This window comes from Schistocerca americana, chromosome 9 (assembly GCF_021461395.2).
Source record: "Schistocerca americana isolate TAMUIC-IGC-003095 chromosome 9, iqSchAmer2.1, whole genome shotgun sequence".
NCBI classification, from domain to species: domain Eukaryota; kingdom Metazoa; phylum Arthropoda; class Insecta; order Orthoptera; family Acrididae; genus Schistocerca; species Schistocerca americana.
This window is the reverse complement of record NC_060127.1, coordinates 50,004,448-50,076,536: the sequence shown is the minus strand read 5'-3', so window position 1 is coordinate 50,076,536 and position 72,089 is coordinate 50,004,448. Positions and strand designations below refer to the sequence as shown.

Genomic DNA, 72,089 nt, shown 5'->3' with positions numbered 1-72,089 from the left:
TAAACAAAAAATTCCAGTCCATATTGATGGATTTCACAGTGTGAATTCCAGATCATAAAATTTAAAATTTCGAACTTCAAAATGTTGAAAATCCCAATCAATTATTGATGTAAAATATCAATCTGGCAAAATAATCTGAGCTCCATACAAATTTTTTCTCCATATTTAGTACTAAACTATTTGCACTCAATTTACTAATTTTTTAAGCAAATTAGAATTACTTGCACTATCAATCTTCTTAAGCAGAGCTTCCATTCATATAGAAAAAAATTTTAATAATGAAATTTATTAGGTGTATAGCATGCAACATACACCGAAAATATCCTTATATTAGATTTTGTTTGTTATAAATGGTTTCAGAAAACAACAACTGGAAACCTATTAGGGCTATACTGTTGAAAAGATAGCAGCAAATATATGTGTAATTATGATTAAAATTCGTTATTTTTTGAAAATGAAGAAGAGGTTTATGAATATGAAGAATATAATGCTTATGATGAAGATGAAAAATTATTGTTTGATTAGTGCCAGATAATTTCTGTATCACTATGTATCTATTTTATTTTCCAAAACACACACTTTGTTATTGCAAGAAGTCAGTGCTTTCTTGTTTACCTCAATTGAATAAACTTCATATCTGAAGCTTCATATTAAATTAACAGTTCTGTATTGTTGAATAAACAATCTTTGTAATCTTCTAAGGTTATTTTATTTTTAACAGCACATTTCTAAACTTCTTATGAATTTTTCTACTCTTAATCGCCAACTTTATAAGCATACTTTCTTGTTCTCATCCGTGAAAATTCTTCCATTACTTTTTGATTACCTTCGTCCTAAATTTTATGTAAAATTTTCTTGTTTACTTGTGGAATACTGCATATAGTATCTGTCAGATAATCAGTTGTTTCAAAGAGATCAATCATTGATTTCGTATCTTCATGCAAATTTTCGGTTTTTATGTCATATATAAAGGAACACTATCTGTGTAACACAGAGCTATATTTTCTCCATACTTTCAGTTTCATATTATTATAGTGATAATCATACATTTTTGTTTTTGAAACATCGAAAATACTCATTCCAATGTAAACTGATTTGATAAACTTAACTCTGGTTTCATTCGTGTGAATTGCAGCAAGATTTTCATTAAATATTGTACCTGTCTCAAAATTTAACTTTTGCACAAGTTTATCACATTTATCTTCTTTTGAGACTAATTTTATATGCACTCAGTTTCTAATATTTTCCATCGTTTGTCCAAACACTGAATTATTCATCTGTTTGTAGAAATATTTTCCAAAATCATTCTTTGCTTTTATCTGCATTTCTGTATTCAAATCTATATTTTTTTCAACCAGAAATCTTAAATTGTAAAACTTTATATATTTTTGTTATCTTCATCTCTTTAGACAGATAAGCTTAAGATTCCTGTAGTGAATTCCATAATTACACTTGTCATTGAGGGTAGTCAATGATTTGTTTTCTTTAGTTCCTGGCACAATTTTATTCTCAGGTGCAACTGGATAATCTTTGTGTAGATCATGCATTTCTGTAGGATATTCTAGATGTACTTCAAATATGTATCCAACTTGAGAAGTGTCTGACATCTTACTTATTTTGCTAGAATTTTGCAATCTGCGTCATACCATTCAAAGCCACTGTAAGGAAAATATGGACTCATTGCATAAACATACAGATTGGTTACATCTAAATATGTTAAATAATTTGATTTCACTTGAATTATAATTTTTCAAAAATTTATTACTTGCTTTCACATATATTTTAGAATCCTGGAATATTCCACCTCCTATTCCCTTTTCAATCATTACAGACATGTCATAATCGTGTAATAACACAAGTGGTCGCTTAGTCATTTTAAAATTTGGATCCCAGTATAAATCAGGTGCTATTGTATATATATATATATATATATATATATATATATATATAATATATATATATATATATATATATATGTGTGTGTGTGTGTGTGTGTGTGTGTGTGTGTGTGTGTGTGTGTGTGTGTGTGTGTGTTTTTCAGAGTTTTACCAGAGTGCAGTAGGTGGTATAGTACTTAGCAGCCCCACCAGTCAAACAAATCAGCTTGCACTGTACATGATTGAGCATTGTCCTGCAAATTGATGGTCAGGTCCTGCAGAAAGTGTCATCACTTTTGTCTCTAAGCCTATCGTTAACCGTGTTCCAAAAATGAACAACATTGAAACTTCCTGGCAGATTAAAACTGTGTGCCCGACCGAGACTCGAACTCGGGAGCTTTGCCTTCCGCGGGCAAGTGCTCTACCAACTGAGCTACCGAAGCACGACTCACGCCCGGTACTCACAGCTTTTCTTCTGCCAGTACCTCGTCTCCTACCTTCCAAACTTTACAGAAGCTCTCCTGCAAACCTTGCAGAACTAGCACTCCTGAAAGAAAGGATATTGCGGAGACATGGCTTAGCCACAGCCTGGGGGATGTTTCCAGAATGAGATTTTCACTCTGCAGCGGAATGTGCGCTGATATGAAACTTCCTGGCAGATTAAAACTGTGTGCCCGACCGAGACTCGAACTCGGGACCTTTGCAAAGGTCCCGAGTTCGAGTCTCGGTCGGGCACACAGTTTTAATCTGCCAGGAAGTTTCATATCAGCGCACACTCCGCTGCAGAGTGAAAATCTCATTCTGGATGAACAACATTGTTCTACACACATCAAAATAAGTTTTGCATCACACTGGTTCCCAGAACTCCTGCAGATAGACGTTGACTGTGGATGTTATATCACAGACACAGTCCCTTTGACTGTTCAGAGATGTCACTAAACCCACCCAAAGGTGTAAATAACAGTCCTATTAGACGGAGGGGGTCCGAAAACCGATGAGTTCCAGTCATTCCACAAGGAAGGAGGTGTGTTGTCTGTAGTTCAACCATGCCTAGATGGTCAATACTGCGGTTCGATCGCATCTGCATTGTTACTTTGTGCCAGGAAGGGCTCTCAACTAGGGAAGTGTCCAGACATCTCGGAGCAAACCAAAGTGATGTTGTTTGGGCATGGAGGAGATACACAGAGACAGGAACTGTCGATGACATGCCTCACTCAGAACGCCCAAGGGCTACTACTACAGTCGATGAGCGCTACCTACGGATTATGGTTCGCAGGAACTGTGACAGCAAGGTCACCATGTTGAATAATGCTTTTTGTGCAGCCACAGGACGTCGTGTTATGACTCAAACCGTGCGCAATAGGCTGCATGGTGTACAACTTCACTCCTGACATCCATGGCGAAGTCCATCTTTGCAACCACAACACCATGCAGCACGGTGCAGATGGGCCCAACAACATGCCGAATTGAGTGCTCAGGATTCCCAACTCATCCTCTTCACTGATGAGTATCACATATGCCTACAACCACACAATCGTCGGAGACGTGTTTGGAGGCAGCCTGATCAGGCTGAACGCCTTAGACACACTGTGCACCAAGGTGGAGGTTCCCTGCTGTTTTGGGATGCCAACATGTGAGGCCGACGAACGCCGCTGGTGGTCATGAAACGCGCCATAAAGGCTGTACGAAACATGAGTACCATCCTCCGACCAATAGTGAAACAAAATTGGCGAGGCATTCGTCTTCATGGACGATAATTCGCGCCCCTATCGGGCACATCTTGTGAATGACTTCCTTCAGGATAACAGCATCGATCGAGTAGAGTGGCCAGGATGTCCTCGAGACATGAGCCCTATCGAACATGCCTGGGATAGATTGAAAAGGGCTGTTTATGGATGACGTGCCCCACCAACTACTCCAAGGGATCTACACCAAATCGACATTGAGGCTTGGGTCAATCTGGACCAATAGTATCTTGATGAAGTTGTGGATAGTATACCATGGCGAATACAGGTATGCATCAATGCAAGAGGACATGCTACTGGGTATTAGAGGTACCAGTGTGTACAGCATTCTGGGCCACTTTGTATGGCGGTACAACATGCAGTGTGTGGTTTTCATGAGCAATAAAAATGGCAGAAATGGTGTTACATGGATTTCTATTGGAACTCTCGGAACCGAGGTGATGCAAAACTTTTTTGATGTGTTTGTAATCATCTTTTGTGTATTTCTGTGATGTAAAATTGTCAGTTGACTTCTCCACTTCACAGGTAGTACACTTCTTTTATTTGATGCTGCCTGATGGTTGCTCCACTTACACAGGAAAAAATTAATAACAAAAAAATAAAATTTTGTATAGTAGTAAAAATTTCTACCTTTTTCAGTGGATTTTTTACAGAGTTAAGATCTCAGTAACTGATGCAGATCGCTTACTGCAGTCGATGCCAAGCAGTGATACATCAGTTGCACCAGCTCTAACTACCTTTTTGTGAATTCACTATATTCAGAGAATGTATAATTCTTGACAAAATACAACAAACCATGTCCCGCAGGTAATCCTGAAAATAGCACCATGTACTTTATATTTAAAATTACATTCATTCAATTTTGTGCACAAAAAGCACAAAAAATAAAACTATAACTGAATATGTATTTAATATACCATCAAATGCTGTATATTGTCATAGCCCTGTACAAGACAGTGGCTTTGGATATCTAGGCATTAATTACTGTGTTTGTAAATTCATCATATACATCAAGATGATAACAAACAGATCACTTGGTTTTTGATGTACTCCATCTGCTATTTGTGGATCTTGTGGTAAGAATGTTAATCAGTTAGTTATTAGTTGTGATTTATCATCTGTCCACACTCAGTTCAGATAAATTATATATATAAAATATCATTTGCAAATAGTAATTGATCGATCTTCTGAATCTGACAAAATGATTCATCGGATTCAGATGGCACAACTGGTATACTTTTCAGTATAAATGCCTGTGTTCTCGAGACTGATATTTTTTTTACCATGCAAACTTTGAATAGCATCAATATCATCTTGAGATAATTCTAAATTAGATCAATTATAGAATGGATACATTATTGATCCATAAACATCTGTGTTCTAAACCTAATGCATCATTAATTTAGTGCACTAAAACTTCAAATAAATTGGTTTTATGTCTTGGTGTATTCTCATTGACCTCCAAGTACCACATCTCATCTTGATCCATATGTACTGCTACTGAATCACATTTGGAAAAAATGCTTGACAAAACACATTACCTGTCCCATCTAGTTGTTTTGAACATTGGTAACTACATAGTTCATAGCAGAGTACTGATCTTCTGTTTGTTATTAAAACATCAGAATTATTAATATCATGATTAAACCTAAAGTCAGTATAACTTTCCCTTAATGAAATTATGCATTTGTTATTTGTATTACTTCTTGGTTGCTATTTTGTAATATCATTTTAAATTTTTTATTCCATTTATGCATTCTTGTTCTATAGCTACCAAATGCATCTTATCACCACATACAGGCTTATGCATAAAATTTAAAGTGTCTTTACTTAAGTCATTATTGTGAGTTAAATAAATAACATTTATAATTCTCTTAATGCATCATCACTCACTTGAGTATTTTCATTATTCTCATCTGGCTGCAGCCCTAAGCCTTCTTCAGCTGGCATTGAATCTACTACTTTCACAAGCAATAATAGTAGAAGTACCTTCATTTATATGAAATTAAAACATCTTAAGAACTGTACTACATTACCAAATTATTAAAAGTAAGGGGTGTCCCCAAGGCAGTATTAGAAGGGAATGAAAAATCAACAACATTTATCAATGGATCTCGGTTGTATTCATTAATTATAAAGTCAAAAAAAGAAGGCGCCAAACAATGTAGAGAAAAAATTTAAGGCCTTCCAATTTAGAGAGTCTAATAGACTCAAAAAAACATTTTTAAATTAATTACAGTCGATCATGGATCTCATCAATAACAAGTTTACATACAATGGGGAGCATATGATTACTGATGAAAATAGAAAAAAACTATGGTTCAAAGCTGTAGATATTGTGTAATATTAGAATATAAAAAATTTGATAAAGCTTTCAAACATATTTATGATGATTGCAAAACAATTTTAGAAAATTTAAACTCCTCCAATTTGAAAGGCAATATAAATCTCTCCAATTTGGAGGGTCTATATGTATAATTCTAATAAAAAGATTTCTACGAAATGGAGTCAGTCATAGATCTCATCAGGAGTAAGCTAACATACAACTGTAAGCAAACATTTGCGATAATTGATAAAGAGGATAATCCATGGTTTATATTTAAGGATGTTGCAGAGATGCAGGAATACAAAAATGCACATAAATATTTTAAAAATATTGAATAAGGTGACAAACCAATTTTAGGAATTTTAGATTGGTCATTTTGGCTGGTCTATCTTGTAATGAACAGATACTATATTTATTAACGAACCTGGGTTATATTTATTAATTTTTAAATCACAAAAGAGGGAAGCTAAATTATTTTTAAAAAATGATTATTGTTGTAATTTTGTGTTCAGTTCATAAACATGAAGAATATAGAGTATTAGATGAGATAAAGCAGTTATATGTAGGTCTAATGAATCATAAAGAAAAAAATACAGGTAAGTCATTTATGAGATCTGAATAAAATTATGGATAATTAAATACAAAAATAAGATGAAAATTTGATATAACTACAGAACTGTTAACACAAAGAAATATTGTGATTGAAAAAATGTCTCTGCATGTAGTAGCTTGAACAGTTAATCAAGATTTAGGACTAGCTTTAATTCTTTTGAAGTTATTTGATGATAACTATGAATATAATTACCATGTTATTAGAAAACAAAGAAGGACCCTACAAATACAGTTGAGTAATATTAGAAATATACATCCAAATTGTGATGAATTGGTAAGTCTTGTTATAATCGCAAATCAGTAAACTTGTATCAGAGAATGAGAGAAAATTTGCATATTATCTGCTACAGTATTATTTCAACGTTTTGGATGATTACACACAAGAATTGATTGATGATATAATTAGCCTTCATTTAATTGAATTAGTATAAAAATATGACTCTAATGAACAAATGTTCATATTCTGCAAATTTGTGGCAGCTGAAGCAGTCTTTTGGGTGTGTGTTAATTATATTCTTTTAATAACAGTTCTATAAACCTCATGTGAAGAATGAGCTGGTAACCATTTATCAGTACATTCTTCATGAAACATGATTACATTTTGTTTTCATAAATTTATGATCCATATCATTTACTTCACAGAGCAGTCACTGCCTTAAGGCTCTGCTATTATTTCATAGAGTGGCATTGTTTCTTGTATGAAAGATAGGTAGGTTTTTCTTTAAATTCTATTGTAAAATCTTTGGGCAATAACTGATCACTTGACATATCATCTGAATTTTATTTGTCTTGAAATTCTTTAAAATCTTCAGATTAATCTTTCTTACTGATATAGCAGCTTTCCAAATTATTTTGTCTTGAAATTCTCTCATAAAATCTTCTGATAATTGATGGTCACTTGAAATACCATTCCAATTTAATTTGGCTTGGAACTCTAAAACGATCTTCAGACAATTACTGATCACATGACATTAAACAGAATTCATATAATTTCTCAAAATATAAATTTTTGCACATAAGATGAATTATTTGCAAAAGCTATTCTTCCTTAGCTTTTAGTTTTTTTGTAGTGTTATTCATCACCTCAATGTGACAGCAAAGCAATCTTCAGACTGTGTCTTGTTCTTGTTGTTGTTGACACACTCCGAGTATGTGCTCTATCTTCAATGGCCTTGATGTCGATAGGACGTTATACAATAACCTTTCTTCCTATGTTTCATAGCAAATAAATGTTGATGTTCTGAAATGTTGTTTCACTTCTCAGCACTTTATCAAACGAAATTTGATCAAGAACATACATTATGAACTTTGCTTTGGCCATTAATAATCTTTGTCGTCGTTAATTCGTAAATTCCTGGACTTAACTCTGTCATTTTGTATTGCAGATGGTAGGTCGTAACCTCACTTCCGTGTTTCGGCACTGGCTTAAGAGAATTAACATGATATGACGTGACAGTCAATGTGAATATGTGCTGATATGACGGTGCCATGACGTGATGCCCGTTCATCTTGCTCACCAAAGCTATGAGCCAGTTTATTCCAGGTATCAAATGGAAATTGCTGTTGTGTCTGCAAAGCGCCTATACCAAATCCAAAGCATATACAAAGGGAATCTGTCTGTACTGTAGTCCAATCCACGAATGATGGCCGATCGAGCAGGTCGAGAAACGGACGGGCAGTTGCGGTATGTGTATAAATGTGCTTTGCATTTGATGTAACTGTGTATCTCTCACTTGCTTGTGTAGGATTTGTCGCTTACCATCGCCACCAGCTATGACAAGACGCAACAAATACAATGAAACATCCACAAAGTAACTCGTTACACTCAGGTTTAATGCCTGCACTGGGTATGACATCCACAGCAGAGCGCTCATTGGTTGCCAGAGAATGCGTGATGTGGGTGTGCAGACCGACCACCATCGCTTGTGACTGCAGCTATAGCGATATGAGAACATTCTAGATTCACAGGGTGCACTTCAGGCAAACTTACTTTGTCCCAAGATCACGTGACCATGGTGGCAATATATGATGAAAACAGAAAAATAATTCCGCTTCTCGGAATGCTCACTTACAGATATTTTTACTGTATGAAAACAATCACAGAGAAGTCACCGTGTTACTTCACGAAGCATAAACGGCAATAATATATGAGATAGCTGACCTGCAAATGAATTACTAAAATTCGCTTCCCATTGTTAATGAAATAAAGAAAAAACAATCGTGAATACAATTTAGGAAGTGGCGCTACACCTCAAGATGGGCAGCCTTGATACTTTTCATAGCCTCGAATTTTGTGTAATAATAAGTCTGGTAAATGCTCATGGCAGCTTGCGGATTATATTCCTCCAGCAAACTGACTCGCTCTTGCAACAAGACTTAAATGAAAATAGCAAAATAATCAGTCAGTACACAGAAGAACCAAAGAACTGCATGTGCCGTAAAATGAAGGAAACGTAATGAATCACATTACACGCCATAAGATGATGTGATCTCAGTAGGTCTTGTACAAATTCGCCACAGTTCTCTGATCTAGGGTAATGTGAAAGGTTTTTGCAGAAATTTTGAGATGTTAATTTCATACCTTGCGATCCTATAAATATTTTTTGAACAGACCCAATTTAATGTGTAGCGGAGGTATATACACTATTACTTGATGAGCGTTGCCCACATTGTTTTGTCCTGACACTAGTTCATTCAGAGCACGCCGTTTTTCCCCATAGTAGTGTTTTTTCTGTCTCTGCTGTACCACCTGTATAAAAACCAGTGGTGCTTTATGTACACAAGCTGCATGCTGAAAAGAATTGCAGTCTGAGATCTCCAAGTGTATGCAATTTCTATTTCTCTTGTTCTACACGTGTGAGTAGATTTTAAAGTTCTCATATGTCTCCTTCAGATTAAGTGCAAGAGCAATCACAACAGATGTAAACTTTTCCCATTGTGGAGAAGCACCCTGTTTGAGCAAACTTTCTGGTATCTATGAACAAGCACCATTCAATTACATTGAACTCATGGGCACGAGTCTAACAGACTCGACATTAATATAAATAAAAAGCTTGTCACGTTTCTTGGAGAAGTATTGAGAAGCGCTCTTAACATGACAGTGTGTACTGAAACTACAGGGTAACAATTATTGATCTATATGAATCATCAGATCAATGCCTGTAATTAATTTTTTTTCTGTGTGCTATTCATTTTTTTTATATTCCTGTATCGATGGTGCTCCTGACACGAATAAAAAAAAATTGATCTATATGAAAAACACGTAAATTAGTTACAATCTATGGTGTGCACATACTTTATTCAACATGTAATCGTCACTACAGATATTCGGATTTAAGATTTAACATATTCGACATGCCTGGCATCATTGGCTATGATGTGACGCAGACGAATAGCGAAATTCTGAATGACCCGCTGAAGTGTCGGGACATCGTTGATGTCGATGATGTCCTGAATGGTTGTTTTCACCTCAGCAGTGGCTTTGGGTTTATTGCTGTACACCTTGTCTTTAATGCAGTCTCACAAGAAGGAGTCGCATGTGTTCAGATCTGGAGTGCTCTTCCAGGACATCACTCTCCTGCTTCGATAGGGTCGAGCTCCATCTTGCATGAACCACATTTTGTCGAACCCAGGGTCGCTTCGGATAATGGGGATGAAATCATCTTCCAAAACCTACATGTTCCATTTGGTAGTCACTGTGACATCAATAAATATCGCACTGATTATTCCATGAGTGGACATGGCACACCACTCAGTCGCCCATTGAGGATGAAGAGACTTCTCGATCGCGATATGCGGATTCTCAGTCCCCCAAACGAGCCAATTTTGCTTACTGACGAACCCATCCATACAAAAGTGGGCTTCATCGCTAAGCCCAACCATGCAGGTGCATACTAATTCCCATACTGCCCCACGGCCAACAGTGCAGTTTGAGCGTCCTAACGAAACCGTTCAGAAGTTATGACGATTTTATTTCATGTAGTTCAATAACTGTCACCCTGTGCGTAGTGCTTTGCTGGTAAGCGGCTTTCTGCAGCCTCCCCTCCCGCCTGCAGTGGGAGGAGACACTTCTCAGCTGACACCACTCTCTGTGGGGCAAACATTGGTGGAACCACACAGTGACTGCAGCCCAAATGAGGCAGAAGTTCTGCGCCTCTTGTGTGGAAGACGGAAGACTGCCACATGACGTTCAGTGTGGAGCAAACTGCTTCAGCTATCTGCATCTGGGTGCACGGCCTCCCATGCAGGCAACTTCTTCACGAAATGCACCAACTCATCAAAACTATCCGAACATGTATTATTGGACATTAATAGCCTTCGCCATTACGGGCTCTGCTGAGGATACTTTCAATGAGGTGTCTGGATGTATGTGGAGAAATGTTGCCCCGTACTTACTCAACAGGTAAAACCAGAGACGGTACTGATGTTGGACATTGGGGTCTCGACTGAAGTCTACTTTGTAACTTATGCCTAAAGTGACCCACTGTGGTCAAGTCGGGACTTTGAACAGTCCAGTCCAATTCAGGAACCTTATTTTCCACAAGCAATTGCCCCACAGGTGCAGTTTTATGACAGAGGGCGCTGTCATGCTGAACTGTTCATCTACTGTACACCATACACAATGATGTAAAATGTGTCCATATCCTACAGAAATTTGCTTTTCTTAAGCACAATAAGGGGAGCACATCCTGGCCACTAAAAACACCACCATACTATAGCATCAACTCCATACCTCGCCGTTAGCGCTATGCATGATGGCGGGTAATGTTCTCTATGCATTTGTGAGGTCCAAAGCGTTCCATCGGATTGCCACAGAGTACAGCGTGATTCGGCATTGCAAATCACTCGTTTCCAGCCATCCCCTGCCGAGTGGTGTCGCTCTTTAACCCACCTGGAATGTGCGGCCTATGAGGACCTGCTTGTCCATTGTGCCGCCCCCCCCCCCACTCTTTTAGCTCCACACACACTGTCATTGTGCTAGCTGAACTGCTGATGGCACTATCGAATCTCCTTCTGCTGATTTCATGTGAGCTCCTTCAAGCACCCTCCATACTACTCGATGGTCCCTATTGGTCAGTATGCGAGCTGCGCCTGGTCTCAGTTAAGCTGTGGCTGTTCTTTCGCGTTTCCACATCACAGTCACATCACCAACAGTCGATCTGGTCAGCTTTAGAAGGGTTGAAATGCCCCTGAACAATTTATTTCTCAGGAGACGTCTGGTGACTAGTCTATGTTCAAAGTCACTGAGCTCTCGTGACAAATCCATCCTGCTGTTACTAATTCTCTGTTATCAGCACAGTACTCCCTGCCTCCTTTTATTGTGGCATGTCCGCCTCTCCTGACATCCAGTGGATTGTTCCACATTACACAGGCGGTGGGAGGCCCAGATGCTTTTGAGCAGATGGTGTACCTCACTGTCAGTGATGAGAGTACTACAGAAATGCTGAAGCGCTTAGGAAAATTTTTAATTTGAAATGCACATATTGGCAGCCGTAGACGTTACAAAAATAAAAAAACCTAGCTTACTTTCATTCAAAAGTGTCATGGAGTATAACTTTTTTGGGGTGAGTCATCAAGCCAAGTTAAAGTTTTCAAAATCAAAAAAGGTGTGGGGCCTAATGCTAATTATTTGTCGTTTGATCTCAACGAGAAACTGCACAGGCCTATTTGAGAAACTGGGGATAAACTACATCTTCCTGATATACTTATTCCTTAATGAAATTTGTAACAAATAATATTTCCCTTTTTTTAAATAAACAGTACAGTTCTTGTAATTAGTTCTATAAATAAAAGTAATAATCTTCACAAATATTTAAAGTTACATATGTGCGTCCAGAGAGGTGTCCATTATTCACGAGCTAGAACGCCTACATACATACTCTGCAAGCCATCAACTGTACATAGCGGAGAGTGCCTTCCACCACTGTCACAGCCAGTTTACAGCCCAAGTAACACAAGCCGGCACCTGGGATGCTAAGCTTGTAAGGGCGCCACAAATGTAAGATTTCTATATAGTACACACGAGAATTAGTAGCGCCCAGGCGCAAGATTTTTGTAAAGTGGGTATCAAAACTAGTAGTGAAAACTGACATGGGAGAAACTGTACGAAGGAAAAGGGGGGAAAAACAGAGGGAGGATGGAATGATAAGTCGCTTGTGGGGTGAAACGTTTTCGAAGTAGGCCTGAATGCCGCTAGTGACTCAATTTTCTGTTCCACTCGCAAATGCAGAAAACGGAAAACGTCTATTTATATTCTTTATCTGATTTATCTTAACTTGTCTTCGCGCTTCTTGTGCGAGAAATATAATTTTGGCAATAGGATCGTTCAGTAGTCTAACACAAATGCCAGTTATCTAAACTCTCTGAATAGTGTTCTGTGTAAAGAATGCTTTCTTCCCTGGAGGTACTCTCATACGAGGTCAAGGAGTGCTTCCGTTAACACTCGCCTGTCGACTGAACCTTTCAGTATCAAGTCTAGCAAAAGGTCTTCGAACAGTTTCGATGTCTTGTTCTGTTTGTCTGGTCAGAGCAGTGCTCAAAAATGTGTCACACAAGTGTTTCTGAGTGCAGTCTCCTTTAAAGATGAGCTACACTCTCCTAGAATTTTCTCAGTAAGCCAAAGTCAACTAAACGCCTTTCGTACATCTCGCCTAACGTGCTGCTTCGATTTCATGACACTTTGGAACATCATATCTGGATATTTAATAGACGCGACTGTGTCGGGCGGAACACCTCTTATACTATATTCGAACAATACAGTTTTGTTTCTCCTGCATCTCTTCATTGCCTTACATTATCGCACATTTAGATCAAGCCGCCATTCGTCACACCAAACAGAAATTCTGAACAAGTCATCCCGTATCTGTCTAGTCACTCGCTGACAACACTTGCCTGTACACAACAGAATCATCAGCAAACAGTCCATATTGCTGGTCGCTTTACGCGTCAGATCATTTGTGTGTACAGAGAACAAGACTGGTCCTATCACACTACCCTGGGGCACTTCTGGCGACACATTTGTCTCCAGCGAACATTTCCCGTCCAGGACAATCTGCTGTAGTGGAGGGTGCATGGGAGAGGGTACTTTGTGTACCACAATCAACAATCTCTTCCACTATTTGCTATTTCTGTTTCCTAGGGTACACACGAAGAATTGTAATTGTTGTTGGTAAAGACTGCCTGTGATTTCAAAGTCCTTGGAATTTTCCCTTCATGCTCATTTCGTGTGCTCCATACAAAACAGGTTCACTATTCTAGGACCATATACTGTCGGATTTTTGGCAGTAACCTCGTCTGTGGTGAACAATGCCTCTCTTGTAGCATATCTAACTGAGTTGGATTAGATGATCATCTCAGTGAAGCTTTCTCACTTACTGAATGTAGTGGTTTCTCTATCAGTCCTACCTGCTGAGGGTCTCGGAATAACTACAAATACTCATGAATATGTCGAACAAGGGTTCTGTAAGCTACATCCTTCGTGGGTGCCCTTCACTCCCTTTGGATTTTTCCAATGAATCTCAGTCTGCCTTCTGCCTCTCCTTGGATTAGTTTTATGTGGTTGTTTCACTTTAAACTTACTTCTTGCTGCAGTTGGAAGCTCCAATTGACGTTCTTATCTCACTTCTATATTTTTCTTACGATCATTCATTCCGTATCAAAACTTTGCCACATACTGTACTTCACATTCTCTCATCATACGCTGCACAACACAAATAAGGAATCACTTTTTCAAAATCATGTAATCGCGTCCCATTGCAATGCCTAAGTTTGAAATTTGGCTCAAAGGTGCCAACAGCGTTCCTGTGTAATGATCCAAAAGTGTGGCGCACTGCGACGTCACCCTTGGCTTCAACGATGCTGGAAATAGCAGATGTTTTCACATGCGAAAAAAGACTGGAGCTCATAAGTTCATGTTTGGTGAACATTGGGTTAATGATGTGACATTGGCATCACAATTCCGCCCGAAACCATCGTAGATGTTTCACTCCACTGGAAGGTCATCGCACCCCTTCTTCTCCACATTTCACCCCTTCTTTTGACGCCTCCACTATGAAGATCAGAACCATGACACCAAACACTGACATCACATGTTTTTCCTGTGAGTAACCAAGGAAAACATTTGACAGAGGTGGTTTCATTATGGCACCGCTCTGAAGCCTTTCAGTATACATTGTAAGCGGCGGTGTGTCATAAGTGTTTTCCTCGGCCACCCAAAAGAAAACAACATGATTTCAGAGCTGGGCATCACGGTTCTGACCTCCATCACAGAAGTATCAATAGAAGGGATGGCGTGACGACCTTCCCATCGCGCGACATATCCATGGTGATGGGCAGAATTTTGGGGAAATTTGGTGCCAGTCTGTCATCACTAACCTACCTTACATCTGACATGAACTTTCAAGCTCTGGCCTTACCTTTCTGTTTGAAGCGTAGCGGAGGCTGGTGGTGACGTCGCAGGATGCCACACTTTTACATCGTTACAGAAGAAGATTGTAGGCACCTTTGAGCCAAATTTCAAACATAAATGTCGCAACGGGAAACAGTTAAAGGGTTCCAAAAAGTGATCCTTTAATTGAGTTGTACAATATAGTAAACATGCCTATCAAAAAAACTATTTTCTTTCTTCTGTTTCTGTTAGAGTGACACATGCTTGCATCTTTTCCTGAACTATTGCTTCATCACAGAGTCGTTTTGGTAAGAGCTGTGACCATTTATATTCAGACTGAACTCCAAATATTAGTTCATGTGGAGTGAGGTAACTGGTTCACGATCTGGTTGAATTAACGTAGATAATCAAATCACTTGTTCTGCTTCTTACTGACATACAATCTCCTGAACCTATTCAGTTCTCTAGAAGGACATATGATGGGTTAGCCTCTGGATGGAATTTTCAGATAAGTATGTGCTTGATATTTTCCTTCTGAAAGTTTTTCCATCTACTGGATGTGAACTGTTTACTGTTATCTTATAGTATTGCTACTGGTTTTCCTATTTCCTTCAAATAATTTTCTCTGACATGTTTAATGACTGAAGTACATCCTATCTGCAGTCTCAACTGAGGATGACACGGCGGTCGGGTGGTCCCGATGGGCCACTTGTGGCCTGAAGACAGAGTGAGTGCCAATGGCCAAATGCGGTTTTTAACCTACACCACGTAGTCTTCATGCAAGGTGAAAATATCCTTTTTTGTGACCTGGGAATTCCCATTTTATTCTCATGTGTTGGATTATATCTCCCCATCAAATCGTTAAAATGCATATTTACAATCATGAGTTGTTAAAGAAGTATCAACTCAACAACAGTCTCAGTCTTTCCTTCTTATCCCGTCCCGTATGTCTCCCCTAACCGGCGTTTCGGGTGACTTTTCTGAACAGTACCCCTTTTCCTAAACCTCTCCAGTCCTTTTGCTTCACCTCTCTTCCTTCCCCTTCAACTCTTCTGCCAGAAGAAGGAGCCACTGGCTCCGAAAGCTTGCAAAAGTTAAACCTTTTTGTGTGTGTTTTCTCCTGCCACCACTTGGTGATCAGTTTTTTTACCTGTCCATCTACATTATATTATCAGTAATTAATTGAAACTTCCTGGCAGATTAAAACTGTGTGCCCGACCGAGACTCGAACTCGGGACCTTTGCCTTTCGCGGGCAAGTGCTCTACCAACTCATTCTGGAATAATTAATTATTTTCGATGTTATATTAGCCTGTGTGGCTATCATTCCTTCTTATGTAATTATCTTGTAACTCTTTGTTGTCGTCTGTCTTGTTCAAACTGTCTTCTGTTTTCCACCTTTTGCGCTAGCAGTCCGATCGATTATTCATTTCTACCACCCAGATTGATCAACAACATGTTGCCCCCACACCTTTTCTAGTACCGGTTTTCGTGCAAGTTGACGGGTCTATCGCTATCTGCATATTGCATGTAACTGTTCTGCTGTAACTTCCAAATTCACCTGTAACAATTTGCTTCCAGTTCGCTACACTGTAGGGCGTTCTCCCAGTCGTCTTTTGACGATTTATTTGCAAATTTGACAGTTGTTTTCTTTCCTACCCTCCACTTACCCGGTTTATACGCAATTCTCTCGCGTTTTCGTGCATTTGTTTTTCGCCAAAGCGCTCTGATAGAGTTTTACTGCCGTCTCCTACATTACTTTATTTGCCAAGTAAAGTACTTTACGTTATTTCCTGTGACTTTCTCTTTATGTCTGCCCAGTTTTTAAAATTTTGCCCGTTTTCAGGATTTTTTCCCAATCATTTTATCGGATCATGTTGACCACTCTTCTGGCGAGAAATTCTCGCCCACTCACTGCCTCTTGTTAACCATTGTCTATTCTTACGATTTTCGTGCGAATTTTCATGATTTTTCAATATTTTCCGTGCTTTTCTCCCACTTTCTATCTTTTCCCACCTCTGACTCTCGTTTTTTTCCACCATTTCTAACACCCCAAACTGTTCTCTCTTTCCACGAAGAATCCCATCACATATTACATCCGTTCTTTTCGAAAACATGCCTTTGCACTATCAAAATTAAGGTATCACATTCTGTTTCTTGAAATCTGATCCTCCCTTGGAATTGCTCCCATAGGCCTAACACTGAAAGCCCCGGGTTTCTGGATGTAATCATATTCTACACCAGGCTCTTTTCCAGTTTCAAATACAGCAATATCTTGCACCTCCCTGACTAATCTGTGGCGTCCACGCCTCATTAGACATTTTCCACCCTACCAGACTTCTCTACTTCAACAAAATCCTGCAGTTATGTGTCCCCCATGTTTCCTTGGGTCATAACATCCGCTACGCCAACATGAGAATGTATCAACATGCCAGACTTCACCTCAAAAAGCTATTGCACTTCCTCCTAAAATACCTAAGCTGTTGTGTTTTCCTTCCTGTCCTTCTGAGCTCCCCAAACAGTCACATCATCAACCACCACTCCTCTCCTACAAACCAAGCTTGGCCAAACTCCTTAACATCCCACAGCCTTCACTACAGCCTCCCAGACCAGTAACAACTCATAATCACAAGAACCAGTCACAACAGTACAGTGTTCTCAACCTCTCATCTACAGTACCCTTCCCTCCTGAATTATCTGTATTATCCAAGAACCTGCCTTAGTTGGTCACCACCTGCAACCCATAGTACAAAAACTTCCCTCCTCTATTGAAGATACCAATGATTTCCTAGATTGTCTGAAATCCATTCCCATCCAACTCCCACCACACCCCTTGCTTGTCACCATTGATGCTGTCTCCCTCTATATCAACACCCCCCCCCCCCCCCCCCCCCGCCACCCTCACCCCACATACATGGTCTGTCTGCCACTGAACATTTTGTAAGTCAACACCCACCAGATTCCAAACCTATGACATCCTTCTTGCTCATCTTAAAAAACTTTATATATACCAGCAAGAGGCAGACATACAACAGATCAGAGGTATGGCCATGGGAACCAGGATAGCTCCTTCTTATGTCAACCTTTTCATGGGTCACTTGGAGGGGGCTTTCCCGGGATCCATAAGCCTTCATCTCTGGTTTGGTTTAGATACATTGATGACATCTCTGCCATATGGACTCATGGTGAGGCTGACCTGTTAAAATTCGTGGAATCTATAAATACTTTCTCCAAATTAAATTTCATGCAGTCCTATTCTAAATCCCCATGCCACTTTCCTTGATGTTGATCTCATCCTCACTGAAGGCCAGCTACACACTTCTGTTCACATTAAACCCGCTAACAAACAACATTACTTACATGACACTTTACAGCAATACACCACCGTTCTCACCTCAGCTTTCACTGGACAGAATTACCCCAACAGCCTAGTTCAAAAGCAGATTTCCTTGGCCATCACATCCAATCCTGGCACTGCCGATCCCTCAAGAAACAGCTTCAAAGCATACCACTTGTCACTCAATATTATCCTGGTCTTGAATGTACCAACCAACTACTTCAACAAGGCTATGACTTCCTAAAATCATGCCCTGAAATGAGATCCGTTGTGTCTGAGATTTTGCCCACCACACCTAGATTAGCTTTCTGTTGCTCTCTCAATCTCTGAAATATTCATGTCAGCCCCTATGCTCCTTTGGTACCCATCTACCTACCCTATGTTTCATACCCCTGAGACCAGAAACGCTGCAAGACTTGCCTTATGCACTGTCCTACCACCAGCTATTTCAACCTTGTAACTGGCAAGGGATATACTATCAAAGGGAGAGCATCTGTGAAACTAAAAGTCGTATACCAGTTGTTATGTAAGCACTGTTTGGCCTTTCACATCGGCATGACTACCACCCAGTTATCAGTCAGGATGAATGGACGTAGGCAGAGGGTGTATACTAGCAACACACAATATCATGTTGCAGAGCATGCTCTACAACATGACAGTCACCACCTTGGTGCCTATTTCACCACACATGCTATCTGGATTCTTCCCACAGGCACGGGATTCTCAGAACTTTGCAGGTGGGAACTAACACCACAACATGTCCTTGGTTCTTGGCACCCACCTGGCCATAATTGGCCTTAATTCCTTCTGTCTCGGCGTTTCTTGCAAAATAGTATTACACATCACTATGCTATAAAGTACTTTGATGTTTAAAAAATTTAGTTGAAATAAATGTACAAAGCATACAAAAAATCTTGAAATATATAATATATTGCCACAGGTGGTAGTTATATGGCGAATTTTGTTGAAAAATGAGTTACTTTACTTACTGTGACAGTGTGGGTGCACTGCATTTAGTATGCTCCTGGAAGCTTCCATTTTAACTTCTTGTTGGCCACAGATTAACTTTTAACTAAAAACATAAATACTGATCATCCCCATGAATCTACCAGCACCCAGCATACAGTGTATCTTACAATGCTCACTCAAAGATATAAAGTTTTGGGCTTGCAATCAGTTCTTTGATATTTATATGTATAATAGAACCAATGTGTGGGCAAATACTGTATGCTGATCTAAACTGGTGTTAACATGAATGTTGAGAAAGAGACTTACCATAAAGCCATTACATCAATTCTATTATGTACACAGAAATCAAAAAACTGTTTTCAAGTAAAAACGTTATACCTTTCAGTCAAAAATATAAATTAGAGTTTTTGTCTCTAATAAAATTTGAAAATGATATGCATATAATTTCCCTTTAGTGCAGGATCTCCTTGTTTGCCATTAGTTTCCATCTTGCATGACCTTAGTCTTCTGGAGTCACAGTTTTCATTGCACACATGTAACTCAATATGGGTCAAGCCAAAGCTGCCTTCAGTTAATATAATTAATGATGGAATAATAATAATCACATAGACAAGTAACATATTGCGTACTCCTACATATATCTTATGGAAAGACCATGATAGTATTGGAGAAAGATTCAAAATAAAATGGAGGCCTAGCAACAATCGTTCTTCACGCACATTTATTCATGACTGGAGGAGGAGAGGGGGAAGTTACAGTTGTACAAAAAGTATCCCCTGCCACACACCAAAAGGTGGATTGTGGAATATGGTACACATCTAAAATAGACATACATTGCTGGAAAGAAATTAGTACACCCTTTTAGAGTTTTCCAATTCACTCAAGATTTATTGTTACAACAGTGTATGTGGAATACATGAAATAATAACCTTTACAGATCAACATCAGAAGCAGTTCTCGACTACTAGGTACTGACTCATGCTGAAACACCCATATTAGTATGTGGTGTAGTCTCCACAGGCAGCAATGCAGGTTCTGACTACAGCATCCAGCCGATCATAAAGATGACGAATACTGTCTTGTGATACATTATTCCATGCTTGCTTGACCAGTTCACTTCGTTCTGTACGAGTTGTCGGTTAACGAGTTGCACAAGTGACTTCTCGTCCCATCATATCCCAAATGTGCTCAACTGGAGACAAGTGTGGAGATTGTGCTGCCCAGGGAAGTTGCTATGCATCTTGCAGAGTATGTTGAGTTTCATGGGCTGTGTGTGGGTGGGGATTATCCTGTTGGAACAACATATCATGTTCCAGTTGCAAGAAAAGGGGCTAACAACAATCTGTATGCACCGAGTGCTGGTTAACTTACCCTCCAGAAATGCCGGAGGTGGACAGGAGTTGTGGCTTATTGCATCATAATATCCTGTGGTGGGGCTGGAGTGTCTTGAATGAATGCACTCTGTGAGACAGGTCTACGTTGTATGTACAAACGACCATACTTGCATGCAGGCAGAATCTGTTTCATCACTAAAGACCACAGTCTTCCATTCTGTCTTCCAAGTGATTCTCTGACAGCTTCAGTCAAGCTGTGCATGTTGGTTGGTTGGTTGGTTGGTTGGTTTGGGGAAGGAGACCAGACAGTGTGGTCATCGGTCTCATCGGATTAGGGAAGGATGGGGAAGGAAGTCGGCAGTGCCCTTTCAGAGGAACCATCCCAGCATTTGCCTGGAGTGATTTAGGGAAATCACGGAAAACCTAAATCAGGATGGCTAGACGCGGGATTGACCGTCGTCCGCATGTTGGTGCTGTACTGTGAGTGATTATGCATGCCTGTAGTCTCACTGTTAATAATCAGTTTGCAATAATCTGTGTAAACACATCTCTCTTACTTGTGCGTGGTGGCTGTTCAATCTTCCACTGTTGCCCTTACAATATGACAATCGTGATGGACATTTGTGTTGCATGGAGGCCCAGAACCTCATCTGCTGGTCACATGACCACTGCTACCAGCATCACTGCACAACTGACGTGGCACATCCAACTTGTGTGGCAAGTATTCGAAAGAACAATGGTCCAACTCAGAAGGCCATAATTGGACCCCTTTCAAACTTACTCAGTTGGTTATAAGAAGCACGAGTGTATCTATGTGGCAGGTTACCTGCTTGCTTCAAACACTGACACCACACTGAGCCTTCTTGCTGTGAGCATTCTCTATCAAAGGATCGACACTCATAGCCATGTCACTACACTATCTGTAGGCAGACGACAATGAAGCCATTACCAGTACATCTACTATCCCCCAGGTGGCATATGCCATAATCGGATCAAAATCAACGTTGTCTTTCCAAATGTACTAATTTTTTCCGGCAGTATAGTTGAAGTCTCATGCAACTGTTTCAGAAGATTTGTTTTTCATGACATATTTTGAGCATTATAATATTTTATTTCAATTTAAAATGTTAGATAACTTTTCATGATAGATGATTTCAATTACTTTAGGAAAGGGAAATAATGATGAGACTGGTCTATAGTTTCGTATGTTGTGGGTATCATTTGTTCTACGAAGCAGCTTCTCTATTTCCAGAATATAGACTTTCTTCCAGAGGGCTAATCCAGCAAGGTGTGAAGGAGAACTGTAAAGTTTGTAAGGCAGGAGAGAAGGTACTAGTAAAAGTGAAGCTGTGAGGGGACAGGGAAGTGGGGTCGTTAAGTCATGTTTGGATAACTTGGTTTTTACTGCATTTGCCTGTGACAGGCACAAGCACCAGATTCATGTCACAGTCTGTGATACAGATTCCTGTACTGAATGACACACTGGTCATGTTATTAGTTAACAATCTGTTTTGGTTAAACTTTGTTTAATTACTTATCTGGGATAAGTCTTTTTTATGTTTCTGGTTGTTTTTCTCATTTCTGTTAGAGTTACTGGATAAAGAAACATGGTATTTTCATTTCCTTTCTACACTGATTTAATTTTCTTAACTTCTTGATTAGTAGTTGCATCATATACTAACTTTTTGGCTGCTACAGTATGTTTTGTAAATACCTTCTGCTGTGTCACTGAGTATCTTGAGCGGCACAAGAAGACATGACCACTGCAGAGAGACCACACAGCAAAGCGGTATTATGAGGCACCGATGAGATGCTAGGAAGAAGCCGTGCGTCACATAGTTCCGAGGTGCTATCTCTCCACCTCTGGCCTGAAATAGCATCTTCAGAAGCCAGAAGGGCAATTGTGTTTGAGGTTGGATCCTACCCACGTCTGGAAAGTACCTGTCAGAGTAATGGTGCTGTGCTGCCTAACCGCTGTGACACAGCCCACGTCAACCGTCTGCTGCGAACTGCACCTAGGTGCCAATGCTGTCAGCACCATGTCAACAAATGTCTGTGAACTTGTCTTTCCCAGAGATTGTAGTGAAGCCACAGTGCAGCTGTTCTGAACTTGAATCAGTTTGTCACTCAGAAATTGTAGTTCATTTAGTGTGTTCTGAACTGCAAGACCACATGTGCAGTGTAATAGCTATACAAAGTATTAGTTAGATTACTCTAATTTATTGTGTTATTACTAGCCACCTCAGTGTCCAAGAAGTCAGATGGAACACCTTACATACGGTTTCAGAATTGCCGTTTTGTATTGCAGCAGCATTATACTTTTCTAAGAGATTCTAATTATTGCATTATGCCAAATGTTATGTATTTGCAGTCTGTGGGAATGCTACATCAAAATTATGTTTACAGTTACAGAAACAGCAGTCAAACATTTTGTTGAAATTGTCTAGGGCCTTCTTTTATCATATTACTTTTTGTAGCATGCAACTGAAACTTGGAGTGCTTCAATTAACTTATCTTCTTGCAACATAGTTAACATCTAGGCTGTAAATATTACTCAGCTCATTTCAAGTACAAATTTGATTGCCTTGTTATCCGAACAACCAGTTCCTGTTACCTCACTGCCATAATCATATATCCATCCACCAATACATATGTGGTCAGTTGCTGTTTCACTCCCCTGGCTATACCTGCTGGTCTCCTGTACTTTTGGACACAGGTTTTAAGAGACTTATAATGTCATCAGTCGATCACTTTTAGCACTTGCGGTTCTGAACTTTACACTGAAGTCACCTATCACAATTGTGCATATTGATTCAATTTTTTAAGTCTTTTAACACCTTCAGTATTTTCTGAAAACAAAGAAAAACTATATGTTAGTGATCTGCATATTAATTTTTCCATTGGTTCACAAACACAGCACTTAAAGTCCCTTTCACTGACTTTCGCCTGTTTTAGCTTTACGCCTCTCGATTTACGGCCCGTTCTAACACTCATTCCCTGCCACCATGCCTACAGGTTGACTTAATGAAGCAGCTTACCATTTGAAAATCTATAACTGTGGTGGCAGTGCAAGTCTGCATTTCCCTCAACCAGTTTCATTGATGTAAAGCACCAAGACACTTAAGTATTCCATTTAAAATTGCCTCTAGTTCACTTACTTTGGTACTTAACCTTTATACAAAGTCTGTTCAAAAAATTCCAAAACATTCATTATTTCTTGGCAATGGCGTGTTGGAGCGATATGCAGTTGGCATCCCTGTTTAATGTGTAACTGCTGGAAGTTTCATTGTTGTACATCTGTTAGCACAATTCGTGAATTTCCTGAAGGCACACTTAGAGGAGCAACGTGTCTGCATTACATTCTGTGTGAAACTCAAGAAAACCTTTACAGAGACACACCTAATGATGCAGGAAGCCTATCGTGGTGAGTGCTTTAGCAATACTTAGTGTTACAAATGGTTTACACAGTTTAAAAATGGCAGGACATAAGTTAAAAGGCGACCCTTGTTTACGGTGGAGTCAACGTCTACTGATGACGCTCATGTCAGGAATGTCACCAAAACAGCGCATGCCAATCTAAGACAGACAGACTGACTGAGAGGTTGCAAAAGAATGTAACATTTCAGTTAAATCTTTATGCAGTTTGTCCCACAGCTCATTCTTCAAGACCAGAAAGTCCTTCAGCTCACAATCTGTGAAGAGCTTCTGGATTGTGCAAATGAGAAAGACATGTTACTTAAGAGAACCATAACTGGTAGTGAGATGTGGGTCTACAGTTATGATGTTGAGACCAAGGTTCTATCTTCTGAATGGATTGGGGAAAAAAGTTCATCAGACTCAAGCCAACTGTCAAAGCCATGCTTTGACTTTGAAAGATTAGTTCATCATGAATTTGTGCCACAGGGACAAACTGTTAACCAATGGTACTATCGGGATGTGTTGCAAAGCCTGTGAGAAAATGTGAGAAGCAAATGGCCTGAAATGTGGCAAGACATTTCATGGATCTCACATCATGATAATGCATCCACACAGTCACCCCTGTTGGTGCATAACTATTGCATAAAGAAACAAAATCACTACGGTACCTGATCCTCTGGGCTGTCCAGATCTGGCCCCTGCAGACTTTTATTTCCAAAGTTGAAAACCACATTGCAAGGATGAAGATTTGCAACTGCAGACAAGGTAAAAGAAAATTTGCAGACAGTACTTCACGCAGTCCAGCAGGAGGCATACCAAGACTGCTTCCAGAAGTAGAAATGGCAATGGGAGCAGTGTATCAATTGTGGAGGAGAGTATTTTGAAGGAGACCATGCACAATGAGTAAGAGGTAAGCGAAGAAACATTTTGTGGACAAAGTTCTGGAATTTTTGGAACAGACATCGTACATTTTGGTACACCACTGTTACAGTACCTACATATTCTATCTTATATCCACTGTCTACCTCAGTAATTTCTTGGTGCTGTTTGGCGCAGGAGTTTCCTTCACTGTGAGTGCCTACTCCTCTCACATGCTGGTTGCTTGCTTGCTGCTACTACTATGTTTGGTTGTTATAATGGTCACATTGTGTGTGTGACAGACACACACACACACACACACACACACATTTTTTGTACATAAATATGCAGTGTCCAATGAATTGCAAAAATCTTTTGGTAACATTTTTTTGAGTCTGTCCCTGACTACTTGGTATCTTTGAAACTGGGGATTGCTCCTGTGCACACCTCCAGTATTTTTGTAATTCATGGCAACACTTTGTTTTTGCACAATATCATTCCTCAAACTTATTTCTTGACATGTGTTGTCATGGAAGAAGTTGCCCATAACATCTTTTTTTTCCTTCTGTGTCACCAACATCTGATTGTTTCAGCACATCATTACATATCTACATTTCTCATGTCTTTTATCTTCCACAAAGTCGGGGAATTCCTTTCGGTTTTGCCGCATTATTGGTGTTCTTACTCGTTAGATTGTAACCAAATGTGAACTAGCATGTCAGTTGTCAACTTAAATACAGTAACCCATTCCAAGCAAATGACAAACAATCTCAAGTAATTTAGACTACTTTTTTTCAGGACAGAATAGTCTATGTCCTTGCCAGAATAAACAAAGATAAATATTAATTATTATGACTAATGAGATATACTGTCAAGTGTAGTGGAGGGTGTATTAATTAATAGTATCAAAATAGCATGCAGAGAATGTGTCAGGTTTGCCAATCACTGTCAGAGAAAAACATTTCAATGGCAGGAGTGAGTAACAATAGAATCCTCCTGCACAGCTATTAAGGAATAAATTACACATACCCGAGACTTGCATTCTGTGTTGGGAAGGGCAGGGCAGGTGGTGCGAGCGGCTGGCGATGCCACTTTCAGATCACAGACAATGCAGGTTTTCAGAAATTGCCACCCAAAATGTCAGAACATTGAAGCAGGTGGGTTCCTGCAAGTAGCAAAGACACCTAATGTCCTTCCAGTGGGGAGCAATCAAAGGTTGCCTGACAATTACTGTCTGACCAAATTTGAAAACAATTATATGCCAGTAATTAAAATTAATGTTTACAAGAAAGAAATAGTGAAGTAGGACTGAGTCAAGAACGACTATTATAATGAAACTAAAATTTAATGTAAGCAAATATTAAAATATGATAACAGATACTAATTAGTGTTGATCTAAAAAAATGTGTCATTGGCTTGTGATTCACTCTCACCTCCTGTAACTGATGATGTGGGAAAGCTCGCAGGGAGGTATTGTGAAGTTCACATATAGTGGGGATCTGGTGGCAATTTCTTCATATTTAGGTCTAGTTGAAGTAAAAGTGTGGAGGTAAAGTGTTATGGTCTCATGGTAATTGGTAATATTATTGGAACTACTTACCACCTGCAAATCCAAGATCACACTTTTAGTCCTTCTAGAATTGTAAAATGTCACTAGAAACTTGTTAAATGTGCTGACGTTTGTAACACTGCACTAATGCTCAGCTAAAAGCATTAGTAATACAAATGTAGTAAACTTCAATGTTTATAATCGCATTTGGTGGAGTGTTTGCACTCCTGGCAAGAAACTCAAAATGTGAATAGTAATCTGACTGGTATTTTGTGCCAGCAGATGGACATTGCATACAAGAATCAACTCAGGTGTAATCACATGTACAAGGCAGTATTTTTCTAACCAAAACATTCATAGCAAGCATTGGAAAGATGTAGCATCTCCTTTGTTTGTCCTGGTGGTGAAGCATGTGCCTGGAAACAGAAGTTGTAGGGTCAGATCCTGATGGGACCACAGAAATTTCCAGTCTGCATTTAAACTATCTTACACCTCTCAACGATTTTAAGAGTTGGCACGAATGACACGTGGTTCAGATTCGGATCTGACACTGATTTGTAGGTCCTTTCCGCAGTTGAAGACTTGGATAGATTAGGGCCACACAAATTGTCTTAGAGGCAGCCAAATGAAATATTTGCACTTTGCTGTATGGCCACATGAAATTATATCATGTCCCTCAATAATAACAATAATAATAATAATAATAAATCTTATAGCTAATCCTACCATCACCAGTACAACATAATTAATAAAAATTAAACAAATACACCCAACTAGTTCAAATTCTGTTACACTAATTACTTTAGATTCAATGAAACTTAATGGCTGAGTTTTACGTAATAAATCTTGTTGGACTGGGCAAGGAGAACTGTCAGACACTGTCGTAGGTACAGGAGTCACTGCACCAAAAGCATCAATTTGATAGCAGAAGTAGTCGATCCATAAATTAGAATTCACAAGGTGGCAGCTAATGAGAAGCAGCTGTTTCACTTTTGAAGGTGGCTACTTGTTGAGGTTTTTCTCTCCAATCCACAATAGGTGCCAACTGAACGCAGTTCCAACAGTTCCTCCTTGGTCAGGTGCCGAGAAACTGAACTTACATTGCCTCCTCACTCTGTCCTGAACTTCATTTGTGTTAGATCTTGGTCATTTTGATAGCTAAACCTAGAGGGACCATTAGTAGAAGATCGATTAGCTTAGAACATCCATCTTGGTCCAGTTTCTGATACAGACAGATTTCAAGTTTGAGGTTATGACGGCAAGCAGAAGAAGTCAGACACCTCTCTGCACATTACGGCACCATCTTTGGATTATTAATTTTAATAACTGCCACATTTTTGTTAGTGGTTCACTTCTGCCACAGCTGCTCACACCAGCACTCTAGACCTCACAGGCAAGCTAGGTAACAGGATCCACGTAAGGAGTTCTGTCTCCATGTGCATTCTCATCCTCTCTATGCTCATCTTGTTCTTTGCAACCTCTTACAAATACTTTACCTTTGCAAATCAGTTTCAGTGTGTTCAAGAGCTCTTCATGCCAAGATCAAGAGCAATGACTGCTGGTCTAACTACCTTGCTCATCGTAGTGACCAACCCCATTTTCAGTTTGTGGTTATTTTTCTGTTAAACAGTTCCCATGAATCCTTTGAATGCAGTATCTGCTATATACAATAATTAGCACTACTTTCTGTTAGTGTTTCCCTTCATTCCAACCCTATTGTTTATTACAGATACATCACTGAGTCTTTTTCACGTATGGCCACTTGTGCTAGTCTGTGGACCTGAATCTTTGTGCTCCCTTTCTGCTGTGCATCTCCACCAGTCACCATAATTTCTATAACAAAAAACCTCATGCCTGCATTTGATGGCCTGATTGCCAGTTGCCAGCAGTTTCAACAATTTGTGAGTTTTTCCTGTTGCAAAGTTCCAGCCATCATGGAGAAATACAGACATGCAGGTGGCAACATAACATTAGGCTGCAACAGTGGCAGCTGCTGCTCACTTGCATTTGACAGCATCCGGTTAGGTAGGTGGGCAGCTGCCGCTGATGTGGGCAGTTCATTGCTCCACCATCACCAACATACTAAAAAAGAAGCTTTATCTCACAATCTTTGTGTGTGCACTATTTACTTTTATTGCTGTTTACTAGTTCACAGGTCTTGCTGTTACGTATGTCTCTTCTTTTGTGTCCTGTTCACTTTTGTAATTCTAATTAAAGCACGTTAATGGGATATCGTAGACCATTAACAGGGGCAGAGTGTTGGTTAGAAGTTGTTCACACATAAAATAAGAAACATGGCAGCATCAGATGAACAACACATGGTACATCTGCATCCATTTGTCACCCTTTACAGATGCAAATATAAAGTATCAGTGATGTGGTGAAGACCACCTGGGATGTAAATCATCTTCTGCAACAATTATATTTTGCCATTCATGTTTACAGAAATAAGCTGAGTCAGACGGATAAAATGACAAAGGGATAAAACATCACTTTAACTGTGTTCCTATTGAAAAAGTAATGTTTAATTGCAATTATTATTTCTCTGTTTTAGGAAATTAGAGATGTTTCTTTGCACAAAAATGTGTCTATGCTTCGGCGTGCGATTTGCAGGGGGGGGGGGGGGGATGGGGGGATTTCCCCCCTTCTGCATCAGACCATCCCCTCCTCTGGTGCTAGTTTATGCGTCCCAACCTGGGATCTTTATTTGTCATGCACTGGAGTAAAACTTTACATATAATTTAAATTTGTGGAGCCGAACACTGAAAGTTTTTAATAAGTCTTACTATTAATATGTGTCAGTTTTCTATCATCAGAATAAGTACAGCTTTTCACAAATGTGCCTCTACTTTTTGAATTCCCCTCATATACCTGTATGTAGAGGATTTTGTAAATAAGCTTTACCTATAATGTACTTTTAAAGACATAGCAAGGGATGGCTTTTCTGATAGTGCATACGCGTGAATAGTGAGTTTCAGCATTAACATCTATTTATAAATAGATGTTTAACCATGCGTAACGCCACGGTCCAAGCTACCAACATATATAATTCTAATAACCCCCGAAGACATCCCCCCCCCACTGGTAAAAGCACAAATCGCACCCTGCTATGCTTTCATGATGATGAATAGTTTTACCATACAAAAGTCTTGAGATTTAGTTCTCCAATTGCTAAGTCAAGTGTTCTACCACTCAAATTACTGAAAGAGATCACAAATTTACGAAATTATAGCAAATGGATATTGTCCCTGGTTAGTGTTCTTTAGATGAACTATTATTCACATACATAGAATCTGGTTTCAATGTGTCAAATGACAAATTCCTTCAAAAAATTTTGGAAAATTAAAACCAACACAGAGGAGTCCATTCCCATGGACCATTCAATTTCAAATATAATTTTGTTGCTTGAAAGTACAATGTGAGCAGTCACTTGTCATATCTGAAATATATCAGCTCAGTGATTTAACTGTGACAATCTTACATTCGTTAAAAGTCCTTGATATTCCGAACTACGTAATAAAGCCTATATCAAGTGATAAAACGAGTAGTCAAAGCTTCAGTAAGAACACAGATGGTAAGAGAATGATCACTTACTTCGGCACCACACAGCATATTCTGTAGTTCCTGAGAATGTAACAAAATGAAGGAACAGCCTTCCCTTTTGCCTGCTATGTACAGGGCATATGAAGCACTTGTTTACATAAGATGGTGTAATATTTTTAACCAAGTGCCGAAAGAATACTTGATATTGAAGACAAAGTGTGACGGAAAATAAAGTGCAGAGCCAAACTGTTTTGAGCACAGTTGTGTACAATGATTTGAAATAATTGTCTTCACATTTCTGTAACACATTAATATCCCATTTTCACAACCAGTTCTGAACACTGAACGTTGGCACACTGCAACTGAAACCATTGCACAAGTGTTTGCATTGTTTAGCGAGACAGCATCGATAAACATAGACAGGCTTTGGCTCATTACATGAAGTATCACAGTCTAAAATATTAGCTGTGAAATCTCTGGTTCTGCCCCATGATCTGGCAATTTCTGTTGGTGTTATCTTCACAAAGTGTCTTAGGGCTATAGTTCTATTCTAGATTTAATAATAAAAGTAGTGGGTTATGTGTGAATACCTCTAGGGTTTCAGAACATCACTGCGTAGAACATCTCTCCAAGTTTAAGGTTGTAGTAAGTGTTATAGCATAGTTGGACTACAGGGAAGGCGTCACAGACCACCTAGACAAATTACCCACTCCATAATGTCACACAGAACTAGTTCTTACTTTTAGACAGAGTATCCTAAGAACAGATGTCCAAATACATCAACTTCAATGAGTTGCACGCAGATGTGAAATTTTCTGCACCTGAACCAATGCCCATACTGAGATGCTCTATCCACTGATATGTCTTATTTTGTTTCTGTCTTAGTTTCTGTAGTGTTGTCTTCTCAAACACTAGGGGTGTTTGCTGATAACATGATATAGGTAAAAAATATACTGCAGTACCTTCAAAGGTGCAGGTATATGTACAATAAGCAAATAATAAATAAAAAGAAGTGCACAATCACAATTTAGTCTTATTTTCGAGCTTTCGCTCGTTCTGTCCAGAGACGCGTTAGTACTATAGCCACAAAGAATCTTTTCACTGTAATTTCTTCTCAAAATCACAGTTGCAGTCTATGATTTCCTTTGTTTTTAATTCTTCCTTTGTCCTTGTATCTAAATGTTACCAGTTTGTTTTTGAGATGATCAAAATATGGTAATTTTATTTACACTGTTCTAGTGTATTGAAAGGGATCAACATATTTATTTATGATGCATTTGAGAAATGAAATAATATTTCACTGGGATCATGGTCAATTAGCATATTCTTGAAAGTAATATGTTCACCTCTGAATGTAAGCTTGACTCAAAAATCAACAAAAATGTTTGATATACCTACAGGGTGTTTCAAAAATGACCAGTATATTTGAAACGGCAATAAAAACTAAACGAGCAGCGATAGAAATACACCGTTTGTTGCAATATGCTTGGGACAACAGTACATTTTCAGGCGGACAAACTTTCAAAATTACAGTAGTTACAATTTTCAACAACAGGTGGCGCTGCAAGTGATGTGAAAGATATAGAAGACAACGCAGTCTGTGGGTGCGCCATTCTGTACGTCGTCTTTCTGCTGTAAGCGTGTGCTGTTCACAACGTGCAAGTGTGCTGTGGACAACATGGTTTATTCCTTAGAGCAGAGGATTTTTCTGGTGTTGGAATTCCACCGCCTAGAACACAGTGTTGTTGCAACAAGACGAAGTTTTCAACGGAGGTTTAATGTAACCAAAGGACCGAAAAGCGATACAATAAAGGATCTGTTTGAAAAATTTCAACGGACTGGGAACGTGACGGATGAACGTGCTGGAAAGGTAGGGCGACCGCGTACGGCAACCACAGAGGGCAACGCGCAGCTAGTGCAGCAGGTGATCCAACAGCGGCCTCGGGTTTCCGTTCGCCGTGTTGCAGCTGCGGTCCAAATGACGCCAACGTCCACGTATCGTCTCATGCGCCAGGGTTTACACCTCTATCCATACAAAATTCAAACGCGGCAACCCCTCAGCGCCGCTACCATTGCTGCACGAGAGACATTCGCTAACGATATAGTGCACAGGATTGATGACGGCGATATGCATGTGGGCAGCATTTGGTTTACTGACGAAGCTTATTTTTACCTGGACGGCTTCGTCAATAAACAGAACTGGCGCATATGGAGAACCAAAAAGCCCCATGTTGCAGTCCCATCGTCGCTGCATCCTCAAAAAGTACTGGTCTGGGCCGCCATTTCTTCCAAAGGAATCATTGGCCCATTTTTCAGATCCGAAACGATTACTGCATCACGCTATCTGGACATTCTTCGTGAATTTGTGGCGGTACAAACTGCCTTAGACGACACTGCGAACACCTCGTGGTTTATGCAAGATGGTGCTCGGCCACATCGCACGGCCAACGTCTTTAATTTCCTGAATGAATATTTCGATGATCATGTGATTGCTTTGGGCTATCCAAAACATACAGGAGGCGGCGTGGATTGGCCTCCCTATTCGCCAGACATGAACCCCTGTAACTTCTTTCTGTGGAGACACTTGAAAGACCAGGTGTACCGCCAGAATCCAGAGACAATTGAACAGCTGAAGCAGTACATCTCATCTGCATGTGAAGCCATTCCGCCAGACACGCTGTCAAAGGTTTTGGGCAATTTCATTCAGAGACTACGCCATATTATTGCTACGCATGGTGGATATGTGGAAAATATCGTACTATAGAGTTTCCCAGACCGCAGCGCCATCTGTTGTTGAAAATTGTAACTACTGTAATTTCGAAAGTTTGTCTGCCTGAAAATGTACTGTTGTCCCAAGCATATTGCAACAAACGGTGCATTTCTATCGCTGCTTGTTTAGTTTGTATTGCCGTTTCAAATATACCGGTCATTTTTGAAACACCCTGTATATACAGTATGTGTAGTCTTAATGTAAATTTGTTCAAATACAGCAGGAGTTTGTACCACATTGAGCTTGGAGTAGCAGGAAGTCACGAGCTTATTAGAATCTGAATATTGTATGTTTAGCTCTACTAAAACAACATGTATCTGAAAGTAATAACTTTAGGATCCTTAACCATCAGGACATTTTCGGACCAAAAGGTTTGACACAATGTTAGTATCTGTTCTCACTGGTAACTTTATGCTGTGAATGCAGTTGCAGTTGAGCTAGACAGACATCAAAGGTAAGCAGTCCTCCTCTTGCAGGACACAAGACTGGAATCTTACCTCTAGTACAACTCAACACACATCTTTTAGCAGCATCCCAGGGGAAAGACAGGCGATTTGGGGTACACAGTCAACTTCTTCCACATGCCCATGCATCTGCCAAGTCACTCCTCCAGAGGAATTAACACTGTCACAACACTGTCACCAAGCACACCCTCTTCACCACACTGCCACAACAAAGCTGATGTACTGTTGGGGCATGTGGTGGTACGAAGTTCCCTTAGGATTACGTGAAGAAGAGACGAACACTGTCAAATTTTAGTGATATTTGCATTCTAGTTTAAAGAAAAGATGTGATCTCCATAAATTAAAACTCATTTGAATCCAGTCCTTACACATTTATTCAGAAATTCCTTTGTGTGCAAGGCAAATATATTGTGCATAAAATTATGTCACCAGATAAATACATAAAGATTGCATCCTTGCACATGAAAATGTTTATATTCCACAGACTGAAGAACATCAGGTACCATATTTCACTGGGTAGAGAAGTACTGTTCACATTCACACATTTGTACTTCACTCTAACAGTTAAGCCTACATTTAGCAAACACTGTATCCAATCTGCAGCAAAACTCGCACCCCTCTGGACTGCAGGTAATGACAATAACTGATCTGACTTCCAGCACATTCCACTCTGAATAGGGGACAATAAATATTACCTGGGTCTTAAACTGTTGGCAACATACTCCTGCTTCCTGTGTAACTGTGAAGGCTGAACAAATATGTAAGTGAAGCCACGATAAAAGCTGGGAGTCATTGTCAAGAACTACTCTGCTTTCTGTTAATAATAAAATGTTCAAAGAAGATTATGTATTGTGTATCTATCTTATATCACATGTGAAGTCTATCATATGTAAGTAGTAGTAGTTGTCGTCGTCGTCTTCAGTCCAGAGTGCTTTGATGCAGTTCTCCATGCTACTCTATCCCGTGCAAGCTGCTTCATCTCCAAGTACCCACTGCAACCTACATCCTTCTGAATCTGCTTAGTGTATTCATCTCTTGCTCTCCCTCTACGATTTTTACCCTCCACGCTGCCCTCCAATGCTAAATTTGTGCGCGCTCGAATCTCTCTAATTTTACATTTGTGATCTCCTCGGGAGGTATAAGGAGGGGGAAGCAATATATTCGATACCTCATCCAGAAACGCACCCTCTTGACCCTGGACTGCAAGCTACACGGCGATGCAGAGCGCCTCTCTTGCAGAGTCTGCCACTTGAGTTTGCTAAACATCTCCGTAACGCTATCACGCTTACCAAATAACCCTGTGACGAAAAGCGCCGCTCTTCTTTGGATCTTCTCTATCTCCTCCGTCAACCCGACCTGGTACAGATCCCACACTGATGAGCAATACTGAAGTACAGGTCGAACAAGTGTTTTCTAAGCCACATCCTTTGTTGATGGACTACATTTTCTAAGGACTCTCCCAATGAATCTCAACCTGGTACCCACCCTACCAACAATTAATTTTGTATGATCATTCCACTTCAAATCGTTCTGCATACATACTCCCAGATATTTTACACAAGTAACTGCTACCAGTGTTTGTTCAGCTATCATATAATCATACAATAAAGGATCCTTCTTTCTATGTATTTGCAATAAATTACGTTTGTCTATGTTAAGGGACAGTTGCCACTCCCTGCACCAAGTGCCCATCCACTGTAGATCTTCCTGCATTTCACTGCAATTTTCTAATGCTGCAACTTCCCTGTATACTACAGCATCATCCGCGAAAAGCCGCATGGAACTTCCAACACTATCAACTAGGTCATTTATATATATTGTGGAAAGCAATGGTCCCGTAACACTCCCCTGGTGGCACGCCAGAGGTTACTTTAACGTCTGTAGACGTCTCTCCATTGAGAACAACATGCTGTGTTCTGTTTGCTAAAAACTCTTCAATCCAGCCACACAGTTGGTCTGATATTCAGTAGGCTCTTACCTTATCAGGCGACAGTGGGAACTGTATCTAACGCCTTCCGGAAGTCAAGGAAAATGGCATCTACCTGGGAGCCTGCATCTAATTTTCTGGGTGTCATGAACAAATGAAGTGAATTGGGTCTCACACGACCGCTGTTTCCGGAATCCATGTTGATTCCTACAGATTAGATTATGGGTTTCCAGAAACGACATGATACATGAGCAAAAAACATGTTCTAAAATTCTACAACAGATCGACGTCAGAGATATAGGTCTATCGTTTTGCACATCTGCTCGACGACCCTTCTTGAAGACTGGGACTACCTGTGCTCTTTTCCAATCATTTGGAACCTTCCGTTCCTCTAGACTTGCGGTACACAATTAGAAGAGGGCAAGTTCTTTCGCGTACTCTGTGTAGAATCGAATTGGTATCCCGTCGGGTCCAGTGGACTTTCCTCTGTTGAGTGATTCCAGTTGCTTTTCTATTCCTTGGACACTTATTTCGATGTCAGCCATTTTTTCGTTTGTGCGAGGATTTAGAGAAGGAACTGCAGTGTGGTCTTCCTCTGTGAAACAGCTTTGGAAAAAGGTGTTTAGTATTTCAGCTTTACGCGTGTCATCCTCTGTTTCAATGCCATCGTCATCCCAGAGTGTCTTGGATATGCTGTTTCGAGTAACTTACTGATTTAACATAAAACCAGAACTTCCTAGGATTTTCTGTCAAGTCGGTGCATAGAATTTTACTTTCAAATTCACTGAACGCTTCACGCATAGCCCTCCTTACGCTAACTTTGACATTGTTTAGCTTCTGTTTGAGAGGTTTAAACTTGCAGTGAAGCTCTCTTTGCTTTCGCAGTAGTTTCCTAACTTTGTTGTTGAACCACGGTGGGTTTTTCCCGTCCCTCAGTTTTACTCGGCACATACCTGTCTAAAATGCATTTTACGATTGCCTCTAAGTTTTTCCATAAAGACTCAACACTGCCAGTTGTGGAACAGAAATTTTCGTTTTGATCTGTTAGGTAGTCTGAAATCTGCCTCCTATTACTCTTGCTATACAGATAAACCTTCCTCTCTTTTTTTATATTCCTATTTACTTCCATATTCAGGGATGCTGCAACAGCCTTATGATCACTGATTCCTGTTCTGCACTTACGGAGTTGAAAAGTTCGGGTCTGTTATCAGTAGGTCCAAGATGTTATCTCCACGAGTCTGTTCTCTGTTTAATTGCTCGAGGTAATTTTCGGATAGTGCACTCAGTATAATGTCACTCGATGCTCTGTCCCTACCACCCGTACTAAACATCTGAGTGTCCCAGTCTGTATCTGGCAAATTGAAATCTCCACGTAAGACTATAACATGCTGAGGAAATTTATGTGAAATGTATTCCAGTTTTTCTCTCAGTTGTTCTGCCACTAATGCTGCTGAGTCAGGTCAGTAAAAGGAGCCAATTATTAACCTAACTCGGTTGTTGAGTATAACCTCCACCCATAATAGTTCACAAGAACTATCCACTTCTATTTCACTACAGGATAAACTACTACTAACAGCGACAAACAGGCCACCACCGGTTGCATGCAATCTATCCTTTCTAAACACCGTCTGAACCTTTGTAAAAATTTCGGCAGAATTTGTCTCTAGCTTCAACCAGTTTTCTGTACCTATAACGATTTCAACTTCGGTGCTTTCTATCAGCACTTGAAGTTCCAGTACTTTACCAATGCAGCTTCGACAGTTTACAATTACAATACCGATTGCTGCATGGTCCCCGCATGTCCCGACTATGCCCGCACCCTTTGAGGCTGTTGCCCTTTCCGTACATGCCCATGCCCGAGGCCATCTAACCTAAAAAACCGCCCAGTCCATGCCACACAACCCCTGCTACCCGTGTAGCCGCTTGCTGCGTGTAGTGGACTCCTGACCTATCCAGTGGAACCCGAAACCCCACCACCTTATGGTGCAAGTCAAAGAATCTGCAGCCCACACGGTCGCAGAACCATCTCAGTCGCTGATTCAGACCCTCCACTCGGCTCTGGACCAAAGGTCCGCAGTCAGTCCTGTCGACAATGCTGCAGATGGTGAGCTCTGCTTTCATCCCGCTAGCAGGACTGGCAATTTTCACCAAATCAGATAGCTGCCGGAAGACAGAGAGGATTTTCTCCGAGCCCTAACTACACACGTCATTGGTGCCAACATGAGCGACCACCTGCAGATGGGTGCACCCTGTACCCTTAATGGCATCCGGAAGAACCCTTTTCACATCTGGAATGACTGCCCCCCGGTATGCATATTGGTTTTCTTCCCCTCTCTTGCTGCCATATCCCTAAGGGGCCCCATTACACGCCTTCCCACATAATGCCTCCTTCAGTGCAGCAAACAAATGGACATCACTAAATGCTAAATCAGGATTATAAGGGGCATGAGGCAGTACTTCCTAACCCATTTTGTCGATGGTTTCATAGGTTAGTTGAGCGATATGAGGACGTGCATTATCTTGCTGGAAAATCTCACCTCTCCTCCGAGATCCACGACATCACTCACTCACTCGCCCACTCAGCTGTCTTCACCTTGTTTAAAATCAAATCCGAGTAGTATTGGCTGTTCATTGTACACTGCACTTCGAGATAATCACAAAAATCTGAACCTTCAGCATTCCGAAACACAGTCAATCTGACTTTTCCTGCTGATGCTTGGGTTTTGATTTTTTTCTTGACAGGTGACTGTGCTTCCACTCCATGCTTTCTTTTTTTGATTCTAGCTCATAATAGTGAAGCTAATTGCAAACTGCTAAGCGACGAAGAATCGAACCTGTACCACCCCATGCCAAGTACTTATGCCATAGCTCTGTCCACCCACTGCCAACTATTGCTGAAAATTCTGCCTTGGCCTCCCCATCTGGATACTCTGTGGCACAACTGAGGCTTTCTAGCTACACAACTGCCCTCTGCAAAGAGATACTGGGAATGTCCACTGTTCTACACGTGTCAATGTTCTGGACCATAGTTTTCTTCCGTAAGCATTTAAAAGCACATTGTACACCTGAAAAACAACAGTCTTTACAATATAACTAGAACACAGTGGTAGCGTAGTAAGAGCAGTAACTGTTTTGTACTACTTTTAGTACTGCTAAGTACAAAAAGTTTTTTTTAAGCGAGTCTCCATTGTTACAGGTGATAGATGTTTTCCATTGATAAGACTAGTTCAACAATACTTTAATAGTGCAACTCAAAACTGAGCAATTTTCTCCAAAATAATTTCCTCATTGGTAAATAAACAAATACAAACGGGTGATGGTATGAAAGCAGGAAAACATGACTAACAGCTGTCTGCAAATGATCAAAGCATTAAAAAACTGTTGGTAACCTAAATTTCCTGCATACACAGACAATGAAGCTATCTCAATGTATTTTAGTAACTGTCAGTTCTCCCTTTCTAATACTTCACTTACCACATGGGAGATGAAGCTATTGCTGTGTGTGGAATTTGGAAGGCAACGATCAGTAAAAAGTGAAACCGCAGTGGCCTGGCTTTTATTTTGTTGGTGGTTCATACTGTTAGTGTGTCCCCATGTACTCTTAGATAAGCTGAGCTAGAGGATGAATCAATGTTCTAGTTGGCTTCAAGTAGTGGCTAAATGAGTCTTAGCGTCTCAGCCAGTAGATAGAATGGCATGCTTATCATAGCTAGTGCATTTTCTGCAGCTCCAGGAATACCCATCTTGGGACCATCTAAAACAAAATGGCCGAGGTGTACCCAAGGATGGGCTCTTCAAAGAGAGGAAAAGGAAATGGCAATGGCCTACAGTGTACGTGCACTGCGACAATATCAAGGCCTCAGGAAATCTAATGGTTGCTTACAAGAGCCTTTTGCTTGGCTATCACTATTTGAGGAAGGTCGATCACAAAAGTACGCAAATAGCCCCACTGTCCATGCAGTCCTGAATATGGATGTGAAACTTTGGCAATTTGGGTTACTGCTCAATATATGCTACACAACACCATGAATGGTGACTTAGGTTCTGGTATTAAATGGATGCATTTCGATCACCATAAGTGGTTGAGAAAACATCAATGAATCAGTATTCATGCGAGATGGTGCACCTTAACATGTTCCACTTTGGTGCGACGAGCTATTTCAGACACATTAGCCTACTACAATAATCTCACCAATATCTAACAGAAGGTTGGGCCTCACTTATGATGTAGGTCATTACACAAAACCTCAAACACTCTCTCAAAATACTGTGGATTCATTCTTAGTCATCTGGGAAATCTGACCAACACTACTGGTGCCTATGTCGTGTAACTAAACTATACTGCAGTCTTAAGAGAAGGATATGAGACAGAAGCTGATAAGGGAACAAGACAGGGTTGCATCCTGCCCCCATGTTATTCTATCTGTACGAAGAGCATGCAGAAAAGGCAACAGAATGTTGATATGAAAATGGAATTAGATTCAGGGAGAAGAAATGAAAAACTTCTAATGTCACTGGAAATGAATAGGTTATTTCAAAGGTCTAGTAACATCAACTGAACTAAATGGATAATGCTTTGTAGCTCAATAACCTTCAAATCCAGAAGATAAAAATTTGCTTTATGGCTTGCTAAGACCGTCACTATTCCTACTAAACTACGAAAACATGGATCAAATACAACACACAGGTCAAATACTACAGTGGTAGTTCCAACCTTCCCTTTAAAAGGATTTCAAATGAATGATCGTGTACTGATGAGAAGAATAAAAGGACTTTCATTTTCTGCAGGAGCTTGGTATTTAAAGGAAGAAAAGTTATTCCAGTGAGAAGCTAGACAATTACCTGTTATGTGCAAATTGGGGGAAATGCAAAATGGTTGCTTGTCTAAATTAGGTAAAAATAATTACAGCCAGATAAATAGCCAAAGGTAAAACTGCAGAAAAACTATTTCAATAAAATGCTTACTTGGATAGTCAGACAAAAAGAACACTAGCCTTGAATAGCCAAGTGAACAGCCACTAACTAATCTGCTTTCTGTTTAACTATAATTCTTTCATGCTCACATATACTTATTTCTTTAGTGTGCAATAAAGGATAACTGCCATTTGAGGCACTGAGAGCACAAGCGGACTAACCCACACGTTTTGTGAATTTGAGGTATTGACATGTTGTGATAACAGTATACGAGTATTATGCAATGCATGTTGATCTGTTTGTTTATCTGAAGGTTTGTCTAATGTAGCAACGTAAACATTGCTGTTGCACTCAACCGCCGATAGATACCGTTGAGAGCAGGAGTGGACTATGCGTCATAGTCCATTTGTGCTCTATGCTCTCCGTCCACTGCCATTGCGCGTGACGCCGGCGAACGAAAGACTTGTGTATTTAGTGTGGAACAACGTATTGGACCAGTGACCACGTGGACGTGTATTTCAGTTGATCAGCATGGCAGCCCCTGCGAAAAGCGTGGAGGAGCAATTGGAAGGTTAGTTTGTATTGTGTTCCATTCCTTTTTTGCGGATAACATTGTCGATTGTACACTAACGCGTTCATATGCAAACACGTCTAGATGTACCGTATCTCGAATGGGGACTTTGTTCAGAAAATGCAGGTTGTTTTCCATACGAAAACAGAATGACATACAAACAATACTTTATGTATTGCTATTTTGTGTAATCAAGTAACGATCACTTGTAATGTTATGTGTACAACAATGTTTTACCGCCCGCCGAGTTGTGTTGAGCAATTGCTTCGCCTGTGGATACCAATGCACACGTTGACCATTACTGTAGTGTAGTTAATATTACATTGAGGGATGGATATTGTTATTACAGAGATGTTTGCGTCCGATGGGGAAGTGCCGGGAGACGCGAGAGCGAGCACGGCTGCAGCAACAACTGTTCCAGAGGACGTGCCAGAGACGAACGACGATGCCGTGGTACGGAGCCGAGGAAAGAAGCGCCTTAGAAACGAAGATAAATGGCTTCGTAACGTTAGGAAAGAACGGAGAGCTCTAGGTCAAGAGTATGTAAACCGTAAGGGTAACCTTGTACCTCGAAAGGAATTGCGGAAAATCAGCGAGTGTACGTGCCGGTATGAGTGCCACAAACACATCAACGAAGAACAGCAGGAACAAGTGTTCAATGAGTTTTATAATTTAGGCAGCCACGATCTGCAGTCGGCTTTCCTGTTTACCATGATTAAAGTCGTTGATAAAGCACGGTCTTACGTAGGTCAGCAACATTCACGTAGGGAGAAGACGAGATTGTATTACTTGCTCAATTCAAATGGGTCTGAAACGAGGGTGTGCAAAAGATTCTTTCAGAATACTTTAGCCGTATCTGCTGGAAGAATCGATAGGGTACTCAAGAATAAAGGGGAAAAAGCCACCCCTCCTCGTGATGGTAGAGGTAAAGGTGAACCTGGTAATAAAACACCTCGCCACGAAGTTGATGTAGTAAAACGTTTCATAGAAAAATTCCCGGCGTATGAAAGCCATTATGCGTATCATAAAAATAACGGTAGAAAGTATTTAGGACCAGATTTAAATTTATCAGTCATGTATTCACTGTACTGTGCAGAGGAGCAAATGCCCGTTTCTCATTTTATTTTCCGCAAAATTTTTTACGAAAACTTCAATTTGTCATTTCATCCACCAGTGTCCGACTCTTGTCGAACATGTGATGTTTTGCAGGTAAAAATAACAGCTGCCGATAATGATAAGGAGAGGACGGAGTTAATTGCAGAACGCGAATTCCATCAGCAAAAAGCTGAGTATGCACGGGCAGGTTTACATAGTGATACATTGCTTAGCAAATCAGATGGTAACGTTACAGTGATAACATTTGATTTGATGAAAACTTTGCCTACACCGATCATCTCAACTGGAGTTTGCTATTACAAACGTCAGTTGTGGACATATTGCTTTGGCATCCACAATATGCACAATGATGATGTATACATGTTTCTGTGGCATGAATCCATTGCGTCGAGAGGGCCACAAGAAATTGGTTCTTGTTTGCTGTACTTCATACGCAATTTTGTCAGGACTGAAAAACTAATTATGTACTCTGATCAGTGCGGAGGCCAGAATAGAAACATAAAGGTTGCTGTACTGTGCCAATACATTGTCAACAGCTCAGAGTTCTCTGTGAAGGAAATAGACCATAAATTTTTAGTTAGCGGACACTCGTACCTGCCCTGTGATCAGGATTTTGGCTTAGTTCAGAAACGAAAAAAGTATTTTCCTAGTATTTACCGTCCTAAACACTGGAATGATGTGGTAGTGAGTGCCAGAAAAAGGAATCCATTCAAGGTAATTAATATGAATGCGGAATGTTTCTTTTCAACAAAACAACTGGAAAGAAACATCACGAATCGAAAAATGTCTTCTGGCAATTGTAAAGTACAATGGTTGAACATACAGTGGCTGCGGTATGAAGCAACCAACAGATTCAAAATATTGTATAAATTCTCGAACCAAAACCAAGAGCCATTTCAGGAAATTGATGTGGCCAAACGAACATCCACATGCATCAGCAATCTCGAACTGCTTTATCCTAATGGAAATGTAATTACAGAGGCAAAAAAGAAGGATCTGCTAAGTTTGCTTCCGTATGTACCTCCACTTCATCATGATTTCTACAAAACTTTACAAACGTCATCAAATGCTGTAGAAACATTGCCTGTGGATGATTTTGAAATGTAACACAATGCGTAACATTACAGAAACCAATGTAAAATGGTACATGTAATGTGTACAATGTATACTAGTAATGAATACTATTGTCACATGCATCAGCGTACTAACGGACCTGTCATTGAGAATGTTCAACTACTTGGAGCGCAAATGGACTAAGCCACAACAAAACTGCTAATATTCTACTATATAGTACTTTTGTAATTTATCTATGTCAAAATATTGTTCAATAAAACCACAGTTACATCATATGCATGTTACAAGGCTGCAATGTATCACAAACATACATTATTTGTGGGCCCGTATTATGAGACCTGTTTCCTCCATATTGACTTCTCCGGGGTTAGTCCGCTTGTGCTCTCAGTGCCTCATTTAACAATTGAACATACTAACCTGTTTGACACTGTGTGGCCGTGGAACTAATTTTGAAACAGTTACCAAGTTACCACTTCAACTAATATGAACACCTGTTATTTTCATTGTTTGCAAGCCACTGCATTGCAGAAATTATATGTGGAGGCCCTGCATGTTATGGTTGAATTAAATATTTCAAATCAAACTTCTAAGTAGACACAAACTTCAAGCATAGAAGGTAAACACGTTATCTTAACTGACATCTAGTTTAATGGTACCATGACTATAGGATGTGCAGGCCCTGTAACTGTTGTCTGATCAACTTTCTTCCTGATAAATATATGCAAGAAACACTGATCATGAATGTACTTAGATGGAGAAAAAAAAAAAATAACAGTACAAGCCTTTTATGCAAGTACACTATGTAGGCGTTTAATCTGTAATGGCTTAAACTGTTTCTGTAATTACTGTTTTTCTAGGAAATGTTATACTGTGAAATGATTTTAATCATTTTGAAAGTTGGTCACTTCATACAGAAACTTCAATTAAATATCTCTTTACTATGCTTTGAACTTTTAACTGTCATATGGAGCACTTTAAAGAAGGGACTACTTACGACTCCAAAAACTATCACTCCATGAAACTTAATAGTTCTCCGAATTACTGCAGTTCAGTTTGACACTTGCTTTAAAACTCAATATTCTTTCAACAGGAAAAGGATCCTATTATGGTGAGTGACTTAGGATAAATCAAGGTTCGTGACACAGTGTTGAAATTAAGCATTTATAATGTGAAAATTTCAGCAAAACATGGTTCATGCAAGCATATACAAACTTAAAACATTATTTTGCCTGAAGGCAGATATAAAGGCAATAACCTGTGGCTATATGACACTGCTGTACAATGAAATCATGGCTCTTTATGTAATGTGCTCTGACTAATTGTTCTTGGCATCAGAAATGCAAATTTCAGAGCAAGTCAAATAAACACCATTATACTGTGGCAGATAATTCACTTTAAAGTCTTATTTAATCCACTTTTCCACAAATCCTTATCTCACTGAGCACTGTATCTTTACTCTTCGAAGCCTAACCACACGAACACTTGGCACACTAACTCTCACAAATTCACCTTTTCACTCTCACCTAAACCATCCTGTTATGGAAGGACTTCATGTTTTCTGTCACATAAAACACTACATTCCGTAACCACTAACATGTTACATATGTTACACTTTAGTACGTACACAAAGTCATACAACTTTGACAAAGACATATACAGAAGGATAAAGTAGTATTTACATGCATCTCAGGTTGATGTACTTAAATATTAAAGACATTACAGCATCTAACATTGACATAAGTAAATATTGGACAATTTGAATCAATAACAGCTGCCAACATGAACAACTTCAAAGCAGATGTCTTAGTGTACTGAAGCAACTTAAATCTATTAATAAAGGCAATTCTTCCAGTCCAGGTTGTATAGCAATTAGGTCCCTTTAAGAATATGCTAGTATAATAGTTCCACAGTTAGCCACCATACACAATGGCTCGCTGAACAGAAGATCTGTACCTTAAGACTGGAAAGCTGCACAAGTCACATCAATATTCAAGAAAGGGAATAAGATTAATCTCTTACATTAGACACACATATCACCGACATTTATTTGTAGTAGGTTATGGAACATATACTGTGTCTGAGCATTATGGATTACCTATAAGAAAATTATTCACACACAGCACAGACTCTGAAAATGTGAAATGCAACTAGTTCTTTTTCATTCAAAGTGATGGAGGCTATCAAGAGGGGAACTCAAATTGATTCTCTATTTCTAGATTTACAGAAAGGTATTACAACCATCTTTCAAATTATGTGCCTATACAGTATCATCTCAGTTTTGTGACTGGATTGGCAACTTCCTGTCAGAAAGGTCACAGTTCATAGTAACTGACAGAAAGTCGTTAAGTAACACAATGATATCTGCACTACTCTAAGTTTTTAGGCTCTCTGCTGTTCCTGATCTATATGAACAATTCAAGTAACAATCAGAGCAGGCATCTTTATTTGCAGATGATGCTGTGATTCACCACCTATTAAGTCATCAGAAGATCAAAAACAATTCTAAAATGATTTAGACAAGGTATTTACTTGGACCAAAAGGTGGCAATTGACTAAATAATGAAAATATGATTATAAATTTAATTTGTTAAGCAGGTCCATGTGGACATTATAGCATCTTCCACCTTCTTCCGGATATTTGAATTTTGTTTAGTAGAAGGTTTTTTGACACTCCCAAAACTTTCAATTATCAGCTTTACGTATCGATCAGTTTTTTCTTCAGGAAAAGGAAATTGAGCTTTCAGCTAGAGTGTGAGCTTTCATATATCTGGCAAATTTTATTTTATTATTTAAACTCTAAACTCAAGGCTCTTCCTGACACCAGAGTAACGAAGCTAATCTAAGGCAGTCATTGCATCCTGTAAACTCTGTGCTAGGTCGTGTGTGTGTGTGTGTGTGTGTGTGTGTGTGTGTGTGTGTGTGTGTGTGTGTGTGTGTGTGTGTGTGCGCGCGCGCGCGCGCGCGCGCGCGCGCACACACGCGCGAGAGAGAGATATTCTCCGAGGTGGAATTCAAAGAGCTGCCCAGCACTTGCCCAAATGAGCAAGGAGAACTGCGTAAAAACAACAAGCAGACTAGCTAGTGTACCAGCCGACAGTTGACCTGCAGCATGGATCTGATCCAGGTCTGGCTCCTGTCTGTCTAGTAAGCTGGCATGCTTTGTACAATGGGGAGAGATTCATATGCAGTTCTTCTGATACTTTCAAGTTTAATTGTAAATAGCACAGGTTTCACCTCCACTAAAGACGTTATCTATTTTTGGTGGGACAGCCTGACTGGTTCCGACAGGGATGACCTGATTCTGATGACTTATTGCTGTCTCAATATTTGTTATGGGGAGAGCACATGCAAAGTACACTGCTGCAGGGCAGTCTAAGTGCTCACATGCTCATTGCATTACTAGTAGCATTCACACATTAGAATACTAGTTATGTGAATGAAATTTTATGTAGTATTGCAGAGTGCGCGCTGTGTTTAAACTTCTTGGCAAATGAAAGATGTGAGCTGGGCTGTGTCTCTAACCTGAAACCTTTGCCTTTTGTGGAGAAATGCTATCAGCTGAGTTACCCAGACAACTCACGACACACCCTTAAAGCTACACTTTTCCTCTCTTCTACTTTCCAAACTTCATAGAAATTCTCCCATATGCTTGTATCTTGTGGAATTAATACTATTGGGATTAAACTAAGTTTTTCAACAGCACACCCTTCACTGTCAAGCAAAAATTCGTTCCAGAAACACTTCATTAGGTTGGGGGCAAATGATTTCTCCACAACACCCTTTCTTCCAGTACTAATACAGCAAGGCATGCAAGAGAACTCCAGTGAGGTTTGGAAAGTAGCAGAAAGGTACTGTCTGAAGTAAAGCTGGCAGGGCTGATCATAAATGAAACCTGAATAAGAATAACTGAGTCAGTAAGAGCATTTACCCATGAAAGGCAAATGTGACAGGTTTTAGTTTCAGCTAGCATGCAGTTTTCATCCACCAGAAAATGTGTCTCCTCCGCTCGTGTAATTATCTTTGCCTCAATCTAAGGTAACCCAGTGTCCCCACACACTCACCCAACTGTTTACCTTTCACCCAACCTCTCACCCCGTCCCAATTCGTGTCCAACAGAAACAGGTAGCTATTCTTAAAGAATAAGCAGAATAAGTAGTTACCCATATCTCATTTGAACTGGGAAAACTGCACAATTGGTTCCAAAAGCTTTGGAAAAATAGAGTTTCTGTATATGTAGGTATACCATTTAAGAGACTAGCCTAGAAAATACTGTTTATGAAATACATTGCTCCAAAATGGGAACAGCCTTTAGACCTACAGAATACATTTACAATAAACCATGCATCTCAAAATACACAGAACTACGACACTAAATCATCAAATGAGAGTATTTTACAGGGCTGAACACACACTGCTGTATCCAATGCTGATTTCAGTTGTTCTGATGATGGCCACCGATGGATGATAGCCTCTCTGCTAAGAAGATCCACCAAGTACTGGCTCACGAAACACACATCATGGTGGCTGTGGAGCGGTTCAGAGTGCAGATTTTAGTGAAACGGATTTAAAATATGTTCTGACAATTGCCAATAATGGCCGACTACGGTTAACCAATAATTTTTCTGTAATTCCATGGAAGAAAAGTTCAAGTGCATAATTAAAAAAAATTATTCTCTTACCACCATACTGTGAAGGGTACACACCATGGGCAAGATAGTTCCCAGGAATGGAGAATCTCATGTCGCAGAACTTTGAACCGCTCCATAGCCATCACGATGTGTGTGTCGTGAGCCTGTGCTCGGTGGATCTTCTTAACAGGGAGAGCCACTGTTTCACTTTCTGGAGGCCTCACCCGTGCCGAGTTTCAGGGCTCCGCATAGCCCCAGATGTCTCTCACGCTGTAGTACTTGAGTCTGGCGGTCAGAATACTTCAGGAAGGAGGTGACCAGGTGCAGCTTGGTGAACATTCCTCTGCACCTGGTCACCTCCTTCCTGACATATTCATCTACTAGTGCCTGCCATTTGCTCCGACCCTGGGACACTGTCCACATCCTGGCGCAGAACACTGTCACTGTGACACGAGTGTCAGCAAGATAAATATAACATGTTCATCTCCAGTAATTTGCTGATTTATCTGCAGGAGAGACAAGTCACAGCAGGACAGCCACACGTCATTGTTTAGTATCACGTATTTCCGGGAGGTCTTGTGCTTGACCGGGGCAAGCAGGGTGTGTGCCTCTGGGGCTCCCCCGGGTCAGCACACCAGCACCATGTTGTCGAACTTTCCCGCATCCCGCTGTTGGCAGATAACTGGAAGAGTAGCCAACGCCTCAGACAGCGAAGAAAGGACAAAGCCAGCATGTTCTCTTCATACCGGTTTTCCTCCCCTGTGGAGAATGCTCCATTATTGTATTCCATGGCAGCAGACCTGCAACAAGCAAGATAAAAAAGATGGTAATAGTTTCAGGGTACTAAATGTCACTGGTACCAGCACCCTTGTGATCAGCAAAAAATTTTTCACATTAATTAGAACAGTATACAATATATGATGTTGCCATTTCTGAATGTAGACTCTCTGCCTTCCAATGCACAAGGTTTACCAATTACCTAACAAACAAGAATTTCAGCTGAGCAGCCAGCAACATATGAGGTTCATCATTCAAATGAAACCTGGTCAGCGTGTCTACCTTTGCCTTACAAGAAGTTGGCACCACATAACTGTGGGTATGGTGGTGCCATCTATTTGTAGAGAGACTGACATGCACACCATTTGATGTTGCATAGTGCCAGTGTGGTTTCACACTAGAGAGAAGGTGGTCACAAAAGTTATCGTCCACTACCGAACATGCAGGTGAGTGAGCAAGGACAATGAGGAGTGATTCGATTTTTGGTGGCGGAAGGAGTTGGAGGCCCTGAAATGTATTGATGGATGAAGGCTGTCTACAGTGAGTACAGTCAGACAATTCAAGTGTCGAGGAATGGCACAAATGATTCCTTGAGGAGCGCAAGTAACCGGAAGATGATGCTTGTCCTGGACAGGCTCATTGTGTTATCAAACCAGAAATGGTTGTGGAAGTGAATGCTTTAGTCTTGGGCGACCGTAGAATCACTTGACGAGATCCATCAAGTTATTGGGTGTTAGCGTGGGCACCGTCCATACCATACAGCATCAATACTTGAACTTTCAAAAAATTTGTGTGCTGTGGGTTCCCACTAACTGACTGCCAAACTTCGCATCTGCAACATTATCTTAAGGAGGAATACGGCTTTTTGCTGTGTATTGACGCAGGTGACTAAACATGGTGTCACCAGTTTGAAGCAGAAAGCAATTGTCGGAGCAAGCAGTGGAAACATTCAACTTCACCACCTCCAAAGAAGTCAAAGGCGATGCACACCAGCTCTGGTAAGATCATGATGTCCTTTTGACCACAAGGGTCCACTGCTTGTAGAGTTCCTGGAATGAGGAACCACTATCAATACCCAGCCTTGTCAAGCCACTTTACAGAACCTTAACCGAGCCATCAATTCGAAATGCCGAGGCATGTTGTCCAATGGCGTTATCCTCCTCCATGGCCCAAACACGGCCAATGTGGTGGAGATGGCACTGCAGCAGTATCGTTGGGGAAACTGCTGGAACATCCACTGTACAGCCCTGACATTTCACCATGTGACTCATGTGTTTGGACCCCTAAAACAAGCTATTCACAGACATCTATTCACAACGGACTACGAAGTGTGAGACTGGTCCAGGCCTGGATCCGACAGCCTACTCGCTGCTTCCAAGGATTGAATCGACCGGCTAGTGTCTCAATGGAATAAATGTGCCAACAGTTTTGACAGCTATTTTTGAGTATGTGTACTGTGTATAACTACATTTTAGAGTTAATAAAATCATTAACGTTACTTTACACTAGGAACCAGGTTTCATTTGAATGCCCCTTATACATACCTCTTTCTTCAAAGGAGGTGAACCAATAGCTTCTTGAACGTGGGCTACCCCGCAAGGCTACAATCTAGTGCCCAGCACCATAAAAATTTTAAATTATAAAAAAATCATGTGACTTAGGACCCCTTATAATTTTGTTAAGACAGATGCTTATTCAGTTGAATTTCCCAGTACAGAGATTATATAAATTAAGTCAACATTCACCTCCCCAAGCTTATGTTGCTAACAAATTCCTAGTGGCACCCAGATAAATGCTGGCTGGCACTTCAGTTAGCAAAACCAGAATACTTTTAAAAGAACGGTTAACAGAATTTTGTCTGTTTCATGTTTATTGTTGCATGTTCAAACTGCCATCATAGTGTGCCGACATCGCTCAAAGGCCACGAATACAGTCAGTGTCAGAACTTTTGGGATGATTGTGAGTGATTCCATGGTAAACTGACTTTATTGATACATTGTTTCACCATCATTAGGACACACAGAAGACATCAAACACTGTTTTCCTAATACTAAGGTCATTAAGAACATACATGTTAGTTATGATCACAAATAGTGGAAGAATTGTCAAAACTGAAGTTTTTAAAAAAAAAAAAAGTTTTGAGCATTTATGCTACAAGGAAACAATGTTTTGGCATCACTCATAATTGAAAGTGAGGGTTTGAGACTAAGTTGCGAAGACGATATAAGTAGCTTCATTAGTATGCAGTGTTGGTGTGAACAAATTAGCCAAAAAAATTAAATACTTAAAACTTTTGTTTTAGAGCTCATTATTTGCTAAAGCACTGTATTTAAATGGAATACAAGTAAAATTTGTTTGGTTGATACATTCCTAGAATTATCTAGAAAACACCTAAGAAACATGTTTTCTTCTAATTGCAACATACTTTTTTTTAATTTACTAGATGCTTCACGTGGAAATAAATTACTGGTGAAGAAGTATTCAAAACGGATAACTTCTTGAACAGGATGATCACGGGTAAGCAACCAATTATTCTTATTGCCTGTTTGAGCAGGAACACTTTTCCTACTGATCAGTTGCCCCAGAGCATTATTTCCATATTGTACAACTGAACGTAAATATGCATGGAATATCAACTTACTGATTTGTCCCTCACGATTTGCACTGGTTCAAAGGGCAAGTTGATTTCTCACCAATATGGACACCTAAAAATTTTGAAATTTCCACCCTAGTCTATTACCTCACCAAGTACTTATTGGTGTATAACTAGATGTGCAGAGCTGAGTATGTTCTGGCTTTTTGAAATTGAGAGTGAGACCAGTAACAGACAATTGCTTAATAATACTTTGAAGAACATTATTGACCATTTCTTCTGTTTTGTGTGTGTTTGGGATTGATTACAATGCCAGCGCCCTGCACAAAAAGAACTAATTTTGCTTGTTGGCTGTCTGACAGTCATTTACATGCTAACTGTTTCAGCTGCCTCTACCACTGTCATTTTATGCAACCTGCAATATTATATCTGACCTTCATGAACCATACACAAGATTTTCCCATTCTCTCCCTCACTATGTGCCAACAATTAGTCTTAAGAAAAAAAATGAGCGAGACCTTTTTCTAGGAAATTTACTGCTGTTAAATTTTGTACTGGCATATGGTTTTGGTGGAGGCCACAGTGAGTTATTCAAGAAAACTGTACAAGAGTGGCCTTTAAATGCACTTTCACCCCATACTCCTCTCATCAGCCAGGATATCCAGTATGTTGTTCATGGCACTCCTACCACTGAACGAACATTTTCAAATACACAAACTATTCACAATATCTGACCTATTTTTGTCTCTCGTTGATTGAGCAATTATGCCACCATAATAGTAAGCTACTCCATCAACATAATTAATATAAACGTACCTGTAAGGGTAACGAATGATAAACCTTATAAATATTACGCTACAATTAATTACGTTGACAACCACAGCAGTTTTTTAGTCAGAAGGTCTGACAAACACAGTGATGCAATTGTTCATTTCATGCTGTCAACATTAATATAATTGTTAGGTAACATTTACACGAACATGAACTGCGCAGTTTGTACGTGCTTTACTAGTCAATGAAGACCAAAAGACATTTAATGTGGAAAATAATTTGCTCACTCACAAAAATTTGTACTGTGTGTGTGTGTGTGTGTGTGTAATATACCAGGTGGTTTATGAACGAACCCAGCAGAAATAATTTTCCGATCACTGTGATTGTGTGTTTCAGTTAAAAGAATGAATGAGAACTGTGCGCCAGTGTGCACAAACTTGATACTTAAACTAAAGCAAAGAACAAACAATATTATGATAGAATCCACCATTCAAAAGAGTTCTGATTACGAAATAAAGGTGTTTTTATTTGATGAATATGTACACAGAGGAAGATCAAAGACATTAAGACTGTCAATGACAAAGTCCATATATTCTAAAACAAAGTAGAGGACCAAATGTCAGATTTAAGATGGACAAGTACCTGACAGTGCATGTCAATTGCCTGAAAGTTCTTTTAGTTACAGGATGGTCACATCGTATCTGGTAGTGGGAATTACTGTACTACCATCCGAGATTACTTTGGTCCACAGTGGCACTTCATCCAGATCTATAACTTATAAAATTCCAGTCATCCCCAGTATTATATAACATGGGGAAAATATGGCTTTATAACATGGAGAGTAAGTAATTTCATTTTAGTAGGCCTGAAGAATAAATTTGAAAACACCTAAGTGTATGCAGAGGAACATCAAAAATTAAGCTGTCTGTGCTCAGAGCTGTAGAATTCTGCTGGAGAACACTACTTAACACTAGTGCGAAATTGCGAAACAGGCACTACAATGGCACATTGAAAAAATAGACATCTCAAAGGATAATTGTACAATTAGCTCATCATGAATGAAGAATAACGAAACACCAAGTACTGAATTTAGTTGGTGGTATCAGAAATATATTTTGAACCAAGATAAATATGATAAATATTAAAGCAAAAATTGGTGTGTTGGAGAGAGACCAAACATAGCTGCTACGGTTAACCAGAGAGCAAGTTACAACAGTAAAAGTCACATTAAGAAGTTTTAACTCAGTTTTGAGTTTCATGGAGAGAAATGAACAGGTTATTACACAGGGGATGAAAGGCCTCCGTCAGCACACCATACACAACAAGCATTGCACTGACAGGAAACTACAGAGCTACTTTTTGGATAACCATAGCCAACACCGATCTTTAGTGAGCTTAAATGGGAATATGATTTGCTAATTAAAACACTGGTAGATGCACAGAAAAGTATTTTGAAACCACAATCTTTTGACCAAGTAGTGGAGTTTCTATGATTCATAAAAGATTATATTGAACATAAGTGAATCCCGATTGCACTTACAGCAGACAATGGTTATCAGTAGCTAAAAGTAATCTCTCTTGATGTCTTCACTGCAAGAAGTATCTTAAATTACATATTAAACATTCCTCTTGCAGACAGCACCATGTTTGACACAAAATTTGGCCACTTCCTGTAGAAGTTAATGCAAGGGAACAGTTATAAACATTGCTCCAGAGAAAGAGATATTGTCAATAGATGCTAAAACATTATGTAAAGCTGAGCAACAATCAATTATTGTGTAAAAAGGTAAACCAAAGTCAGTGTGAAAACATGTTTGTTCTATTGTTGACATGATTACGAGATGTGTCAAGCAAGACCTGTTACAAGGATGCCCAAGGGTTGTTTTCGAAAGTGTGTAGCGTTAAATGAAAGTGCTTGGACACTAATAAGGGACAATGTATGCTTCTCTGCAGCACCAAAAGATGAAGGTCTTATCGTGTTATGCAGTGGGAATGAACCCACTGATGTTATTCACAGGACAGGTAAATTGAAATTTCTGGGTAAATGTAGGTGATTTGGTGCTCAAATATTGATAGAGTCAGAGCATATTATTATAACAAACAAATATGCTAATGGATATAGAGTTGTATTGTTTAAAAAAGAAAAAGAATTTGACAGAACTTTGAATTTACCTGTTAAGCATATAATTCGACAGATTAAATTCAGCACGCCACAAATTATACAAATTGAGAATGAAATTTTGTATTGGCAAATAACTGCTTTTTACTGAGTTTTCATTAAGTAGTATAATCATCAGGAGTTACACGGAGTCAATATAGTGATTATAATTCTAAGTTCTGTGCATTTAACAATATAAATGTTGAGATTGTTTTTGGTTCATGTTTACAACAGCCGGTGATAAATGTTGTGAGAAGATGTGTGTGTCAGAAACAAGTTAGTGAACCATCATCCTAGTAGAGAGCTGATCAGATACCCACCTGCTCGAAGAGCTTTAGGAAAAAAAGAAATTTCAGAGCACTAGAAATAGTGGTAATGTGAGAGATGAATGAAGCCTTGTACCAACAAGGCACCTGAAAGACAAGAGAGAATATAGGCGTTAATGCTAGTGCCAAGGACATATAAAATATGAACCTAAAAGTTGAAGTGTAAGAGAATGGAATATTTCAGTTGCATTGTAATTCTATTAAGTGTGTAGTCAAAAAGACACTGTCGTGCAACCTTGAAAAGAAGAGAGATCATAATGTGTTTACAATAAAGAGTTGCTTAGTGCAAATGTATAGATTAAGGAAAAGAAACCATATTGTGTCTATAATAATAGTTGATTTGAGCAAAATTATACACACTATGATTGTATGTGTATGATAACACTGTAATACAGGTATATGTTGCCCTACGTAAATGAAAGGTTACATTGTGTTTTTGGTAAAGAAGTTGCTTCGTGGAAAATCATGCATCGTAAAGGAAATTCTTAACAAGATAGAGAGTTAGTACCACTGTATGCAGGATTTAATTACGATGACAGAAGATGAGTAATGCATAGTGAGAAAATATTCTGTGTAACTGATGTAGAAAAAGATGTAAGATTAATGGTGCATATATAAAACAGAAGTGTTTGAAGGTTGAAAACAGTTGAGAAAACAGAAAATGTCCAGTAAAATTATAAGTGTAAATGAAGAAAAACCATTTACTTGTAAAATAAGAAAATTGTAAATACAGTAATGAATTTACGAGGCACATACTAAGACATGTGGCAGAGAATCTTAGCAGTATCTGAGAACAAAGACTTCAAAATTTCTGCCTCAGGGACAGGGGTGTAGTGTACGAGATATTAAGAACTTACGAATGAGTAGCCAAAGTAGTAATACTGCACTGTGTGTGTGTGTGTGTGGGCGCGTGTGTGTGTGTGTGTGTGTGTGTGTGTGTGGGCGCGTGTGTGTGTGTGTGTGTGTGTGTGTGTGTGTGTGTGTGTGTGTGGGCGCGCGTGTGTGTGTGTGTGTGTGTGTGTGTGTGTGTGTGTGGGTGTGTGTGTGGGCGCGCGCGTGTGTGTGTGTGTGTGTGTGTGTGTGTGTGTGTGTGTGTGTGTGTGTGTGTGCGCGCGCGCGCGAGTGTATACCCGTCCTTTTTTCCCCCTAAGGTAAGTCTTTCCGCTCCCAGGATTGGAATGACTCCTTACCCTCTCCCTTAAAACCCACATCCTTTCGTCTTTCCCTCTCCTTCCCTCTTTCCTGATGAGGCAACAGTTTGTTGCGAAAGCTTGAATTTTGTGTGTATGTTTGTGTTTGTTTGTGTGTCTGTCGACCTGCCAGCACTTTCATTTGGTAAGTCACATCATCTTTGTTTTTAGATATATATTTCCTACGTGGAATGTTTCCCTCTATTATACACAATAGGTAACCTGCACAGGAATATGTAAAATAATTATTTATGCAAGCACTCTGTTACAATTATATTTTAATTCTGTGTATTTACTTTCTTGATTACAATAATGGAAGTGGTTTCACCAGAAATGAGTAATCTTTCTCTCTGAACACTGACCAATGGTATAGGTTGTTGCTACAAGATGCAGGTTAGCATCTCACTTCGGTAGATGCGAAATGTTGCCAGCTTCATCATCAGGAATTGTCATAAATTTAAGAACAGACATTCATCAGGGTGTATGTGTGGGCAAGGGAAAAAATTCCCAGATTTTTCCCAGTTAAAAATGAATAATCTCCCAGACGAACACACACTTTTTCCGTGTTAAATGGCAGTATACTTTGAACTGAAGCTATAAATCCTTTGAACGGCTGGTTTTATGCACCGGTGTAGATTTTCTTGGCACTTTAGAAAATGAAACTTGGGGGAGGGGAAACACGTTTTGGAAAGATCTCTGATGTGTAGTAACATGTATGCTGCTTATTTTCGTATTATAGAAATATAAATGTGAATTCTACCAAACACTGCATGTTACTTTCCGAAGCATTGAAACTGCAATTATGATGTGCTTTTGTAAGCCAGTCACAGCTCGTGTCACATGATCTTGTCATGACGCTGATGACAGCAGATATTCAGAGCATAGGACACATGATTTAGTCAGCCAATAGCAACATCACTTAAGTAGCACGAATACACAAACAGGGAAAGTTAATGGTTTAAATTAATATACACAGTGTTTCTACAAGAAAAGCAAACCTTCACATATAATATTGGTCTTAAGATTTGTGGGGATGTAGACCCACTGGCTCACCCCCAATAATATTGCTACCCTACCACAGCAAGAGAACTATCTTTGCCAGATCAGTTCTTTGTAGTACACGCTCTATGCTACACACATTGCATAGTAAGTGACGGGAGTGCAAGTTAGTATTTACTGTTGTAATTACCACACCCGCAAGAGAAGTTAAGCTTTCACTTAAAATGTTTGTCTCTTTTGTACGTGTTACTCTTTAAGATACATCACACGACTGTATCAGTAAAATGTTTAAGAATGACATGAATGTCTGATCATATGGGCTCTAAATTCTTCTAAATGGATCATCCTCAAAGAGTATTTTTAAATGAAGTCAAACACACTGATCTAAGAAATCCATTGTACATCATTACATGTAATTCATCTTGCTGAAAAAGAAATTAACTTTGAAAGCACTTTTCAAACCACCATTTACAATATTTTCCTGCAACCTGTTACAAATAGGTTCGTTTCAGTAGTTGCCAGAGAGTGCCAAGTAACAAGCATCACCGCACTTTTACAGCTACGATTACGTAGGAGGCCCGTATGTTCATACATGTAGGACATTTAAAGATCTTAAACAAGACATCAGAGGATACACCAAGAGTATCTGAATTTCGTGAACCATATTACAATGCATAATTCAGCTTATAGTGCACATTCGCATGTCCAGATTTCTAATGAAGTAGGCCTTGACCTGACAAACTTTTCAGTGTAAATTTTCTTGGAGTACCAGTACTGTATTATCTCATGTTTGGTTCTTATTGTGGCATAATGTCATGTGCCAGACGATGAAAATGTGCACTTTAAATGCAGTGAACAGTTGAAGCTACCCAGTAGCGTAGAATTAAACACTTCTTTTCAAATAAATTGACTGCCTCAGCAGAAAGATCAATAAAAGCCAAATCTCCTTAGCAAACTGACAAAAATAACTTCATTGTTCTGCAAGAATGCTGGACTGTCAAAGGCAGGAATAAAGTAAGATCTGAAACTAACAACATTTTAGCCCTCCACAATTATGTGAATGTATTTTAATTCACTTGATAGCTCCCGGGCACAAATCTATTTTGTTTTCATTTGACATGAAAACAGTAAACTATGAGTAAACAGCAAAATCACTAATCAACATGTCATGTGGAGACTACACACCTCCCCCACTACAACTCAGACTGCTCTGCATATCTGCCCCGGATCTACGATATTTCCAATCACCCCCCCCCCCCCTTCCCAACTGTGAGATAGGATGCAAAAATTTGAAAATCTAATTAAAAAATGTTCATTTTGTAGCACACATATTTCATAACAGTCTTTAAGACATGATATTGGGTCTTCAGCATGCCACAGTGCAGTGCCACTCCTTCACACAGCATTCTTCTATCTCACGTCAGTATCTCACTTTGTGAAATTCAAACATGTGTATTTTGCAATGGATGTCGTCAAACTATATTCACGACTGTGTGAATTAAAATGTCCTGTGGTGCCTCTCCCACTCACAGTCAGCCTGTCCCTCTTACAAAAAAATAAATACTAACAGTACCAAAGACTGGTATGCTTTCTCAATCTGATTACCTCTATTTTGTCACCGTCTGACAGATTAAACAAAATAGGCCTGTCTAATATTGCAGCAATTTAACACACCCCCAATAAACGAGACTGTTTTACCACAAATGGTCGTGAGAATGTAATTCATGAAGTGCCAGTATCAGATGCCTATTAGGACTACTAATAAAAAGCTTTATGTTAGGAAATAGTTTCACATTTAATTCGTATGCTCCAGCTTCTCAAGTGTGAGATTGAAACGCAGTAGTACGAAATTTTTGTAAATTTGGAACGATCATTCTTCTATAATTTGTGTGATGTCCCCGTTTCTTCTCCTTCCAACAAACAATCTTGACATTACTAATTTTGTAACTTCCTGCCTGTGTTAATACTCATTCTCTGGTTAGCTTCACCAACCCTGCCACAATCACCAGTTTAGTTATCCCACATTTATTCTCCTGTTAGGTGTTATTACGTGTCTGTACAAAACTTTTTCCGTGCTACTCCCAGAATTTAACGTAAGCGACTACTAGACAGGGGCTGTACACTAGTAAGTGTAGCGATCTGGCCAAAACTATTCTGACAAAATTGCACTTTCTTGTATACACTGAGAAGATAATATGTAATCTTTCTTAACTGTTATTCCAGTCTTATTTATTTGCACTCTGGCAGTCAATCTCTGGATGTTGCTTGTAATTATAAGATATCTGATCATTCGCAAACCCAGTCAACCACATAAACAGCGATTGGAATTCACCCGTTTGACTTTATTCGGCTAAGCACTTATAGCCCTGTCCCCTTTTGTCTGCAGCATCCCAGTTTGAAAAAATGCACTACATCTACATGGAGTCTCTGTAAATCACAGTTATCAGGTGTACCAATATGAATAGAGCGTTAATATACAGATGTGTTGACAGTGAACATTTGCTGTTAACGAGCCTTAATTTTTTGTTTGGTTGGTATGACATCTGTCAAAGATATTTAGTATACATCAAGTCATGGAACAAACATACATTTTCACTGTGCTAACAATGTCGAATTTTGTACCAGGAAGTGATTTGCAGAAAGCATTAATTTTTTTGTTTGGATTTGAAACAAAGTGCTGCAGAGTCGCATCGAATGCTTGTCGAGGCATATGGTGATCATGCTCTATCAGAAGCAACATGCAAAAGATAGTTTCAACGGTTCAGAAGTAATGATTTTGATGTTAGAAATGAACATGGAAGACCACCAAAAAAGTTCGAAGACACCAAATTGCAAGCAATATTGGATGAAGATGATACTTTGAGTCAGAAGCAAATGGCAGCAATGCTAAATTTTGCACAACAAACAATTTCTGACCATTTGAAAGCTATGGGAAAGATCCAAAAGTGTGGAAAATGGGTGCCACATGAATTGAATGAAAGACAGATGGAAAACCGAAAAACCATTTGTCAAATTTTGCTTCAAAGACATGAAAGAAAATCAATTTTGCATCGAATTGTTACTGGCAATGAAAAATGGATTTATTTTAAGAATCCTAAATGGGAAAAATCATGGGTTAATCCGGGACAACCTTCAACATCGACTGCAAAAGATTGATTCGGCAAGAAGGCAATGCTCTGTTTGGTGGGATCAGAAAGGTGTGGTGTATCACAAGCTTCTAAAACCCGGTCAGTCTGAATACTAATCGCTACAGACAACAAATGATCAATTTGAACCATGCATTGATCGAAGAAAGACCAGAATGGGCCAGAAGACATGGCAAAGTAATTTTTTTTTACACGACAATGCACCTGCACACAAAGCAAAACTGGTTCAGGATACAATCAAAACACTTGGCTGGGAGCTCCTACCCCACCCGCCGTATTCACCGGACTTTGCCCCTTTCCGATTACCACTTGTTTTCATCAACAGGACATGCATTGGCTGAGGAACACCAATTCTTACGAAGAAGTCGAAAATTGGGTGTCTGGTTTGCTCCAAAAGACTAACATTTCTATTGGCATGGTGTCCACAAATTGCCAGAAAGGTGGTCAAAATGTATAGAAAGCAATGGTCAGTACTTTGAATACAATGTTTTTACTTTTCAATTCAAAATTGATGTTTCATGTAAAAAAAAACAAAAAACCTCATACCGGTACATGTGGTAAGCACCTGGCAGTGTGGTCAGCAAACCACCTTCACAATGATTCTCTATTACTTCACTCTGTAACAGCGTGCAGAAAAAAACTAACACCTGTATCTTTCACGTGATCTCGTAATTTCCCCGATTTTATTACAATGATTGTTTCTCCCTACGTCGGTCACTGACAACAACAGTTTCACATTCCGAGAAGAAAGTTGGTGATTTAAATTGTGAGAGACGATTCTGCTCAAACGAAAAAACCTTGTTTTAGTAATGCCCACCTAAAATCCTGAAACATGCCCCTAAAACACTCTTCCTTTCTCATTGTACTCCATTAATCCTATCTGGTAAGGATCTCTCAGTACACCACAGTACAGAAGAGGATGGACAAGCATAGTGTAGGCAGTCCCTTTAATAGATCTGTTTCATCTTATAAATGTTCTGCCAATAAAATGCAGTCTTTAGCATGCCTTCACACAACATTTTCTGTGTGTTCTTTGGAATTTAAGTGGTTTGTCATTGTAATTTCTAGGTGTTTACTTCATTTTTCGGCCTTTAGATTTGATTGATTTATCATGCAACCCAAGTTCAATGGTTTCATTTTAACACCCATGGATGACATCTCACTTTCATTATTTATGGTCAATTGCCAATTTTCGTGTAATTCACCACATGCAATTCAGAACCTTTGAGTCTTCCCACCACTTTAAGCCTAAAATATGAAAAACAAAGTTGGCAATAATAAATTCTTGGGATTGCAGCTTGATGAATTCAATTTGGAGCAGCACACCACAGAACTGCTGAAGCACAAACAAACCCCTATTTGCAATGTGTGTTGTCAGAGTAAATATAAAAATGAAAAAGCTAACATACAATGCTTACTTTCATTCCGTAATGTCATATGGGATTATTTTTTTTTGGGGTAATTCACCAAGCCAAGATAAAGTTTCCCATATACAAAAATTTGTAGTAAGAGTTATTCGTGCTATGAACTCGAGGCCTGTTTAGGGAACTAGGGATATCAACCACTGCTTACCAATATATCTATTCCTTTATGAAATTTGTCATTAGAGATATATCTATTTTAAACCAACAGCTCAGATCATGGAATCAATACTGGACATTATTCAAGAACACTCATTTTCAATAACTTGCCAGCAGCTATAAAGAGTTTAAATATAAAAACGTTCAGTTTAAGGGGAGACTAAATTAGGATTTATTGGTGACCAGCTCCTCCCACTCCATTGACAATTTTTTTAGTAGAAGTGGTTGTGCGTGTGTAATAATATAAAATAAAGTGAACAATTTTACAATCTTTCTTCTGTAAAAATTCGGTGCAGTGATTTGATCATTATACGTACATGTTGTAAAATGATTCTTCTAGTCATTGTTATATATATATATATATGAAATTATGTTTAAATAATTTCATAAATTTATACCACATCTATGACAATCATTCCATTGGGAACTGTGAAAGTTACATTAGCATAATGTTTTCATTGTTCATATTTATTGTATATTCTGTTTTTTTTTCTGGCGAGTTCTACATCTTGGAGGATCTCCTCACTATGGATCAATTGGAACAGAAAATACATCAAATCTAACGTAAAACTTAAAATTTATGGCTAACTGAAGTTACAGTAACGATCTGATGGTACAACATTTTGAGTAAACCAACAGCATAGGAGATATTGTTACACTTTGAGCAAAACTGGCCATCTTTACTTTCCGAGAACATATTTGAAATTATTTGAAATTAAGTTACAAAATAATTGACATTAGAAGTTCGAACACTGAAAACTAACTATTTTGATCTAATGCTAGGGTGATTCTGAACTTTGGCAAAGCAATTTTATCACTGTATATTTTCTGCATCAGACAGTGTGTGTAATGCAGCCAGTAATTAAGATTTTGAATAATTTAGAATCATAAAACACTAATTTCAAGATGGATGCTACACTTGTAAATAGGGGACTTCAGGTGACTAATAATAATCTTACATATACTTTTGTGAATTGCTAAACTTTTTCCACAAACCAAACAGTGAAGTCTGTCGAGTCCATGCAGAATAGAAAAATCTAAGTTAACCAAATTTCAAAGCGTTAAGCAGCTTTGGAGGTCACATCATATTCTTACATCAGTTTATTAATGGCCACCACTCTACAAAATCACTAGTCTGGGATCAGAAAGCACTCTAGCTAACACCTCCGCATCAGCGGAAGTGAAAGTTTTTGCCCAGGAAGTAAATGTTAGACATCTACGCCACTCAAAGTCTGCGACTGCGAAGCACACAGTTAACATCACAGTGTCAGTTCATGCGAAATATCTGTATTTAGCTAGCCTGATGCTCACATTTCAGTGCTGGCATAGTCAGCAACTGGCTATTAATTGAGCAACATCGCAACATCTCTTGAGCGGCACTAATGAACACACTATTATATCGGTTGTGGTGAACGTCTGCGCCCAGATACTGTAGAAGTGCCTTGTCGCAATTCCAGTTCACATTAAAGTTTGCACCTTTTTAATACAATTACAGTACAACCCCATATTTATGTTCCCTGAATTAACATTTTCAAATTTATGGCATTTTTATTGCACCCATAAAATTTCCCATGTCTGCAAAGGAAATTAGCATCTGATTTTGCATTAATGTATTTATAATTTTCCTGTGATTTATGCTTTATGAAAAAATGTTCTTTGAGAAAAAACTGAATAATTTATGTAAAACTACACTGGCATTGTGTTGGCCATCAAGTAGAGTTCACAAACTTTCCATGGCTAAGTTCCTTGAAAGCAGGGCCCTCTACACAGCATATCTAAACAGTAAATATTTAGCAGTTCATGCCACACATCCTGCCACTGCCAAATTCTGCTCAGCATGGTGATTGATGGGAGTAACAAAGTCCACTCTAATAAAGGTATCATGACCAATCACAACCATTTCCAAACTGTCAACCACACATGAGCAGCTTTGTGATTGTTGTGATCATCTGGACACCTTCGTTGAACCATTTTTGCATGTTTCGTTGTTTGGCCACTTTTAGTGCTAGATGACACCTTTACTCACTTTACATTACTCGAAGACTAATGTTTTGCTTTAAACAACACAAGCTATGTATTTTCCATGCTTAGGAAGATGTGTTTTGAGAATTTACTCTTATTGTGAAGTTCAATATTTATGAAAGCATTTGTGATACTTCACAAACAATGTGAGTGATAGTCTGCACGTGTGCTATTTTCTGCTCAACTGAGGATGCACAATACCTGATAACATGAAGAAGGTTATTACAGTGCAAGAGATGCAGAACAACACAAGCAAACACCACTTGGAATACTTACGTAAATATTTGCAGTTGAGAAGAATAAAGTCTCGAAAAGCATCATACTAAGCAACAGTGACCAGTTCCCATCACATCAGCACTTTATTTGATGATAAAAGTTTATTAGATAATAAAGTCCCTGGTGTATTTTGATGGCTTTTTGTGTGTTTGAAATTACACATACAGTGCGAAAACGCAAGGGGGGAGGTCCCATATGTAACTTTTGCTGCTTAGAATGTTATTTTACACATTTTACATTTTTCTGCATTTCACATCATTTTTTAAAATCCGATGAAGAGTGTAGAAGTTGGGATTCACTGTATAACATTTATTTGAAAATGTGTGCGTTGATGGCACACACAAAAACTGTCATATCTGCATCATCTACGTCACACGTCAGGCTAGTTAATAAACAACCTTTCAAAGTGATGATGTTCGGTAATTGAGAGATTCAGCAAGCTCTGTAACTTTGGTTGATAATTGGCAATTTCTCTTCCATGTGTGTTTGGAAAAGCAAGAGATGGATTTCTGGTGTTCTGTTTCGACTGAATTGTTAAACTTGAACACGTGATCAACTGTATTATATGAGAGATACCAATCTCTAAAATTCATCTCTTGTTCAGCCTACATCATTTGGTACTATTATGCATAGCATCAGTTTCCATAATATGTCCTCAGTACATCACAATCTGAGACCTCAAGATACTTCAAACCGAGAGCATTAAAAGCAACGCATTAGGGTACAGTGAGCTGAACGGAATGGACAGTGTCTTTAAAGGATATTAGATGAACAACAACGTGACAGAAGGGGAACTGAATATGGTCAAATTAAATCAGGTAATGCCACAGGGATCAGATTAAGAAACGAGCCATGGAGCAGTAGATGAGTTTTGCTATTTGGGCAATAAAGTAATTGCTAATGACCTAAGTAGAAAAGATACAAAATGTAGACTGGCAATGCCAAGGGAAGTGTTTCTGAAGAGCAATTTGTCAACACAATATAGATTTAAGTATTAGGAAGCTCTTTCTGAGTGTGTCTGAAGTATAGGCTTGTATGAATGCGAAATGTGGACAATGAACAGCCGAGACAAGAAGAGAATAGAACCTTCGGAAATGTGGTGCTACAGAAGAATGCCGAAGGTTATGAGGAGGTACTGAAGAACTGGGAAGAAAGGGTATTTGTGGCATAACTTTAGCAAATGAAATGGTTGGCTGAAAGGACACTGTTCAAGATATCAAAGGACTGCCAATTTACCACCACCACGTGAATTGGCTCTAAGCTCTTCTGTTACATCTACCTCTATCTACATCTACATGGAGAGACTGCAAATCCCATTTAAGTGCCTGGCAGAGGGTTCCTCAAACCACATTCACAATTCTGTTATTCCAATCTTTTCTAGCATGCAGAAAGAATGAACACCTATACCTTTCCATATGAACTCTAATTTCCCTTATTTTATCATGGTGATTATTCCTCCCTATGTATGTCAACAAAATATTTTCGCATCTGGAGGAGAAAGTAGGTGATTGACAAAGGGGCAGAAAGGGTGAATGGTAAAGAAGAGGGGATGAAAGGACTGGCAAGATTTAGGCAATTGTGAGAGTTATTAAGACGTCCCTCTCAATAACTGCAACAGGTTTCCTTCCTGGCCATAATTTACATCAATTTCTTCAACTCAGATTTTTTTTAATCAGTAACTATTTCTTTTCACTCAAATTTTCTATTTCTTTATTTTCTGAACTATATTTTTTTACTCACACCTCCCCCCCTCCCAATCACATACAATGAACTTAGATTTTCACTCTTAATAACTTGTGCACAATGCTTTGTCAGTAATCTGTCTTGCGTACTACCCTGTCTTCCACCTTTAAGCTCAAGTTTTCTAATCTTGTCCAATGCAATCCCCAATAATCAGTATGTCCTTTTCTTCCCATCTGGTAAGTCTCCCCGACACCCCAGCTCAGGGCAACTTTTCCAAACTAACCACCACTCACCAGTCCTCTTCCTTCACCCTTGTTCCTTACACCTCAATTATTCTGCCCGGAGGAGCCGCTGGCTCTGAAAGCTCACGAACTTTTAACACCTTTATATGCATATTCTCACGTCATTACGTGGTAAGTAGATTTTTTACCTATCCACTTACATTATATTTTGAAAAATTGATTATTTCAATTTCCTTATACCTTTTAGATGGCTTGGTGGCAACAGTCATAATACATCTAAATGAAAATTAAACGATTTGGCTGTATATGCTGTTTATTCTATTGTACAACAATGATTTCAGCCTTTGGCCATTTTCAAGTACCACAATGTTAAGTTTGGTCAAATTTCTGTAAATTAATAGTCATAATTCTGGGCTTTATATTGATCAGGAGATAAAAAGAGACTGATCACCTAGGGGTCACATTGGATAGAACACTTGTCTTTCAAACATCTCCAAAATGTTGCTGCAAAAAATAAGAACTCGCAACAACATAATTCATAAACTATGTGGAACAACTCAGGGCTCTCCAGTCCCAACTCTGCGATGCTCAGCTCTATGGTTGGAGTACTCTAAATACCACAATGCAGCTTATCACTGGCACATTAAAATCTACTCCCATACACTGGCTACCAGTGCGAAGTCTCCCTCCCTGCCAGATCTCCGACGTAAAGATGTTCCCTTAGGAGAATTTAACAAAATAATGGACAATCCAGAACTACCGATACATTCTGACATCAGCAATACAAACGCTAATCGCCTGTGTTCAAGAAAACCACCAAGAGATGGCATGCACTTGAACAGCAACTACCATTGAGTGGCAGAAGAGACTCAACGGCAAATGCTGCCCAACAATGCCTCCTGCGAAGAAGATGCCACAACCTGGTTTCAACCTCCCTCGCAGACAATAGTCCACAGTAAACAGAATCCAAACCAACCATGGAAATTGTGCAGCCTCCCACTTCAGGTGGAACATAACTTCAATGCCTGAGTGTGACTGGTGCTACACAACAGACGATCCAGCAAATCACCGAATGTAGGACAAGAAAATATAATGGCAGTGCTAGTGACTTTGGTTTCACGACTCCACGAACTATGGACTACATTCGTAATCTAGACATACAAGTGTAAATTTCAACCATGATAGATGTCTCATATCTAGCCATACACTAAATAAATAAAATCTGTAAATTCAGTCATCAAAATGCATTACCAAGTTTTATACATCATGACAATGACTTTATGAAAGACTGATCATGCTTAACATTGTAGTAGGCCTTCTTGAATTCATGATTGCCCATAATTTTACACAATTACACTATACAGTCAAATGATGGAACTTTTAATTAAACAACTGTACAACATTTTTAAACAATCTATTGAAATATTAAGATCTGTGGATAGGAGTTATCCTGTGCCATATTTTAATGCCCCAATTCAACAAGACATTGTTGCTGAAAGACTAATATGCCACTCAAGCCCATATACAAGCATGATGATAAAACTCAGCTCAGTAACACTCAATTCTATTTCATTAACAGTTTTCTCTAGAATTTTAGAAAAATTAATGCATGCTACAATTACTGGACACCTCAAGAGGAGCAGAGTTACCAGCAAGAGCCAATTTAGTTTTCAAAAGGGCTCTGCAAGAAAGCCAAACTAGTTGGAATGAAGGGCATTGTAGGCAATTGGATACATCATCTCCTGGCGAGAAAAACGGGATCTACAATAACTCAAGTGGGGTATGGCACACCTCTGCTCAATCTAAATGGACTCCCCAGTTCCTGTCAAGGCTCAGTTTTAAAGCCACAGTCGTTTATAGATCTACCACTATGTGCAAGTCCGCCCTGTAAATTTACTTTATTTACCGGTAAGACCACAATCTTCACAAGTGGATGATCAGATGACAGTTTTGAGGAGTGCATAAACAACGAAATGGTTAATTGGTTCAATGCAAATTAATTCAACAGACCAGTTTTATCCACTAAAACCAAAAATGATATAAATGTGACTTGGAAATCAACTGATAGAAAGACAATGTGTCAAATCTTTGGACTGCATACTGGAAGTAAAATTAACTGTCTCGTATCCCCACAACCCTAAAAAGATTGAGCTCATCTACATGTGCTATCAGAATTATCTCTTCGTTTTGAGACAACAGTATTTGTCCACGTACTTCATGGCTATTATCACCCACGTTTTATGGAATTATCTGCTGGGTAAATTTGGCTTTGGCAACTAAAATTTTTTTACCCCAAAATAAGCCTGTAAGACTATTCCGTAACCTTCTCACCAAGGGACAAATCATGACCACTGCAGCCCAAAATGTGTTCAGTAATTAGGAAATCCATGGTCTATATGACCATAATATAAACCATGACAACTCTGACAAGAGGGAAATCTGCAGTATCAACTTACGAACCTGATGGTGGTGCAGAACACTGATAAATGGCATGGAAACAAAATTACTGACTGCCTCTCACAACAGAAATTGCCCTAAATGAAGCTAAATTAAAGAAATATCTGTTAGATATATCTACTCACTAAAAGATTAATGTATAGAAAGGTTACTTATTTAGAAAGAACTAATTGACTACCTATGACATTCAACCATAACAGATAGTTCACATTGTACTTACATATAGTTCTCTCTTATAAATGTGTAATACATTTATTTTGTCATCTACTCCGAACACTTATCTCGTACGGCTATCTGTTTGTATTTAAGAATCAGAGGTAAATAATGTAAGTCATTAATGTATCTTTGTATCTGACTTGACCTACAAGTCACATGATGTATTCACAACTTGGGTTTAATATAACATGAAATAAAGTAATATGTCAGACTGTAGATGTGTTATCTTTTGTGGCAAGCTGCTGCAAGACCCACAGTAAACTAGTCAAAGTTATCTAGAGTGACTATTTCTGGCTTAACTCTCCATCTATATATTTTTATTTTATCAACTAGACGTCACATGTTTTTGTACTTGTTGCAAAATATGACATCATTAGGGCATTGATAACAATATCGAAAAGTTACATAACTGGTTTTTGTAAAATTAAATGGTTTCAGCTTCTGGTTGCAGCTACTGTAATGTGTTGAATAAACCAGTTCAAGTCTCCATTAGTTTTCAGTACTGACTCCCTTTACATAAGATTATAGTTACACTGTAATGAATTAATCCCTTTTAACTATTAATGCGAGTAAATCAGCCACAGTTTCAATTTGTTGTTAGTTTGTGCAACAAACAGTCTGTAATGATTTCTTCTGCAAGTTAACGTACTGTTTAATTCATTCCACATCCCCACAATGTCCTTCATGATTAGGATTTACAGAATACAACACATGAATGAGAAGACTGATTACTCTCTGCTTTAAAACTGAAATAGGCATCAGTGAATTATCTTACAATGTAGTAGTGTATCAAGAGTACTTACAAACAATCTGAGAAAGGAACTCCGCATAGATTGTAAACTGGTATTCTGCAAAAACGATCTTGTATGGCTCTTGGTAGGCTATGTCCTATTCCAGTGTGGACTTGTGGAATACAGCTTGTTAGCCACACTACTGTTCTCGTTAATACTTAAGTCCCAGTATCATCTGCTGGGAGTTCTGGTTCACACGGGAGTAACCTAAACACGACATTTATATCATACATTAACTATGAAATTGGGAAGCCAAAAGCAATTTTAACTAGCACAATGTAACTGGTTTTGTTTGAACTTCTTGTAAAACTGGAGTTCTGTGTCCAAATTTATTTATTACAATGAGTTTCACTGAAAGGAAGAAGACCAGAGAATTAAAAACTCTGCAGTATCACTTCAGCATAAATTATTCTGCATAGTCAAACACGTAATTGCACATTCCCGGTAACAGCTGATATTTTTGCTGTACATGTCTTGAAGCTAATTTCATCTGATTCGGAAGTTTGTATGCTTGTAATAACTTAGAAAACAGAGATAAAGCAACGTTCTTTTCCTAATATGTCTGTCTTGCAAGCGCTCCCCTTTCCATTGACAGTATATTGTCAAGACATACCACTTTTTCCCATGCAAAGAAACAACGCTTTCATATACGAAAGATGGTCTACAAAAATAAAACATAAAATTTTGTAACAGCAATGTTTTTTTGAAATAACTACAGACAATCGCATTTTGTAATGGCGTCACTTTTTAGATACACCATTACTTATCTCTAGTTCCCTAGTAACTCAACTGAAGATGGTACACACTTCTTGTCTAGAGCACTGTTTAAGGGCATGTAGCAACGACAAAATTTAAGAACTACCCAAGTAAGCACACAAAGTGCCGCATCAGGAATTGGTTACAACGTAAGAGTGACTTTAAGCCGTTACTTACAGTTATTGACACCCATGGCTTCAATACTGGTTTACATATTACTCTTAAGTCAATTTATGCTTCAGCCATACGCTGCGTAGTACAAAGTACATATAAACTTTGCCACACGCAACAACTCCCACGATAAACGAGCCACGCAGACCTTTACACGATAAAGAAATACGTGTCCTCCATTTCACAAAACTACGTGCAAACATGACGTCATTTTGACGTCACCAACTGCTATCGACTTTCGTTACATTCGATGCTGGATGCTTGGGAATGAATTTTGGATTCCGTAATTTTTGTGTGGGAGTATTTCGTTTCAAGGCAACGGCACATTGAAGATTTATAAAAACAAACCATTCTTTGTCCGATTTGTGATAATTACACTTCACGTAATGACGACTGGCGGTTAAGCCCTTCGTGCGATCTACGATACAACACACGCTCTCTCTCCGTTTGTGTGATTATCATGGTCAATACCCTATAAATTAAGCATGATATACGAACAAAAACATTTGCAAAAGAATTGAAAAGTAACAGTCTTTTTTCCAAACAAATTCTTCCACATTAGCAGACGATGTATTATACATTCTGGCACTGGTATAAGAGAATACCTGCTCTTGCTTTGTTCGTCATTTCAGTTTTTTCAAGCCCCAAAGGAGTAAGTTTGTTTTTCTCGTAATGCATTGTAATTTTTCGTACAAATCAGAACATAATTCAATCAATCAGGACAGTTTCCCCTTCGGGTAGCTGAAGTGTGTACTTTCCCCAACACCGTATATAATTACGTAAATAACTAGTATCAAATTTGCAGGTTCTTACTTGCCACGAAAGAAACGGAAACAATAGTTTCCTAAATTACAATGAATATATAATCTGCTGCTTTAATTCGTGAGCAAGAATGGCTACCGGAATCACGATACTTCGTTTTTACATTCTTTTTACGGTTTCGGATGAGTGCTCTGACAGTACTACATTTTTTACTCTGCTGTACAAAGCACGTACGATTTTATTAAAAATTACCTTGTGTACTCTAATGGTCCTCAAATGATTACATAGATCCATTAAAAAGAAGTCAGTACACAGATAAAAACGAATAACGTGAGGAAATATGACTTACCCACTTGCGCGTAACTAATAAACCCGTCTCAATTTTTTAGTACTAATGAGGCATACGAAATGACTGCGTAGTTGCAGATAATTTCTAAAGAGAATATAACCCTCTCATCCACACATTTCTTTCATGTTTGGAAATAACTGTATATTGAAAAAGCATAACCATTCACATTATCTCAAGGCAATAAACTGCTAATACAAGAAGAATCAACACAACGATTGCACCAATTTCCTGTCGAAATCTTCGGCTACTACACTTACCACGGTCACACCCCACCTTAATATCAAGATGGATGACTGTTCTAGACCAACTGCGCCAGCGCTGCCAACGTTTCAGCGTTACTGGCTCGCAAAATTGCAGCGAAGTTCATTTTGTCGAGGGATCGTACAGAGCTACAATATAAACGCCGTTTTGTGTGTCTGTAATGAACTTTTTGTTGCAAGTGGCGTATCCAGACAGCTTCCAGTGGAAACAAACAGTTTATTTTTAATATTTCGCGTAATTAGTGATCGAATTTAAAAATTTAACATGTTATAATCTACTCATTAAGGGTAAGTTAAGTTTAACACGATTAGATAATTATCACAATTGGAAAGTAAGCATTTGTCTTGAAGCTCATGGCGCTCCAATATTACAACTACGTTCATCTTTTACTCGAAAATGATGACACTTAGCGGCGACTTCCAACAAACTTCACACATAACTTCAAATCTTTACGAAACTTTTCCTCGCTAACAGTCCCCATAAAATGTTGCAAGGAAAAAAAGTTTATCGCTCACTACATTTTCGCCTTTCATGTGGTCGAACTTCAGCATCTGTCATGACGTTTTAATTTGTTACTTCTTCACTACTCATCAAACGAACACAAAGGTACTACGAAAAAATAAACACTAAAATAACTTAAAAGTTTTCTCAGTTTCGGAAGAAGGTTAGCTATAAAACTGAAAACAGATGATGCAGAAGGAAGGTTCAAAATTCAGGGACTAGTAATACCTAATGCAAGATTAAGACAAGTTGCTGACAGTGTTGAAGAAGAATGCAAGAATCTATCATCAAAGGAGTATTAAGTAATTGTAGGAGGTGCTAATGATGTGTGTCACAATGAAACAGTTGCAGCAACAAAAGCACTGAAAGAGTCACTGGGTAAGCTAACATATACCAATGTAATAGTGGCCAAAATACCTCAACGTTATGATCTAATAGAACAATCATGTGTGAACAACGTAATTAAAAATGCAAATAACCTCTATGATTCAGTATGCAAACATTTCAAGAACGTACCAGTGATTGACATGAATGATATTTCAGACTGCTGCCACACCACAATTGTGCCCCTTAGCAAAACTTGTCACTGTAACAGAGCTTACCGTACAAGCCATGGTCAGCATCTAAATGGCTTTGGAAAGTCACTT

At 39.1% G+C, this 72,089-nt stretch overlaps 1 long non-coding RNA gene across 4 annotated transcripts; it reads right to left on the bottom strand.

Moving 5' to 3' along the window:
- Positions 1 to 45,942: 45,942 nt before the first annotated feature.
- Positions 45,943 to 71,008, bottom strand: LOC124550883. 4 transcript variants are annotated; one of them, XR_006967740.1, is made up of 4 exons: positions 70,938 to 70,969; positions 70,681 to 70,817; positions 68,655 to 68,849; positions 45,943 to 48,215 (listed from the first exon to the last, which is right to left on the bottom strand). It is a non-coding gene; the product is annotated as an uncharacterized LOC124550883 (long non-coding RNA). The 4 variants fall into 4 exon arrangements; XR_006967742.1 differs by lacking the exon at positions 70,681 to 70,817 and having other exon boundaries at positions 70,938 to 71,008; XR_006967739.1 differs by lacking the exon at positions 70,938 to 70,969 and having other exon boundaries at positions 70,681 to 70,931.
- Between the last annotated feature and the right edge of the window lie 1,081 nt (positions 71,009 to 72,089).